Here is a 72,089-nt window from a genome sequence, read left to right on the forward strand (position 1 = left end):
GTGTTAAGCTGTTATTGACCTTATATTGTGCTTCAAACAGCTAAGTTCTATTGCTGCTATTAAGCAGTCGATAGGAGCTAGTGTCTATTATGTTACACATATGCTGTGACCATGCTATGTTGTTATTATAACTTAGATTTTGGGGAAAGGGTTCTAATATTTTTAGAAAACATATAAGAATATTTTTTAATTTAAGAAAAATACTTTTTGAATATTGACTTTTTAAATAATTGATTATTTTAAAATTTGAAATGTTATATGCATGGAGAAACAAGCAAAATATATCAGTGTGAATATGTATATTTTGGAAGATGACTGAGTAACTGTACTTTGAAATGTTAAATGATGATTTGCTACTCTGGTATAATTTGAGGTGGTTCTTATTTTCTTTAGGATATTCTGTCATTTCCCCCCTTAATTTTCATGAAAGTCTTTATTTTTTAAATTAATAAACAAGTTTTTCACATTCGTGGTGATTAACACTTATCTAGAGAGTTCAAGCCTAACTCTCCTCCCCAACTTTTATCCTTCAAACATTTTCTTAAAACAAAATGAACCCTTTAAAAAAAATCACTCTACTTACCTTAGTCTTTTAGAGAAAGTATTATTGTTGGAGGCCAATAAGCATTTGTGGTTGATGATTTCATTTTATAGGTAAAAGGCATCCCCAGAAGCAAGTGTGAATTAAGTAAAGCCAAATTTTAAAGTGTAAAAATGTTAGACTATTAGAGATCATTTGGAAAGGAAGCATATTTATATACTGTAGCTGGAATGACACATTGTTATGATCTTTCTAAAAGGCAATTGGACAGTCTTTAAAATGTTCAGGGAGCTAGAGAGTCAGCCCAGCCATTAAGAGCACTTGCTGTTCTCTTCTAGAGGACCGGAGTTCTAGAGGACCAGCACCCACAACAACCTGTAACCCCAAGTCCAGCGGATATAACACATCTGTCCTTGGAGGACACTGCATTCACGTGTATGTACTCATATGCAGACATGCACACCCACACACTTAACTAAAAACAAACCTTTTTATATATTTGTATATATCATATTTTCATATCAAAGAATTTTTCTTAGATGAATGATCCAAAGATGTGAATAAAGACTACTAAAGTGCCAGGGAGATGTTTCAGTGGTTAAGAGCGTAGATTGCCCTTCCAAAGGAGCCTAGCTCAGTCCCTACTACCCAAACTGGACCAGTTAAAAACATCTGTAACTACAGATCTAAGGGCTCGGATGACTTCTCTCTGGCTTCCTCAGACAACTGCACTAGTATACACAAACCCCCAAGCAGACACAGCTGTATATATACAATTAAAATTAAGAATAAGTCTTAAAAAGACTGCTAAAGATGTTCAATAAAACACTTGTTATCTATTATAGATCAGATTAGGAAATTATGTTCATTGGAAGAGGAATGTGATAGAATATTCTAAGGGAAACAAGTGTTCTGTTTGCAAAATTATGAGATGGTATTAGGAGATGCTCATCACTCGTTGCTGTGGAAGGACTCTGACTGTCTCTAGCAGCAATCTAAATAGTCTCCATGTATCCAGTAATAGATGACTGCCCCACATAGGTCTCTAACGACACAGCTCCCTCTTGCCTCAAAATGAAGATGTGACCAACTCGAGACTAACATCTACCTAAAGAAATGAACCGCTTGCTGGCCTCCTTTCTCCTTACTTGCTTTGTGGTGGGAAATTAGATATAGTATTTGTGAACCAACTCATCTCCTTCATTCAGAATAGAACCTTATCAAGTCTAGAAGTAGGACCAAGGAGACTTGAGGTCCTTGCCAACCTCGTAAGTGGAGATCATGAGTTTCTAACTTAAGGTACAAAACTTAGTTTTGCAGAGAAAAATCTTATACAGCACTGTAGTCTGAGGTCTTTGTTAACAGCATCTAGCCCGAGTTGTATGGAAAGATGGGCTGGTGCCACCCATATCCTAAAGGAACAACAGGGACATTGGATTATAGCACTCCCATTTTAACAGTTAGGGAGCAGGCTGGATGGAGTCTGGTCCCCTTTCTCAAGCAATGAAAGTTCACTGAGTAGAGCTGGTCCCAGGATAACTTTGAAAAGTGCCTACCAGCTTACCAACACTTGGAACTCTGGAGCAAACAGTGAGACAAAATCAAAATGCTGTTTTCTGCCAGCTGTTCCCTGATGCTGTTAGTAAGAAAGACTACTTTTTGGCAGGAATTTACCAGTGTGCCAGCAGAAATGGCAGGAAGCACACTGTGGTAGGGACCTCCCTTGTGTTTGGGACTTCAACCTGAACAGACCAGCAGTCCAGTAATTTAGTCATCACAGTGCTGTTTCCAGACCATAAACAGAAAGAGATAATACGTTATCTGTGGCTCTTTCTGGGATCTGTTGTTAATGGAATCAGGGGAGCCAATCGGATGGCAAGTGCAGAATTAAACATGTTGTTGTCTCACACAAGCCTGTTATTTCACAGCCCTCAAAGTTGCTACTGGAGAGAAAACAATCCAAGTACAGACAAGAATAAATACAGGCATGTCTAGAAGCTGATGGTTCATGTAGACAAGGTTTTGGCTATCCTTGCATGTTCATGAAAATCACCAGAAGCAAGTAACCCAGAAAATTGCCAAGAATTTTGAGAGCAGGGTGTGATCAAAGAAGCCACAAACCTGGCCTGCTAAAGCTATAATTTCCTGATCCATAACGAAGGCCCCAGGAAGGCTGGGCCGCCTCAAGGAGGGCATGTGCCCCCACACTCGCCTGTCATTGTGGTCACAGAAGTTTACGGCAAGCAGAGTCTCCAAGAGGTCCAGCGTACAAAGAGATTTCTCTCGGAGATCAGCATCACTGTCTATAGAACATGAACTTTTCTAAATTGGCTGAGATGGGTCTCAAATCTTTCCCAGGAAGATTTCAAGGTAGGTAAGAAGTTTCCCCTCACCCTAGTCCCAAATGAGGACTTATGGTAGCTTTCCTATCTGACTCCTCTACCATGGCCCTAAGCATTAGCAAGGTGGCAGAAAACACACCCACTGGATTGTACATCCTGGGTTCCCAGGCCCCCAGCCTTGAAAATGAGACCTCACGTCATCCAAAGAACTTGGGGTTTCTGTAAAGCCACATCTGTAAGGCTCTTTAGCCATTCCCTCCGGAGGGAGCCAAGTTAATGCATCCCTTGTAATCAGGAGGGTACACAGGCGCTGCTGGTGACCTCAGGCAGGCACTAATTGTCAACTCCAGTGTCCATTTTCCCTTGTGCCTTAGAAATAAAGCGTTCATGGTGGGATTTGGCCAGGGATACGCCTGACTCCACTACCTTGCCAGTGCTAAGATTACACGCATGTACCACCACACCTGGCATATTGTACAGCCTTAGAAGAGGAGGCTCTCAGGTTCACAGGGTAAGAATTTTACCAGCTAAATCATTCTTTCAGTCTCCAGGGCACATTTTTAAAAAGAGGAAGTAGATTGATTGCCTTCTGTTTACTCAGTGCCTCCTTCGCTCTGATGTGAATAGCATGGGGCATGAGGTATCTGGTCTGAGCATAAGAAGGAAGGTAACACTAAGGGGATATTTTGAGCCACAAGTTGGTGTCGTCATCCCTCAGCATCTGCAGGGCATTGGCTCCCAGAACTCTGTGCAAATACCGAAGTCTGCAGATGCTCAAGCCCTGTCTAGAAAATGACACGATAGTTACATATAACCTATGCTTGTTCTTTAGTACATCTTAGACCATCTTTAGGCAACTGTAATATCTAAATTGTAGCTAATACGAGTTAAATAGCAGTTTTACTGTGTTGGTTGGGAAATAATGAAAGGAAAAATGTCTTCACATGTTCGAGGTAGATCTTTCTTTCTCTCTCTCTCTCTCTCTCTCTCTCTCTCTCTCTCTCTCTCTCTCTCTCCCTCCCTCCCTCCCTCCCTCCCTCCTCCTCCTCCTCTTCTTTTTGATACAGGATCCAGGATCATACCATATGACTTCACCTGGACTTGAATGCAAAGATTTGCCTTCCTCTGCCTCCTGGGTGGATTAATGGCATGTGCCACCATGCTCAGCCCAGGATAGACATTTTTTTACATATATATGTACACACACACACACACACACACACACACACACACACACACACACACACAGAGCAATAGTTTGAATATCTAGATATGGCAGTCTCTGTGATGGTCAGTGTTGTCACCTTGACAGAACCCAGAGTCACCTGGGAGAAGGAGGTCCTCCACGCATTCCTGTGAGAGATTAATTATTTGGGTTTTATAAATTAGTGAAGGAAGACTCATTCTAACTGTGGGTGGAATCACCCCTCAGGGAGTAAATCCTGGCCTGTACTAGATCACTAGCACGTATGCATTCATCACTGTCTTTCGACTGCAGACCTCACGTGACCAGCTGCTTCACGCTCCTGCTGCCTTGACTTCTGGACTGTGATGAGCTTAAGTAAGCCATTTCCCCCTTACTCTGCTTTTGTCAGAGTATCTTGTCACAGCAACAGGAAAGAAGCTAAGACATCATTGCATGGACCTGGGTCTTTTAGACTCTGTAGGAGCAAAGCACGTTGGGATCCTGAAACCCGTTGTCTCCATAGGTATGAGCAGAAAGACAGCTCATGGCTCATAGCTTATGAGAACGTGTTGTGTCTTTGTAATAAACATGCATTCTAAAGCTCAATTTGCCTTAAAACAATCCAATTATTTAGGTAAGAAAAAATTCAAAATAAACACCACATACTCATGAGTTCGAGGCCAGCCTGGTCTACAAAGTGAGTCCAGGACAGCCAAGGCTAACACAGAGAGACCCTGTCTTGAAAAACCAAAATAAAATAAAAATAAAAATAAAAGTATATATATGCAAAGGAAAACCATGAAACATTTGTTTCTGGGTAGTTGCTAATTTTTTCTTTGTGTTTTCCCATATTTTCTATTATTTGTTTTGTATATGTATTATTTTTATAATTAAATCAGTGTGAGTAAATGCTATTTCAAATAATAGGTGGCCATCAATTACTCATTTATCTTTTGATGCCATGTGATTGATCAACACTTTATTGACTATCAAAATACTCCAAAGTTCATGGAAAATGAGAATAATCACAAACCGATTACCAGGCCTTCTGCAAAGATCCTTATGCACTTACTGAGGGTCCCTGGACCACAGCGTGGACAGCGTGGCAGGGAGGAGCAGTGCCCTAGGAAAGCCCGGCCTGCATCTGCTTCATCTCCGGAGATCTCTGGAAGCTCTGCTTCTCACACTTTGCAGGCGGTTGCTTATTTGGTTGGTTGTGTTGATGATTCAGTCAGGTTCATGCAAGTGAACGCAGATCCCTTTCTCATCTTCCTGCATCAAATAGGCAATAAACAAATCTGTTCCAAATGAAAACACGTCATCTGTAGATCCGTCTCTGTCCTTACTGATGTGATTGCACTTTTGCCTTTTTTTTTTTTTTTTGACGATTGCAATAACACCTGGTTTCTGGTTGATCCTCTTTGCTCTTAATGAAGTCTACCTGCGGTCAGAGTTGCCCTTTGAAAAGGCATCTCTGATTGTGTCGTTGCTCTGTGGTCGGGTTCTCTAGGGCTTTTAATGAGGGTCTGCTGACTCACCACTCTCATGGATCAGCTCAAATCTCTGCAAACATTACTCACCCGACCCACAGTCCACCAGCGCCCTCTCTATTTGACACATGGTGATTCACCTACGCTGAATGTTCTCTAAAAACTTAATTATGAATACACTTGACTTTTAAGAGCAATTTTGCAGAAAATTTGAGTGGAGAATACAGAATTCCCATAACCCTTCAGCCCTCAGTCTACTCCCCCAGTATTAACATCTTGCCTTCGTGTAGTAGGTTGCATACAATTGATAAACTGATATTGGTACCCTAATCTTATCACCTGCAGGGGAGAGTTGAGACATGGTCTCACTATGTGGCTTGGGCTGGCCTCAAATTCATAACCTTCCTGTTAGACAATGATCTTTCATTGAATAGTTTGACTTTTTGAAATGTCTCCTATTTGGGATCCTACAGCACGTAACCTCCCACAGGTTTCTTTTGTGTAGTAATGTGCAAATAAGGGATGATATGTGTCAACTCATAATCTTATAGCTTGGTTGTTTTTTTTTTTAATCATAGACTATTAACAGTATATGGATGTAAGTTTACTACCCTATTTGCAGACATGTGGATTTCTTAATGAGTAAAGTTGCTATAAATATCAAAAGTAGGCTTTGTATAGACATATTTTTAACCACTGAATGTTTGTCATTTGTTGTGTGTGTATGTGCTTATGTGAATGGGCACATATGTGTGCACATGGAAATGCAGGCCCAAAGGTCAACATCTAGTGTCTTTTTTTTCATTCACTCAGACAGGCTCTCTCACTGATCGAGAACTGGCCAACTCAGTTCTATTAGTTGTCCAGCAAGCCATGGGCATCCTTCTGCCTCCCAGTTCTGGTGCAGTGCTGTGCTTGGCTTTTAATGTGGATGCTGGGGATCTGAATTCAGGTCTCATACTTGGAGAGGTCATGATCGTAGACAGGTGATCATGACAGGAGGGAAAAGAGATTTTTAAAAGATCTTAGGGGGAAGGAGAGAGAGAGAGAGAGAGGAATGAAATTCAGATGACATAAAAACATAAGAAAGCTCTCTCTCTCTCTCTCTCTCTCTCTCTCTCTCTCTCTCTCTCTCTCTCTCTCTCTCTCTCTCTCTTGGCAGAGGTGTGACCTGCAAGAGGGAAGCAGAGGAGACAGGGAAGAGCAGTGGGGGAGGAGGTAAAGAAGAACAAAAGATAATGACATGTATGAAAATGCCATAATGAAGCCCATCGCTTTGTGTGTTATTTTTACAGGGGAAGAAGGTCTTGTCTCTAAGGACAGAGATGTGAAGGAGTTAGAGATTCATCATAGAAATAAGGGTGGAGTATGCAGAGTGCTCAACTCTCTGTAGTCAATACTTCTTGAGAGTTACCTCTTATTACACACCAAATGAGGTGCAAAATGTTTCATATGCCTTGAACTGTTTAATGCTCACAACACCATGAAGGGTAAATGAACAGAGTAGGGGAGGGAGAGGAAGAGGGAGATCTGAGCTGTGAGCTCCCACCACACCGCCAGGGACCACTCAGTTTTCAGGACAAAACTGTAACTCTCAGGGCTGGAGAAATGGATCAGTAGTTATGAGTGCTGGCTGCTCTTCCAGAGGACCCAGATCAATTCCCAGCACCCACACAGTGGCTCACAACCACTTGTAAGTACAGTTTCGGAGATCCAACACTGTCTTCCAGCTCTGTGGTCAACAGGCACATATGGTACAGGCAGAACTCAATACACATCAATAAAAAATATATTTAAAAAATATACTTATTTTGGCTTTTGATGTTTTCTCAAGTAACAGAACATTTGTAGGTGGCCTAAAGACATTGTTTTTATTTAAAAAATTAGCATACTTTAAGTAATATTTTACATTAGCATACAAAGTACCTGGGCTTAATATTATATTTTCTTTTAAGTAATATTTTATATATTCTTTGAAATTTTCATATATTTATAGAAGTATATACAATTTATATACATTTACACAATGCACAAATGCGTTATTTTGTTTTTACTATCCATCTGCCATTACCTCTTTTAAACTCTTCCTAGCAATCTCCACCTGTCTCCTCTGAACTTCATGGTCTCCTTTTTTTTTTCTTGTTAAATTAATAAGCCCTGAATTAAAGAGACTTTACCATTCACAACTGCAGTATGAGTAGGCACCATATAAAACCAGTGGTGATTTCCATACTCAATCATAGATTCTAATGAAAATGCTAAAATGGGTCACTACTAAGCAGAATTGTGTTGTGTTCATACATGTGCCTGAAAGCACTGGCCTTTCTGTGCTGATAGCCTTGTTCTACTTGCTGTGTTTCCTGGAGTAAGCCATACCTGGTGCGACACCCAGCTACTCAGGGACAGCACTGCACCCTGTTGCCAGTTACCACTGCTCCGAGGACCACACTTTCCACAGGGATGAAATCTGGCAACCCCCTGATGCTGCCACAGAGACAATGAGGACCACTGCGACTGCTAAACTGAGACTGGGAGTCGCCTGACTGAGCCCTTCCCTTTTGGTTTGAAATGCAGAAAAGTCAACGAAATGCTGCAGTGACATCATTTGTAGGTAGCCTTAATAAGACATTGGCCTTGCTAAGCAAACACAAAAATCACAGACTCGGTGTCTGTTTAGGAGAGAGGAGAAGCATTTACACTCGGATTAGTTACTTTCTTTCTTCAGGAACAGGCTCACAGGTGAGCATGCTCAGCTGTGGCCATGGTGTTTATGCACCACGCTGTGCTGTCAGGCTTTCTATCTGTTCCTTACTTGTGACACCTATCTATAAATCCATCTTGTCACTTGATAAAGAAGGTAAGAGTCATCTTCATTTCTCTGGCATCTTTCTACCCTCACATCCCAGCCATGATTTGTACTGTGATCACTATGGATTTTTCAGTCTTACAGAAGCTTGAATAATGGGGTTTTAAGGCAGACAGCACAGTGGAAAGGTGACAGTTTGGAGATAGCACAGTCCTTTAGTGGGACTTCAAAATTCTTTCGAGCTGTGTGTCATTGGGGGAAGTTCTGTAATGTCTCTAAGTCTGTTTCCTTGTGTTAGAAGACATGTCAGAGAAATGATGTTTAGCCCACAGGATCATTATGAGAATTAGAGTTAATTGCAGTGGCTGTCAGTGAGATGATCTTCAAAAGCATTCGCCCTAAACAAGGAAGTGAGTGAAGTGTGACTGGCCAGAGCTCTCATACCTAGGCAGTGACCATCTCTTCCCAAGTAAAAGCCAATCACTGACACCGTTAGAGACTTTTTCTTTCTACAGTTAAAACTGAGGACTTTGTTGACAGGGTAGATTGATTGCTAGTTATACGTATCAAGTTCCAAGGAGGAACAGCACCTGAGCGAACCGCCCAATGAATGCTAGAGTTCTGTTGTCTTCACAGAGTAAGAAGGTCTTCTGGTGTGATGGAGGCACACAGCTCAGACTTACCCCTTCCCCAACTCCATGCACTGCTTTCTGAACAGACAAATTTTTCCACCAACCCCTTGTAATGTTGATAGCATCAAATGATTCAATGCATATAAACCATTCTGTACCTCATTTGATGTGTAATAAAAATGGTGTTTCTCAAAAAGTGTTGATTACTGGGCTGTGCATTAACATGTGCACCCCACCCTCATTTACGTGGTCAAGCCTTTACCCCATGTTACAGTCTTTAGAGAAGAGACATTTTCCCAGCTCTAAAGTAAGGTTTAAAATTAGCACACAGAGTAATGGGCTTCTTTATGGCATTTTCATGCACACAAACCACCCTTTGGTCTTACTCACCCCCAGCACCCCCCACCCAGACAACACACGTTCCACGCCACCTGAATGTCATTGCTTTCTCTCTCCTTCCCCCTAAGATCTTTACAATCTCTTTCCTCTCCCCTCAGGATGGATTCCCTTTCTTGACCTCTCTACGCCCATCCATTTAAATCCAGGTTCTTCTCACAAGAGAAAACACGCAGTGATAGTCTTTCCGAGTCTGACTCAGTTTGATGAATACAATGAGCTTCAGTTGCATCCAGTTTCCTGCAAGGTCAAGGCTTCATTTTTCCTTAAGGATAAGATTCCATTGTGTGTATGTATCATGTGTCTATGGCATCCATGCTAGTTTCCCTTCCTAGCTATGGAGAACAGTGCCACAACAAACATGTGCGTATCTCTGTGGTGTACTGACTTAGAGTCCTTCAGGTTTACACCCAGGAGTGGCATAGCTGGGTCTTATGTTACTCCTACTTTTGCTTTTCTGAAGGACTTCTATATTGACTTCTATAATGACTGCACAGTTTTTACTCCAACCAGCAGTCTATCAATGCCCCAGATACGCAATGGCATTTACTTCTTCTTTCTTTCTTTCTGTCTTTGTTTTCTTTCTTTTGTTTTGTTTTGAGGCAAAGTATCTCTGTGTAGCCTTAGCTGTGCTGGACTCACTTTGTAGACCAGGCTGGCCTTGAGCTCCCTGGGCCTGCCTGCCTCTGCCTCCTGGAGTTCTAGGATTACAGGCGTGCACCACCCTGCCCTGGCTGTTAGTTTTTTCTTGATCCTAGCTGGGAAGAGATAGAATTTCAAAGTAGTTTGAATTTGTATTCCCCTGATGACAAAGGATGTTGAACATTTTTCAAACATCTACTGGCCATGTGTGTTCCTTCTTTTGAGAACTGTTTAATTTAACTTGTTCATTTCTTGACGGAATTGTTTTCTTTCTTTCTTTTCTTTCTTTCTTTCTTTCTTTCTTTCTTTCTTTCTTTCTTTCTTTTTTTTTCTAATGCTCTAATACATAGGTTCTCAACCTTCCTAACACTTCAACCCTCATGTTGCGGTGACCCCCAATCATAAAATTATTTTGTTGCTACTTCATAACTGTAATACTGTTACTATTATGAATCATAATGTAAGCAGCTGATATGCAGGATGTCTAACCCAAAGAGGTCACGGCCCACAGGCTGAGAACTACTCCAGTATAAGCTGTCAAAGACTTTTCTGCATTCTGTATGCTGGGAGATAGGGCCTTTAAGGAGGTAATAATTAAGGTTAAAAGAAATCTTAAGAATAGGAGGATAATCCGAAAGGACCAGTGTTCTTATTACAAGGGAAAAATACACTCAGTATGTGTACACAGAGAAATAGCCACACAAAGACACAAGTAGGAGAGAGAGAGAGAGAGAGAGAGAGAGAGAGAGAGAGAGACAGAGAGAGAGAGAGAGAGAGCGAGCTCACCAGACAGCAGCCCTACTGGAGCACTGGCCTTGAACTTCTAGCCATGTGAGAATATTGGTGCTTAAGTCCTGCCTGTAGAACTGCTGCTGCTACTGCTACTACACCTACTGCTATAGCTGCAGTATATTTTTAGAGGGACCCTTAGCACACTACTGTGGAGGTGTAGGTTACTGAAGGGCACAGGTTAGGGGTAAGCCAGATGAAGTTAACAGAGCAGGAAGCACTGTTTAGCTCCTGGAAACCCAGCAGCATACTTTGTTACCATCACTTCCCAAGGTGTGAATGAAGACTTTCTCTTCCCACTTTTAGAAACAAAGGACCCAAAGGTCCCTCGAGTCTCCAGGATATCTTTACGAGTGGCATAGGTTCCTAGGAAGCACAGTGTATCCTTGTGGTTGTGCCTTACTGAATGAAAGTTTAAATAAGACTCACATGGTATACACTCACTTATAATTGGGCACTAGCCCAAAAGGCATGTCCCATGAAAGTCTTCACTTACCCGGAGATTGGGATAGATGTGAGAACATCCTACTGGGACTCTGGTAAGAGAAATATAGGAGATGGGGAAATAGAAGGATCCAGAGGGTCTTAGAAACCTACAAGAAGAACATCGTAATGGGTGGATCAGTGCCCAGGGGGGTCTGCTCAAACTATTGCACTAACCAAGGACAATACAAGTAGTAAGCATTGTACCCCTACTCTGATCTAGCCAATGGAGAGGACATCCCCCACAGTTATGTGGAGAGCAGGGACTGACTCTGACATGAACTCTGGTGCCCCATATTTGACCATCTCCCCCTTGGTGGGGAGGCCTGGTGGCACTCAAAGAAAGAATAAGCAGGCTACCACGATGAGACTTGATAGCCTATGACCATATAGTGGGGGAGGAGGTCCCCCTCTGTCATAGACCTAGGGGAAGGGAATAGGGTGAAAGTGGGAGGGAGGGAGGGAGGAACAGGAGAATATAAGTGATGGGATAACAGTTGAGCTGTAACGTGAATAAATTAATTAAATAAAAATTGAAAACAAAGATTTCTCTTCCGTGGCTCCATCCCTCACAGCTTCAGGGGGAAACACTTCAAGGAAGGTGCTTGCATGTCCACCTGTAAATCACAAGAAAAGAGTAAACTTCTCAAATGCTGTCCTTAGTCTTCTCATCAATAATTTTAGCTTCTGCTCTGTCAGGCTCAATTGGTCCGCCTGTAAGTATAGCTTTGCAGGAAAGCTAGTTCTGCTTCAAGCGGCAATAAATCATTGATGAGCGCAGGGGAACTCAGATTTCTTCCCAGAGTCTGGTCTCAAATCATCTCCTACACATGCCCCCAAATGGGCATATTTTAGCTGACTGCTGAAATACAGGAACATATCAGAAAGTCAATTGGCCTCTGACCGGCACCCAGTGATGCTCTCTCTTCCTCTAACGACTCGCATTTGAAACTGAAGAAAGTAAGCGTAAACAGAAAATACAATAACATAAAGATTGGCCATGCACGAGAGTTCTTTTTCAACTGCCTTCAATAGTTCAGTTTTCCTTCGCCACATGCCCACCGTTCAGGGCAGGCAAACTCTCGATTGCAACTTCTTTGGCTTCAGTGCTTCCCAGCTTGCCACCACCTATTTACTGGAGCAGAAGAGGATTTAAGAGGCAGAGGTGCTGCCTCTGTTCGACATAGAGTTATGCATATTACATGAGGATTCCTGAGACTGTGGGTCATCACTACTGAATTCCAAACCCCAGAATGCCTCTGTCCTGCTTTTGTTCAGCCTCTGTCATTTCCACTAAGAATTATGAGCTCAGAGGGGAGAAAGATAGATGTGTATTAGTTGTGCATGTGCATGCACATGTGTGTATATGGAGTCCATAAGTTGACACTGGGTGTTTTCCTGTGTGGCTCCCTATCTTATTTATTTATTTATTTATTTTAGAAGAGATCTCTGGTCAAACCTAGAGGTCACTGATTGGCTAGGCTGGCTGGATGTGAGCCATTGGGATCTTCTTGTCTCTGCCTCACTGCTCTAAGATTTCAGGTACACGCCGCATGCCTAGAATTTTATATGTGGATGCTGAAGAGTAAAACTCAAGTCACTTTGCTTGTACAGTAAGCATTTACCCACTAAGCCATCTCTTTAGCTCAGAAAGACTAGTGGGGGCAAAAAGGAAGTGTCGTGTGAAAATCAGCATGGAAGAGGAAATGGCGGGGGGCGGGAATGATGTCCAATCTGACTCCCAGGTTTAAGGAAGTCTGCGTGCCCAAAGAGGTGTACAAACATAACTTGATTGTATTAGAAAAAAGAAAGTCGTAACAAATCTGCTAGACGGCAAGGCAATTGGACTAGTGGATAATATCAGCTGCTAGATAGACTTGGTTAGCTCTCCTGGCATCCTCCTGCATTTGAGAGATGGATGTAGAAACGCTGTGTCAGGAACTTTCTGGGCCCCTGTTCAGTATAGTATGTGCTCAATATTACACCCGAGAAGATGGTTACTTTTGTTCTGAGCACTGTCAATTTAGGATACAATTGCCCTTTCTATTCCATTTCTAGACCCTTACCTGACAGGTCATCTGTCAATCAATCATTAAAGACAACCCACACATCTATCAATGAGTCCCTGTGCCTCTGGCCATTGATGCAGTAGAAACAGCTCTAGAGATTGTGTAAAATCTGGACTTGGGTCTGACCTCTGTTATACAATGTCTGTGATAACAAAATAGCCCTGATGTTTACAGTGTTTATTTCTGAATTCGTTGGGGGTACTCTTTGTTCTGTCAAGTTCATGAAGTTATGAGAAGAAAGACAAAAGCGTGTGTGTAAGCACTTTGTGGCTCCTTCAGGCCATGGACTGTGAGGATGGGCTGAGCTGTAGAACGTGGCTTTAGCACAAACAGACTGGGTCCAGGACGGTTTTGTGCCCTTGTGTTCTATGTCTGTGGCAACAAATGGCAGGTTTTGAGTCAAATTACATTCCTTTCCCTTCTAGTCACAGTAAAACTACATTTCCCAACCTCCTTTGCGTTCAGATATAGCTTTCTGGGTAAATTGCAGACAGTGGCCTGGGGATGGAAATGATGGTTGCCGCTTCTGGGATTGACTCTAAACATCCCTTGGCACATCAGTTATTCTCAGTTACAGTGCTCCAGAGACTTAGTAAAGTTTTTCTGGTAACCTTCATGTGAAATAACTGATGTTTAAATTGGTAACTGGCTACATAAGTATTATTACCTTAATAATTTGATGCAAAAAAAAAAAAAGACATGTTTTGTGTCTCCTTTTAGTCTCATCAGCATGGCTGCATAGATAAGACAAAATAGGACGACACCAATAGTCTTGTTAACACGGAAGGGGAAAATCTCACTGGAACGAAACCCTAGATGATGATCTAGGAGCAGCTAAGGAAGGCTAAGAGGCAGAGAAATAGTCTGTCCCAGAGAAAAGCCATACATTATTCATTCACTACCAAGTGGTCAGCCCTGAAACTATGTATGTACAAGTAACATTATACAGAACAAGAGGATTGTATTTATACATTTAAGAATATATATTTATATATAATTATAGGTATAGAATTTATTTACATATTTATTATATATAATATATAATTAAAGAAAAAGAGGCCATGAATTTGAGAGAGAACAAGGAAGAGCTGAAGGAAGAAAAAGGAAGAGAGAAAGTGGCATAATTATATATTAATCTTAAAAACTAAAAAATTACATATAAAGAAGAAAATAGAACATCAGAATTGAACCTACTTTGTATTCAAATACAGGAAATAATGTCTGGTACTGGAAACCTAGCAGCCTCCCTGGGCTAGTGAGGTCATGGACTTTAAAAAAGAATTTACTACTGCCACTATGTGCAACTCTAAAAACATTTGTCAATTAAAAGCCAAACGATATTTTTACTTCACTTTTAAAGAACTCTAATGACTTACTAATAGGATATATATGCCTCTTTAAATACGTGTACATCCTTAAACTAAGAAATCACCTTGGGGACAACGACCCCTTCCCTGGTCCACACTGATTTTCATGTGACACTTACTTTTTATCACAGTAATATCTGGAAACCCAGATTCAGTATGATATAGCTTTATCAAAATTAATGTAGCATGATTTATTGGCGAAACAGCACATCCACCTTGTGCTCGCCAGTTTGCATGGTCTGACAAGATGTCCACTACTGCTAGATCTCCCTTAAAATGTGGAATACCTTGTGACTCTCTGTGAGGTCATTGCAGCACCCTAGAGGTTGGCACACAATTTAGAAACCGTGGCTCACTTCCTTTTGGTTATCTATCAGCTGAATGGACGTGAGGGTGGTGAAAGGCCAGATGGAATCTGGGACAGTGAGTCTTTATGGGAGAAGCACCCAGAATGCTTAGCAAGTAGTGCCTGCTCAGGTGTTAAGTTGTCTTTTGACATGCTGCCATCGGGGGCTTTTTTTTCAATAACAGCAGCTGGTCCATCGTGACACATGACACTATCCAGGCTGGTGAGCTATCTGTGGGGCTGCTTTTGTAACCCCTGAGCCAGCCTGAACACTGAATGTCTGTCATGCAGTGTTAGCATGAGGTGACTCAGTCTTGGTGACTTGAGATATACATGCGCGCGCGCGTGTGTGTGTGTGCGCGCGCGCGCGCACACACACACACACACACACACACACACACATCACAGTGTGCCCTAGGACATGGGTCATTTCCTTGGAGGTAGCAGTTCCTGAGTCAATGTTACATCTGTAAAGCAAGCAAGAGTGACCATTTGATGAACCAAAGTGCAAAGGCTCTTGGGAGTTTAGCTGAGGCTTATTTGTTGTAACGGAATGAAGTGCTGTCTAGAAAACAATGCGTGCTCATCTTTCCATCCATATGGACACACTCTGAGCCGCCGAAGGCAAAGTCACTTTTCCAGGAAGCTACAGCCAAGCAGATGTAACCCCAGGCCTGTCCTCCAAAGGACCAGCAGAGCCAGATTGTGGAGTCTCACCATTCAAAGTGGGCGTGGATGGTTCAGGGCTGGGACCGTAGGGCATGTTTCCTTTGAAGTAGGTCACATTTTCAATTTAGGATTTGTTTCTTGACCTACCTAGAGAAAATCACAGGGCCAAGCCAGGTGACCATTGCTGGGAAAGTTTCCATTTCATTACAACTACATCTGTACCATTTCTGAGTGTGTTCCCTGCCCTGCCCCTCCGTTATTCCCAGGAATCAGAAGGTGATGGTTTTATATCCCTTCTATCTTAGTTTGCTTTCTGTTGTGCTAAACACCATGAGCTGTGAGGAGCCTACGGAGTCCTGTGTGGATGTGTGTTGTTGATGTGACCACAGCTGTGTCGAGGACCCCAAAGCCTGAGATATATCCATGAGAGTGGTAAAAGCCTCCCCTGGGGCAGGCTGAGGGAACTTACAAAGCCTTCACCTGGTCAGTGTGCAGATGGTGACAGCGTGTGCACAAAGTGTGGACTGCAGCTCCTTCTCCCAGAGGTTTACAGCCTGAGATTGCTCCCCAGTAGAGATCTACTGAGATGAACGAAGCCAGCCTCTTCCTTCCTTCAGCTAGATGCCGCTTCCTTCAGCTGTATACAATAGCCCTTGACCTCAATCCAGATGTTTATAATAAGCACACTGAGTTTCTGGGCTGCAGGCACATTTCTGTCAGAGGCCATGGCCCACGTGACCCCCCCCCCCCTGCTTTTTTAAACATGTGCCTGTGTTTCTGTTCTTTCTTCTTTCCCTTGTCACCCCGGTCAAGTCAACCCCAAAGCAGTACACAGGTCACAGCGATGACCAGAAGCCACCCGGGGAGGAAAAGGTTTACTTAGCTTACAGAATACCATTCCACCACGGAGGGAAGGTAGGGCAGGAACCTGAAGGCAGGAACTGAAGAAGAGACCATGGCGAGTGGTGCTTGCTGGCTTGTTACCCTGGCTTGCTCAGCTAACTTCCTTCTACAACCCAAGCCCATCCACCTTAGGGATGGCACAGCCCAGTGTGCCAGATTTACAAAACTAACCAGCGTATCTTCTCACGCACAGTTACATGTGCTTGCTTCCCTGCAATCTGCCAGTGCACGTCTTTGTTGCATCTTGAAATGAGTTAAACAAGGTCTAGGGTCTTTGGTATGTGATTTCCACATGTATCGGAAGACACAGAGCATGACTGTGGTTCTGTCCCTGCACATTTGAGTGAATTCATTCATACAGTTCTTAAGCCCCCTGTCTACAGCAGGCGAAGAAGAACAACTTTCTATTTGGCTAGTGAGCTCTGCAGAATTTTGGCTCTCAATGACCTCCACCCTCTGGTGTCTTACTCTTAAATGCAGTAAAAAAAAACAAAAAAACAAAATGTCTCTACAGATGTCCTAGTTACTAATCCATTGACCTTATAATGGAAATTAGCCTGTATTATCTGATTGTTGTCACATGTGCCCTTGAAAACAGAGATCACCTTAGCTCAGTGCAGAAGTAAAAAAAAAAAGATTCCAAGTCTGAGAAAGCCTTGACACATTATTTTCTGGCTCATAATGGGGGAATGGGGGGGGGCGTACATGTGGAAAAGCAAATAAACTCTACCAGTAGCCTACAAGCTCAGAAGAGGACTGTGAAGTCAACATATGAAGGATGACTGCGGTGGACATTTTCATCTCAAACAGGGGAGACCTTGAGCAGAGATTCCAGCCAGGCAGGCACGGACCTTCTAACCTACAAAAACAACATGCCGACGGGCTTATGTGGCTTTAATAAGCATTAGCAATTTATTAAAGGAGGAAACTATATTTGTGTTGAAGTTTATTTGGAATTGGGGATTACAACCAAATACTAAAGGAGTGTGTTGCTTCGAAGCATGGTGAGGACATTGATGACTTTGGGTATGAGTCGAAGCAAAAATATATGTTTTGGCCAACAATGTGCAACAATATAGATTTGTGTTCTTTTTTTTTTTTTCTTTTAGGCCCAGTGGACATGCGTTAATCACCTACAGTGTACTATGGTGCACTAAATTCATTAAAATATTCTTTAGTTACCATTTATCTCTCGTGTTTCTGTATCTGACACTTATCTCTTCTTTATGTGTTGTGACATGTGTGTATGTCTGTCTGTCTGCACAGAGAAGTCAGAAGACAATTTGTTGCAGACAATTATTTTCTTCTACCATGTGTGCTCTGGGAGTCAAAGTCAGTCATCAGGCCTAGAAGCAAGTACTTATCCACTGAGCCATTCAGTGGCCCTAACTATCATTTCTTTTATTAATGCCATAGTCATCCTGGAGTTACAATAATTTACCATTTATATAAGAAAAAATGGAGACTCTGAGAGCCCAGCATACTTCCTTGGCTGGATTGAACCTGGTATTCAGACAACTATATGTCATAAGGGGCCAACAACTATGTTTATACATTGGCCTACAGTGGTCTATATTAGATAAAAGTCATGAAGATCAATATGAGTTTTAAAAAATGAAGTATAAGATAATGATGATGATGATAATAATATTTTTTTAGACAGAGTTTTACTCTGTAATTTAGGTGGTCCTCATGACCACTACTTACTCAACAGTGTCCTCATGACTTAAATTCACACAAACTCTCCTGTGTCAGCCTTCTAAGTGCTGGGATTAGAGGTGGAGCCACCGTTGCTTAGCTGGTGCGATGGTTTGACTAAGAATGGTCCCAACAGGCTCATAGTATTCAAACTCTTAGTTGTCAGGGAGTGGAACTATTTGAGAAGGATTAGAAAGATTAGGAAGTATTAGGTAGTATGGCCTTGTTGGGGTAGGTGTGGCCCTGTTGGAGGAGGTATATCACTGGAGTAGGCTTTGATGTTTCTCTCTCTCTCTCTCTCTCTCTCTCTCTCTCTCTCTCTCTCCCTCTCCCCCTCTCTCCCTCTCTCTCTCTCTCTCTCTCTCTCTCTCTCTCTCTCTCTCTCTCTCCCTCCCTCTCTCTCTCTCTTCCTCTCTCTCTCCCTCCCTCCCTCTCTCTCTCTCTCTCTCCTTCCCTCCCTCTCTCTCCCTCCCTCTCTCTCCCCCCTCTCTCTTTCTGCTTGTGGACCAGGAAGTAGCTCTCAGCTACTTCTCCAGTACCATGCTTGCCTCCCTCCATGCTTCCTGCCAGGCTGATAATGGAGTAAGCTTCTGGATCTGTAAGGCAGCCCCAGTTAAGTGCTTTCTTGTATGAGTTGCTTAGGCCATGGTTATCTCTTCACAGCAATAGAGCAGTGCCTAAAACAGCTGGTGTTATGATTTTGGATAAACAGTGTTGTTTCAGATGAAATAGTCTGAGATTCTTCAGCTTGTTTGAAAACCTGGCTCTCTGTCAGCATCTAGATCTAAGGGGGAAAAAAATCAGAGTTCTAACTTTTTATTTGCTGACTCCTCAACTGTTTCTATGGAAACATATTAGATTTGCAAAAATGAGTGCCTCAATTTCATCACCGCTTGATGGCTGATCTTTCTCATGTTTTAATCTGGTTAACACCCATGGCTGACACAGGAGGAAACTTGGTATCAGAGACTAGAAGGAAAGGCCTTTGTTGAGCAAGAATGGGGACCGTTGCGTGTAGTCATCATCTCATCTTTACCTAAAGAGGAAGGATGCTTTTGAACTACTGCAGGAGATAAGTAACATCTACGCTGTCATTTAGTCATCAGTATTGGCCACCAATGTATACCCATTACAATACATACTAAAGCCAACTTATATGCCAGGAAATGGATGCTACAAAAGCTCTTTAAAAATGGAAGGTCATCACTGGCCAGGGAAATCAAAGAGAGCTTCCAGAAGTAGAGGAGAGAGGTTTCCCTATCAGTTGTTGGTGACTGTCACCAAGGATCAGATATGATGGAGGACCCAGCACCACCATGGCTGCTCCTTTTCTCTAGACTCTCAAGAGCCTACAGTTTTCTCCCTCTCAAGCCACCATAGGAGAGCCAATATACAATATGTCTAGCAGGCTTTCAAGGCTACAGATTGACTTTCTCCTAAAGAGTCTTGTAAACAAACACTGTGCCATTAGAAGATCATCACCACATCTCGGGTAGGCGTTGGCTTTCTGCCCAGACTTTGGAGGTTAAGAGGAAAATCAATGCGATGACACCACTCTGTGGTCTATCTGTTCATGAGGCTGTGAAAACTTTCACGACACCCATCTGTCAGCGACAACTCTGGGGTGCCCACTGTGTGCCGGGCATTGAGCAGTATGGGAGCATCAGAGCAAAAGGAAGGCACAGCTTCTGGTCTAGAAGGGCTTTGAATTTACTGGAGCAGCGTGAAAGAGCAGGGAACACAGCAGAGTTAAACAGTAGAGGAGACAGACAAACAACCCAGCGCACCGGGCGCTAACTCCCAGGGCACCACCATTTTCCTGGCCTGTCAGCTGCCTCAGGGTTGCGTGACTGGGTCATCAGAATTAAGTGGAGTTAGATGGAAGTGTGGAGATTCGGGGGGAGGAGGAAAACAAGGATGAGGAGGAGACACAAGAAGAGGAACAGGAAAAGATGGATCAAGGAGGACAAAGAGGAAGAAGAGAAGCCATCTTGTCACAAAGAGCAGGAGTAGAGACACCTCGGGGGTTGGGAACAAGAGATGAAAAGGGAGGTAAGCCACCGAAGTACTGGGGAATAAATCACATTTCTCCATGGCCTTCATAAGTTTATAAATGGTACAGAACCCCTACAACAAAAGACAGATTAATAAGAAAAACCCAGGCAAGCTCATTAAGTCACACAGTATGAGTTATGAGAGAAAGAAAACTCTGCAACCCAAAGCGGTTACTCTGATTTATGTAACATCCTGAAACAATAAAACGTAGAGAGGAGGTGACAAGCAGGTTTAGGCTTCTGGAGGTGGGAACCCACTGCAGAGCAAATCTCTGGGTTGTGCTAAGGGAGCAAGGTGGGCTCAGTGATCCTTCTGGCTTCGTCTTTGCGCTGAGATGCGGAGGGGAGTTCACATGTCTTTGTAGGGAGAAAGCACACAATAGGGTTAAAAGAGATTTTTGCTATGTTGTACTGCTTAATCATTTCAAGAGGCCACTATTTACGCAATAGCGGCATATCTGGGGGTGATGTCTTTTGGTTTCTTTTCCAACATTGTGTTGGAGCTTGAGCTCTGAGCCTAGCCCTGGGAACACAGCCAATTTGGTGTCAAGGTAGACAGTGGAGGCCAGAGTCCTGACAGTTTACTTGAGAGTATTTGTTCTGTTTGCTTGCTTTAAGGTCATTGATTATATATATATATATATATATATATATATATATATATATATATATATATATATATATATATATATCCTCCCCCCAGAGGATTTCTCTGTGTGCCAGTATGTGTCTCTCTACATCTATATGTGTTTCTTGTGCTTTTTCTTTGGCTCTTTGTTTTTTTGTCCATTTGGGTTTTTTTGTTTGTTTGTTTGTTTTGTTTTTTGTTTTTGGGTTTGTTTTTTTTTTGCCTATTCTGGTTTGTTTTTTATTTCTGTTCTTTTTTAATTTTTAAATTTTTAGATATCAATTTGTTTTCTAATGAGAGAAAGCAAGAAAGGATGTGGGTTTGAGTGGGTGGGGAGGAGCTGGGAGGAGCTGCAGGAGGGCTAAGCACAATGGGAAAATATGATATGAAAAAAATCTTTCAATTTAAAAAGAGATAATTAAACATTTCGAAAATTCTAAGAAAAAGCCAGCAATCACAGAATGGAGCAAGGACTGAAAGACAAGGGAGGACATGCCTTCCTCTGATACTCAAGGACCAGAGGATGGAGTGGATCACCACTTCCAGAGAAGAGTGTCTAAGCTCCCAGGAAGGTCTGACAAATTGTCTGCCTCTTTGCGTAGGACACAGGGCCAGACTCTTGTCAGAAACCATCAGGGCAGTGAGGGCTGTTTTGCATTCCTAGGTGGCTTTCCTCTTTAGAGTTCTAGCTCACTCTGATGAGCCAGCTTGTTGCTAGCATAAGTCAGGCGAACTGGCAAGGCCACCTCCACATCATGAGGTCAAACACTGACTGTTGTCCCTGGAACAACTCCCGAGGCAATTGCTTTCATAGCTGTTGTAACTGAACGGAGGTTCAAAGGACCCGTTAAGCAAAAAGAGGCCTTTTGTACTTCAAAGAGTCTATGCAGCCAGGTTGCAGATGAAAAGCATAACAATTAATTTTGAAATTTCTCTTTAATTCTGATGGATTTTCTAAGCAAATGATTCTGATTCCAACAGCTGCTGGGAAAGCAGTATGTAGCTGGACAGATCAGTCCTCTGCTATCTCCGCAGCAGTAAATAATATGACTTAGTCAGTGCAGCAAAGACTGTGCTTTCAAGACTCGGAGGCACAGGGTAAAACACGTATGCCACTAGAAAAAAATATTCAAATACAATGCAGGGGTCCTTTAAAAACAGTTATAAAGCATGCGGCAGGCCGGCACCTTCCCGTTTACATGGTTGCCTGGTGAGTTGAAGGACAAAAGAAGTAAACTAGAAGCCAGCATAAAACAAAAAATAGACCCCCCCCCCAAAAAAAAACCCAAACAAACAAAAACCAAACAAACAAAATGAAAAACCTAAAAACCAAATCAAAGCACACAGCTCATGGTGTCTGGTAGTGTTCTGTGGCTATTTCAGACCTGGCTTGGCCTTGCAAGATCGGGACTGCGGATGAATGTTGTCGCTGTCCTGTGACCATCTCGAGGCTGTGATAGAGCAGGCATCCCCAGGGCCCATCCGACTTGTTCTGGGTGAGGAGCGTCCGGACTAAAAGAGGGATGAGCTACCTCGTCTTCCTTCTCAGGAACATCATCAAGTGCTGAGAGGAGCAGGATGGGGATGCAATCGTTTCGTGGAAGAGATAATAAAGCAGAGGTTAAGAGAAGAAATGAAAACCATGGAGACAGTAAAGGCAGGTGGTAGTTTTATTTTCATTTCCAAAAATTGTTTTTATTTTGAGCTGACAAATAACATACATATATGTATGTGTGTGTGTGTGTGTGTGTGTGTGTATATATATATATATATATATATATATATATATATATATCATATGCAACATGGTGTTTTGGTGTTTACATTGTAAAACCTAACTAATGAACATGTACATTATCTGGTGTGCTGTGGCTGTCAGCTTTCTGTTGTAACATATAGCTAAGACAGTCAGTTTACAAAGAGGAGAAGGTCATTTCGGTTCTAAGCCTTTCTAATGCTGTGACCCTTATTTTGTTGTGACTTCCAACCATAACATTACTTTCACTGCTTCTTCATAACTGTAGTTTTGCTACTGTTATGAATTGTAATGTAAATATCTGTGCTTTCCGGCCATCTTAGGGGACCCCTGTGAAAGGGTTGTTTGACCCCCAAAGGGGTTGTGATGCACAGGTTGAGAATCGCTGCTCTAAAACTTTCTAGTCACGCCGCACTGGGTCAGGTGACCTCTGTGAGCCAGAGAATCCAGGTGTAGACTATCACATATTCACATTTATTTGTGATAAGAGCACCTCAAGTCTACTCTTCACGCAAATTTTAAGTATGCATTGTTCTGGATTATAGTTCAATGCCATATAATATATCTCCTGAATTAATCGCTTCTATTTAGCTAAAAGTGTATATACTTTGACCAACATCTCTGAAATCTCCTCCTCTCCATCAGAGGCAGTACAAGTTTTAGTAGTGAGACTAAAATGATTTGCATTAGACTAGAGGGAAGGTTTATCCAACAACAGAGCCAACTGTGTTCACCAGATGAGGAAAACTTTATCTTCAAAATCCCTTCATGTTTAGTATTTAAGACTTAGAAAACATGAGCAATGAACTCTATGCAGCTATTCATAGAATGCCTGTTGCCTGAGCATAAAAGGAAATCCTCTGGAAAAATCAGATTGCTAACTCCTTTGATGAGCACCCTGCTGCTTATTGGAGACTAGGACGATGGCTTGCAGGCTCCAGGAACTCGTGTTTCAAATCAAAAGATTTTGATGCAGAGAAGCAAAGTGTAAAAATATGGAAAATAAATGAGCAAATGAATCAATGTATGGATTTTGAGCCTTTGGAGATTTCTGTCAGATGGGTCCAGATGGCAGCAGGCTTGCAAAACACAGCATGAGTCTTCATGTAGACATTAGAACAGGATTTGTCTTTTCTCTTAGAAAACTTCCATTGCAGGACCTGCGTATTTATAGTGGTTGGTGAGGCCTTGGTGGCTTTGCCCGACTCCTATTGACTGACATTGGCAACATGTGTGCACCCATGGGATACAATGGAGCCACACAGCAGCAGAAATGAAACAGTGTGAAAAGGTGCTACCTGTGACCCCGAAGCCATAAAGCCTCCTCCTGTTTCATGCTGCCTCAGTCAGCAGCTGGTGTTCTTTCTCTAGCCACAAAAACAGAAGCCAAAATAAGTCCATTCCGTCCATCGCTAAGTCATACTCTGAGCTGGTGGTATGTTAATACTACCCTGATACACATCGACTCTGTAAGTATGTCCAGGAACTATTTTTGATAAAGGATAACCGTGCATACTAAACACATGGAGAGGCGCCTGCTGGAAGTTGTAGGCAGCGTGAGGAGGCCTCCGTCCAGTCTGCATTTGCAGACCGCCACCTCACCTGGAGAGTCTAACTGCAGGTCCGCTCAGTATTCTAAGCCCGACTATGTGTGGCTGTGTTAGCTAGGGTTCTCTAAAGGAACAGAACCAACAGAATAAATGGAAACAGAATGGCTTACAGGTCCATATAGCCCAACAATAGCTGTCTTCTGACAGGAAGTCAGGAGTCTGGCAGTTGTTCAGTCCACAGCCTGGATGTCTCAGCAGTCCCAATTTGGTGATGGAGTTCTGGAGAATTCTAAGAGAGGTGCTGGTCTTCAGTCCGTGCTGGGAACTGGAAGAAGGAGGTTCTAATACCGTCTAATGAATGCCTTGGCAACAGGAAGATGAGCTTTCCAGTGAGCATTAGGGCAAGCAAGCAGAAATCAAAAGCTTCCTTCTTCCATGTGTTTCTTATGTCGGTGGCAACAGGTAGTGTTGCCCATGTGTAAGGTGGGTCTTCTTACCTCAAATAACCCAATTGGGAAATCCCTTACAGGGATGCCCAGCTGCTTGTATATTAATTGATGCCAGATGTAAAAGATTAGCCATTACAAGGGCCTCAGAGAAATCACTATCTAGGACTTAGTTCCTTTACACACACACACACACACACACACACACACACACACACACACACAAAGAGAACTTTGACCTCACCCTTACTGATTAGTGTTATGGTACTGGAGGTACCCTGCGTGATAGCAGAGGAGAAGAGTAAATGTCAACTAAGCTACTAACCCTCTCATCTATAGTAATAACCTTCCTATATGATACACTTGTGCAACAGTGGCACAAACACTGTGGGAGGAACCAACCACTATCTGACTGGATTTAAGGCCCACTAGGTGAGATGAAACCCATGCCTGACACTGCTTGAGTAGCCAAGAACTTGAGATTAGAAAGGCCATGGGCCTAGGGGGGTAAACCAAATACTGTCCTGATAAAGGCACATAGCAATAAAGTGACTCCTAATAACATTCTGCAAATAACATCTAATAGCACTGACCTAATAGCACTGATCCATCAGACAAGTTTCCTCCTCCACTAGATGGGACCTAATGCAGGTACCCACAGCTGTGTGGGACTGTAATGGCCCAGGGTTATGAAGGAAGGGTCAAGGAGAGCTTCAACCTAAACGCCTCAGGTGATGCCAGTGGGGATTGGCTCCCTCGCCACTCCTAACCTGGTACCATAAAGTCATCGGCTCCCCCAATCAACCCTAGTAAGAATTTATTATCAGGCTTGGCCCTTGGTTTGACCTTATAAAGTGCCCCCCAACCCCTAGCCCCTGAAGTATTTTCCAACATCCCAGTCTTGGCCAATTGTAAATGGCCACACGAACTTTGACCCAGAGAGCCTAGCCACCTCCCCAGGGGTATAAATAAGTGCTCCCCCCCCACAACAAAAGACCCAAAGCTGTTTCAGAGTGTGTGTTCTTTGTCCATACACTCACCATTCAACCAGAATCCTGCCTGCACCCCCCTGCTCCAGCCCAGATTCACTCCCTCCAGTTCATCCCAGTGTGCAACACAGCTGGGTACCCGAGGGGAGAAGGAGAAACCGGGCAGTACAGCCAGACAACATGTGCAGAGCGGGGAACCTTGGAACACTAAGTCCTAAGTGGGATGGCTTCATTGCCCCTCCCCCTTCCTCTCTGGAAGAGGAAGTAGAAATATAAGAGACAGAGGGAATGGAGGACAAGGAGACAAGGCCTTCTAAACACAAGCGGGCCAGCGCACATACGAACTCATAGAGACAGTGGCATCGTACACAGGGCCTGTCCACGCCCACGCCGGACGGAGTCTCAGTGCTGAGATGGGGAAATGAACACCGCTCCCATCCCTGGCCAAGAAGCTATCTCCTACTGACAACCTCTTGCAAAGGAAAAATTAGTTTTCTCCAGTAGAGTCTTGCTCGATATATACACTGCACTTAAGGGCAGGGCCCATGCTCAGCAGTAGATTGCCAACTCAAAGTAAACTGAATGATAGCTTTGGAAATTTTGTAAAATTTCAAATTGCTTTGTTTGGGCATTTTTTTAAACCTTATTGTTCTTTTGCTTGTCTTTTATGGTTTCCAATTTTGTGTTTATATGGCGTGTGTGTGTGTGTGTGTGTGTGTGTGTGTGTGTGTGTGACACTCACATGTGTTTCTTATACTTTTTCTTTTATTCTCTTTATTTCTGTTGTTGTTGTTTTTGTTTTTGAGGCAGGGCTTCTCTGTACAGTCCTGGAACTTGCTCTATAGACCAGGCTGGCCTCAAACTAAGGGGCTGCCTATCTCTGCCTTCATGTGAGAGAGGCTAGTGCTGGGTAAGGAGCTGCCTATCTCTGCCTTCACGTGAGGGAGGCTAGTGCTGGGGTTAAAGGCATGTGCCACCACACCAAACATTATTTTGGTTTGTTGTTTGTGTTTTGATTCCCCTGATTATTTGAGAGAGAGAGAGAGAGAGAGAGAGAGAGAGAGAGAGAGAGAGAGAGAGAGAACATGGAGTTGCGATGAGGACAGGGAGCATCCGTGAGGAGATGAGGGAGGGAGAACCATGATCACAATATTAAAAAATATTTTCAGTTGCAAAAAATTAAAAAAATTAAAGAAAGAACTTGGGTTTCTGAAATGGAAACACAGTGCTAAAGAACTTACTGCAAACTCACACACGAACACACTAAGATGCCTTTGCATGACTCTTGAGAAACATTGACTTGTAGCAATTTATATTATTCCTACACTGAGTCTGGTCCCTAAGCATCACTCTCATATCCTTAGACCTGACAGCTCTGTGTATGGGCTGTGGTGGTACTACACCATGTCTGAAGTTTCCCAGATCTGGCCCAGACACTGTTCCTGTGTCTTCTCCTTCTCTTTAGATATTTACTAGGAAGCCTGTGATATCAGTTATTTTTGTGGTTGCTACTGTGATAATATACCAGATAGAAGAAACTTCAAGATGGAGGGGTTGATTTATGAGGCTCATAGTTGGAGAGTATAGCCAGTCATGGTGGAGAAGTCATGGCCTGGGAGCTTGAGGAAGCTGGTTGGATGTACCCAAGATCAGGAAGCAGAGAACAGTGAGTCCTGATGCAGGACCCAAGCCTGCAGAACGGTGCCAACCAAAGTGAGTGCGGGTCTTCCTATCTCAAAAGCTGAACCTAGGTATTCCTCACAGCAGAGGCATTGTCTCCCAGGCAACTCTAGAACCTACCAAACTGACAGTCAAAATTAACCATCAGACCTCCCAACAAGACTTGATATAATGGAACTATGAGTTTTCTGGGTCCTTTTGGGGATATTGAGAGAAAGAAGGTCAGCATGAAAAAATGTCCTGAAATTGCTTTGGAAACTTTCTGCCTGTTATCCTTTCAATGTGAAAGTCAAGGAGGGTGTCAAAGCAATTACAAGTCACTTACAGGATGAGCTGCTTCTTATTATAGTAGCTGAACCAGGGAGAGACTCATTTTGGCAAAAAGATAAATCATTTTAGTCTACATTGAAACTACTCTCCAGTTACTAGAAGATAGTTACACAAATGCTCAAAGCGTCCTTTCAAGGAAAAAAAAGCCCTGTAGAAAAGTATCAATATTTTCAGAAAAGAATGAGTAATTTATAATAATTATGTGAAATTTTCACAGAGTTTTGAAAGCCATAGCCCATTTAACCCTGAATCACACCTTTATTCCAATGTAAAGTAATGCCCATCAATTCAGAAACCCTTAAGGGCATCCCTAGACAAGTATTTCAGAAAGATCTCATATATACTTCATCATTATTGTCAGAATGTATACTTTCTTTGTGCATTTGTTTAATATTTATTAATTAGACTTATGCTTTTTTTTTTAGAGTTTGTGAGAATGCGATGTTCAACAATCTAGACAGGTAGAGAGAAACACACAAAGTAAATAAATGACAATGACTACTGAGCTGTGAATGGAGGGCAAAAATCCCCTTATTCTGCATTGCATTTAAGTAATTTTCACAGGAGTAGGAAGTGTAAATCCTTCCAGGTGCAATGATATAAAGTGATGTGACAGATGGCCATGCCATAACCCACCCTAATTATCATTCATTAGCATATCCGGTTGTATTTATCAGGCTCTGAACACAAGTTATGCCACAGAAGCAATGTCTCCATTAACCTCAAGAAGGAAAAACAAAAAGGCATCACTTCACCTTGGTGAGGAGACATGATTGGAAAGTGAGGTCAAAGGGTCAAGTTCAGCCATCCTACACTAAGGAGGCTACACTAATGGGGCTCAAAAGGCACAGGACAGTGGGATACTCAAGAGACACCAAGGACCTCAGGGTTGGGGGAGGCCTTAGAAGAGGAGAAAAGAAAAGAAAATTGTTTCCATCATCGTCCTTGAAGAGAAGTCATTCTCTGGGACTGATGAGGAGACCTTTGGTTTGTATGACATTTCAGTGTATCCTCTTTGTTGTCTCTGTTGTGAAAATCCTTTTTCTTTAGCTGAAAAGAAACCAAGGGGGAGGAAGAAAGGGAGAGAAGAAGAAGAAGAAGAAGAAGAAGAAGAGAGAGAGAGAGAGAGAGAGAGAGAGAGAGAGAGAGAGAGAATAAATACACATTAGCACATTAGCTCCCTTTCTCCTGGGAAGATAAGATAATGTTTAAAGGAAGCACATTCACAGTGCCTTGAACATAAGGACATGGAGTCTTTCTTTTTAACATTGCTTTTCAGGATGGTGTTAAAAACAAAACATGTTTCTTCTAGGGCGATGAGCTCAGCAGTTGAGTGGAAATGGCTGCTGTCACTTGACATCCAAATCCATATCTCTAATTTCGTATCCTTCTTTGGATGGTGACACCAATATCTCTGTGGACCTGTAGGACACTCAGTCATCCAGGCATCTGGGTATCTCCAGAGCGTGTGCTTGGGGTAGGGACTGGGTAGTAAAATACGCAGGATTTATGTTGAATTTGGGAGATAACAAATAAAAATAAGTTTTCATACAGCTAGGGCAGAATGAACTGGATCTGGGAGGGCAGACAGCACCCTGCCTTGGTTCAGGGAGATCAGGGTAGCCAGAACATCAGAGGCAGCTTGAGGTTTGGGGAGGAATTACCTAGAGAAAGTCCGGCCACAGGAGGTTCCATGGGAGATGTGGGGAGACACGTTGGTTGGCACTTCAGCCTTTTTCGAATACTTGGAGAAAATAGGGTTCCTTACATATTTGATAAAGATACAGTGGTGTTTGATTTGGCTGAATGTGTATCATTCTTCAAAGACTTTAAATTCTCTGTTCCTCTCTCTTCTTATGAATGGCACTTGCCATCTTCCCATTTGGAGGGAAACAGCACACTCTCCTCGTTTTCCTTCTTTTTCTTTCTCCCCTTAAGTCCAATAACCCACGATCTTTCTTCTAAGGGTCTTGGAAATGCTGATCCTTTCTCCCAAGACCCCAACTCCTCCCATAGACTACTGTGGCAATCTACACTTATCCCCCTACCTTTTCCTTGCTGCCTGCAGTCAATAGTTTGCATCATTATTGGGGTGGTTGGTAGAAAATGGAACCTACCATGTCATTTCACATCCCTGACATCTTGTCTACTCATGACCCTCAGGATCAGTATTCTCTTCATCTCTGAGCATGAAGATCCACTGACTTGACTTCTATCTAACTTTACAATCCCCTCTCTCTGTATTACATGTGTGTGTGTGAACATGTATGTGTGGGTGCATGTGTGTCATTGGAGGCCAGAAGTCAAGGTTGAGTGTCTTTCTCTATTGCTTTCCACTTTATTTATTAGTTTGAGACGGGGTGTCTCAATGGTCCTGTGGCATCATTTTGGTTAGGCTGGCTGTGCAGTAAGCTCCTCATAGCTGCCTGTTCTGTTTCCTCAAAACTGGGGTTACCGATGGAGACCCAATCTCAAGTCTTCATGCTTACATAGCAAGCGCTTTACCCAATGAGCCACTTCCCCAGGTCCAGGCACTCCTGTTTTCACCTACTGCCTTACATAGATTCTAAGATTTCCACTCTTTGTACTTGCCTTCATTTACCTTGGCCAACTCAGACATTCTATAGTGCGTGCATTTTCTCTTCTACTGTCCACCCTCATCTCCTGTTTGGTCAATTCTTTTCATGCTACAATTCTCAGTGATGACATCACAACCTCTGCAAAGCCTTCCAACACCGCATTCCAGCAAAGGTGGGAAATCCTACCTGCTCAAGTCATCCTATGCTAACATCTTCCCGGCACCAGGGACATGGAATTTTATAACGATAAGAAATATAGATGTATCTCAGTTTCTTCATCCATAACATGATAGTTTTAAAGGGAACTATATCATTTACGTATTACATCCAGTTGTATTCCTCATCCTCATCCTTGTCTTAGCTAGGGTTTCTATCACTGTGAGGAGACACCATGGCTACAGCAACTCTTATAAAGGAAAACATTTACTTTGGGCATGACTTATAGTTCAGAGGTTTAGTCCACTTAGCCCATAGGCAGACATGGTGCTGGAAGAGCTGAGAGTTCCACATCTTGACCCAAAGGCAGGTTAAGGAGACTGCCACACTGGGTGCAGTTTGAACATAGGAAACTTCAAAACCTGACCCTATAGCAGTGGCTCACTTCCTCCAACAAAGGCATACTTACTCCAGCAAGGCCACACCTCCTAATAGTGCCACTCCCTTTGGGCCAAGCATTTAAACACACTGTATATGGTGGTCATACCTACTCAAACTGCCACAAGGCTCAAAGCCCTGGAATCAACAATTTCATTTCATATTAATCCGAGGCTCACATAGTGTCCTCAGATACAGATTAACTATCCTACTCCTCAAAAGACATTCAGGATGCTGTCTCCACTGTGAATACGTTTTGCAGAGTCAGGGAGCTTGTTCACTTTAAGTTTCAGCCTTGCTATTGCACCTGACAAACAACAGGTGCCCAGATAATTGTGTATTTGTTGCATGAACGAGTGAATGGATTTGGTGTCATGTCTTTATTCTGGAATCAGCCCAATATTTCTTCACCATGACAAATTACTATCCCTTTTCCAATTTCTTTGATATGAAATTTTCGAGGGCTTTCTGGCTGCCAGTTGAGCTCCAGGGTTAGTGGAAAACTGTCTCAAAGGAATTAGATAGAGAGTAATAGATCAGAATACCAGATGTCCTCCTGGGGCCTCTGCATATGAGAATGAAGGACATTTACCAGCACACATGCATGCACAGCACACACACATGCACACACACACACACACACACACACACACACACACACACACATTGACTTTTTAAAAAATAATAAGGCCAATCTGAATGTGCAATGACAGGGCAGCTGAAAGGTACAGATCACACACTATTTTTAGGCGTGATGGCTTTGCATTCCCATAGCTGATAAAAGCTCTTATGCCCCGAAATTTGACTAATGATAAAATAAGATCTCGTGGCATCTGTGAAGAAGCTTGTGGTGCCTGCGAACAAAGCTCAACAGGTATGTGTTTGTCTAGATGTGTTGTTTGAGCGTCGTCCAAAAGATGGCACTGTTTGTATTTCTATCATGTTTAATTGCCAGCTTTCTACTATCTGGGTCCATTAATGAAGTAAGTTGAGATGGAGCAGAGATTTCACCCTCCACACAAATCAAAGTGCCGCTTTATTATAGGCCTTTTCAGACCCTTCATCACGCTCCCCAGCAAATGAATATGCCCACGTCGTTATCAGCAATAACTGTGCTGTCAGCAAAACTTCCACTCACTCACCAAATACTTATTTCTTCTATTTTAAAGGAGATTATGAATCCACTTTAAAAATCATTACAGATGTTCTGCAAAAGATGCGTAATTGAGACACATTTAATTTTCCAGTCTCAAAGAGCTCGATCTTCAAACATAAGTACGACTTGATGATCTTTTAAATGTGACCGCACAGGAAGCACGCAATTGGCAGCTGCAGGTCATTGGCTACTTAAGAGTACTGTCCTTCGAATTTGCTTGTGAGACAAAAATGAAAACTCCAAAATAACTTGACTGGAGCAAATAAGAATTAGCTCTGCGAGTGCCCTGAGATAGAGTGAGGGTACAGGTGTGGGACATAGTGAGGGTGGATTTCTGGGTGCTTCTGGCATTGCAGTCCTCACATATAGTTTTGACTGTCTAGCCTGTCTCCAGGAAATTGTCTTCCTCATCCTGTTACGTATGTGCACTGTTGGTTGATGGGTACAAGGGAATGGCAACTCTATAAGTCAAAGAGGTGCAGGGCATCTGGGTTCTGGAAATGTGGGATACCAAATGTCTGGATGCTGAGGACAGTTGCCGCCAGTCAATGAGTATGTTCTGGTCTTAGGGGAAGAACACATTGCTCAATGTGAGGAAACATAAAGTTCCCGATAGAGACATTTCTCTGGCGGCAAGAATCACTGTGAGGAAATGACATGTAGTGTACCTTGATCTATACACCTCATGTATGGGAATGGCTTTTAAGTCACCTCTCACACCCATTTGCATTTTCCACCAGATCGGAGCTTTAGAGATTAGAGATTTGTCTTTAATGCAAAAACACTCACGGAATTAGTCTTCTCTCTGGTCCTGGAGGAAGGATTTGAAATGTGCTATTTGTCTAGCAGTATACTAGAGTAGTGAGGAACCCTGTTGCTAAGGACCATGTAGCAAAATGATTTCTTAAAAAAAAAGAAGCCAATAGGATATCTCTTACTCATATTTAGTAGTGCCTGATGTTTGATGAGAGAAAATGTCAGAACGTGTGACTGTCTCTGTGTCTGTTTCCTTTGCTTCTGCTTCCCTTTCCTTCCACCCACATCTGTAGCCCTGGGATAGCCTTTCAGAGGCTTCAATGAGTTGAGGCTACCTGGTCGGGTTTTATATTTTCTGGGAAACGAAGCATAGAAAAACAAAGATGGGTGTCCTCCCTGTTCAGCTTCTGTGTAGGCAGTTATGTGGGTGGGACTTTATGGGTGTCACTTCTGATATCAGTAGAAGATACAGTCTGTGACAGGTGTGTGTGACAGAGCCACAAGGCTGCAACCCAACACAAAGAACTACAAGCACCAAAGCAATGCTGAGGGCGGGAGAAAGTGTCTTCCTCAGGGAAGAGCACACCAGCTGGCTGTCCAATGCCAAACGCCCAGCCCTGAAAGCATACAGACAAATAACATCATATAGACAGAACAGCTTGTATTTACATTTCCTCTATGTATACATGTAATAACAATCTTTAAAAAGAGGCCATGAATTTGAAAGAAAGCAAGGAAGAGTAGGACAGCCTGAAGGGAGGGAAAGGAGTGGGGAAATGTTATAATTATATTTTAATCTCAAAAATAAATAAAAAAAAAGAAATGAAGATAGGATGGCACAGAGGATTTCCTTATACATAAAAATATCAGTAAAATCCCCATAGAATGCTCTTTGTGTAGATGGGACCAGCCCTGGGTGAGGGCATACTCTGAGCTCAACCTGTAGATGGTTACAATGGAAGAGCAGCCCATCTGTAGAGTGGGTATCTGTTCTGATGAGCTGCGTTGCCTCAGACTTCCTGTGGGCTAGTGTTTTGTGTTATCTCTTCCAGAATTCTAGGCTATGACATTCGATAATAGTAAATAATAATAATAATAATAATAATAATAATAATAATAATAATAATAATAATAATAATAATAATACCTGCTAATGTGGATATCCATCCTCAGCATGTAAATGAGCTCTTGGCATAGACAGGCATGTTCCATGTTGGCATATTTTCTCCACCCATGACACATGGGACTCTTCTGGATCCCAACCCCTGCAGTTATATGATAATGGAGAAGGAAGCAAAAGTGATGCTTGGTGTGACCTAAGGAACTATGGTTAGGAAAATAGCCGTATGATTTTTTTTTGTGGAGCCCTGCCAACACAGGCAAGTTTCAAGCCATGTTTGCATTCATTAGCACCCCCACGGCATTAAATCCAAGAGCAAGACTGTCCTCTGTGTTGTTCCAGGAAAATTTTGCTTGTTTTGGTGGGATGACTCCTTCCTGTCAGCTCAGGGGCCTCGTTCTGTCAATGATCTCCTCCCAGTTTTAACAAACTCATTAATGATGGTGATTTTGTGCAGCCTCCATGTGCAAACAGCGCACCGAATCAAGTCCCATGTCTGTGAAGTGCTTTCTAGTCCTTTCATGTAGATGAGGGGAGTGAGCCCGGAAGCTGGCTGACAGTATCCAGATGAGACCTGAGACTCAGACACAAGCCTTTCCCAAGCACAACGCCTTTATGAACTTTTCACATCTTGTTCGACCTCCGTATGCTCTAAGTATTATTTTCTTCAGCCTATTTTAAATGTGACAGTCAGTTCCACCAAAGTCTACCACACAGGTACAGTGGAGTTTCTGAAATCCTTTTGAAGCCATGAGCATTGACAGGCCAGGGCTCTCTTTCCATGAGGGCTACCAAAAGCTGGCAGCAAATTTTTGGGAGGAGGTGCCCTCTAATCACAGCTTCCTACCCATTCAGATTGACAGCTGACTTCCTGTCTCAGGTTGTGTGATTTTTCTGGCCGGATAAGCACAGATATCCATTTACCCAAGGGAGAGTATTGGTGGCATACCAAAAGATACACCTTACTCATGTATGGGCTGGCGAACCAATGGGCTTATTGTGGTTAACCACAGGAGTATATGTGTGGTGGTGCATAGTAGCAGTCAATTTGACAGAATAGACTCACCTGAGAGACAAGCTGATTTGGGGCTATCTGTGCAGGAAATCATCTTAATTATGTTGATTGATGTGGGAAGGACCTGTGTTGCCTGTGGGCAGGGCTGTTCCCTGGGCAGGGGATCCTGGACTGTATTAAGTGTGCCGAGCACTGGCATGCGTCCTTCCCTCTCTGTGTGCTGACTGTGGAAGAGATGCGAGCAGCCGCGTCCCACTCCTGCTCGCTTGACTTCCCTGCTGGGATCGACTGTGCCTTGAACTGGAAGTAAAAGTAAACGCCTTCTCTCTTAGGTTGTTCTTGTCAGAATATTTCAATACAACAACAGGACAAGAAACTAAGACAGAGGGTGAGGGGTGACTTACAGGCGCACATGTGACTCTGACAGCCACATTATTTAAAGGCACAGCCCAGCATGGATGGTGGCTCATGACAGCTGCATTCTGGGACTCTCTGTTCAACCTGCAGGCAGCACCACAAGGAAGTCTCCTCTCCTCTGCAATGGTTTACAGAGTCCATAATGCCGAGGAGAGGCTTTTTGTTTTGTTGTTTGTTTGTTTGTTTGTTTTGGGTGGGTTTTTGTTTTTTATTTTGTTTTGTTTTGTTGAGACAGAGTTTCTTTGTGTAGCCCTGGCTGTCCTGGAAGTTGCTCTGTAGACCAGGCTGGCCTTGAACTCAGAGACGCCCCCTACCTCTGCCTCCTAAGTGCTGGAATTAAAGACGTGAGCCACTACTGTCCAGCAATGGGGAGGAACTTGGTAGCTTTGTGTGTGTGTGTGTGTGTGTGTGTGTGTGTGTGTGTGTGTGTGTGTGTATGTGTGTATGTGTGTTTCAAGAGCTTTTTCTTTGCCTTTACAGGGAATGGTTCAAACTAGGGAGATAACTACACAACACACTGTATAAGACATTTGGAAGTGGCCACTGTCTTTTTGCAACAAACACAAAGTGAAACCAACTGAGGAATCAACGCTTTCTTCCTATAAGTGGCTGTCAGCTACTATGGCAAAACACACCAACAATTAGCCTAGCAAGGGGAAACGTTTAGCTTGCATTTCTTCAGAGGCTTTGGACCATGGCCCTTGGTCTGATTGATCCAGGCTTATGGTGGCAGATTAGACAACGGCTAGAGCACGTGGTAGGGGAGGCCTGTTCATCTTACTGCTACTATGGAAGGAACGTGAGATACAGGCAGGGTTGGGATATCAACATCTCTGTCAAGAGCATGTCTCCGTTGATCCAATACCTTTCCACTAGGTCCTACCTTCTCTCACTCTTTCTCTCTCTCTAAACTGCAACATCCTGAAAGGGCATAAGGCAAATGACTTTCTCAATGGAGGGATGGTCCAATTTTGAGATGTACAACTCATAAGAAAGCCAGCCCAGGAGCAGAAGGGAGGTGTGCTGGGGTGGGGACTTCTGAACTGCAGTTGACAAGGATGGGAATTAAGAACTCTGTGGGAAGGACAATACAACAGTAAACATTGAACCTGTACTCTGATCTACCCAATGGACAGGACATTCTCCACAGTTATGAAGAGAGCAGGGACTGACTCTGACAGGAACTCTGGTGCCCCATATTTGACTACCTCCTCTTGGTGGGGAGGTCTGGTGGCACTCAAAGAAAGAATAAGCAGGCTACCAAGATGAGACTTGATAGCCTATGACCATATTGTGGGGGAGGAGGTACCCCTCAGTCTTAGACCCAGGGGAGGGGAATAGGGTGGAAGTGGGAGGGAGGGAAGAACAGGAGGATACAAATGATGGGATAACAATTGAGTTGTAATCTGAATAAATTAATAAAATTAAAAAAAACAAAAGAACTCCGTGGGAGCCTGTCATGAGGGACCTCTAGGAACTTAATACCGTACTTAAAGTAACCATCAGAAAAATGCACCCTTATACTCCAAGCAGGAAGAAAAGAAAAGGGACTGTCTAGACATACGTGAGAACATTTGTTCTGAAGAGGCTTACTCCCAGCAGAGATTATTGAACCAAAGCCTGTTAGAGTTTTTATCAGAATCGTAACTGCCTTGGAGGTTGAGACACAACACCCAATTCTGATGCATATCGCCGACCTGTTATACTTTGAGAGCTTGGGCTGTTGAAGGACACTTGAGGATGTCATAATTTACAGGCAGAGGCTCATAGAAAGACTAAACTATCGTTTCATGACCGCAGAATACTTTGCTTGCCCTCACCATACAGCACTGCAAAGTCTATTCATAACAGATTGCCCACTAAGTACCTGTTTGTATAATGACATGTCTGGCTACTAAGAAAAGGATTGCAATGTGCACTTAAAGTTTGAAGAGAGAGAGAGAGAGAGAGAGAGAGAGAGAGAGAGAGAGAGAGAGAGAGAGAGATCAAGACTCATTCAGATATGACAAGGATAATGGGGGTTAACATAATAAGAATGTAAAATAACTATTATTGACATATAAGGGTTCTAGTGCATGGATAGTATTCAAGAAATGAAGGTTGATAGAATAAAGAGGCAAATAGCATTAAAGAAAAAAAAACTCCAAAGTGACACTATCTGCGTGATTCCATGAACATGAGTCACCTAGTAGCACTCAAGACAAGAACAATGGTTGTCAATCAATCAATCAGCATCAACCAATGAACATAAAGCTCCAGTTGAGTATGAAGATGTTCTAGAGATCTGCTGAACAGCATTTGCCTGCATTCAACAGTAACATGTGCACGTTTTAAATTTTGTTGAGGACAGTTGTTCTTTAAGTTCTCAGACGAATTGTTCTTACTGTCTTGTCAAATCAGCAAGACCAAGGACAATGACAAATTGTAACATAAATGATGAATGCCTTCAGTGGGTTATTAGTAGACTAGACACAGCTGGATAAGAAATGTCTTGGCTTGGAGATATATTATTGGAAACCTCTAAAATTAAAAACTTGAAGAACAGAATATCAAAGGACCATGAGACAGCTACAAATGACTACACCTCATGGGATTATAAGAGCAGAAGAGAGACGAGAGACACAGAAACTCTCCAAAACAATAATATAAAACATCAACCCAAGGAGAAAAAAAAAAGACTCACACATATAAATAACATATTCATATTCACACTACAGAAAATTCAAGATAAAATAAACCCTGAAAAAAATCGAGGGGCTAGAGGGAGGCCACTTCACCCACAGAAAGGCAAAGAATTACATCCGACATCTCAGAGGTCATGCAAGCAAGAGAGACGAATGAAATATTTATAGTGTAGAGAGAGAGAAAAAAGAAAATGCACCCTGGAGCTCTGTACTCCATGAAATTATCCACCGCATGAGGTGAAGAAATAAAGACTTTTCTAAGACAAACGAAAATGGAAGCAATTTGATGCTAGTAGACCTGCCTTGGCAGGTATGCTAAAACGGTTCTTTAGAGAGAAGGGGAAAGATAAAGATCAGAAACAGATTTATAGAGAAAGAGAGCACATGGGTTCCCCATTTCCCAAGGCTTAGTAAGCCGTAGAGTAACAATCTGAATAATCTGAATAAATTGTTTCCAGTGTGATGAGCCTAACTCATCAGCCCCACTCCATCCTCACCCCCACCAAGTGCCCCACCAGGTGCTGATGCAAAGTCCTCACCTAAGCCCTGAGGCTTGTGCCCTCTTTAGTAAACATTTACTCATTAGTGCATAGGTAATAGTACTGCACATATGAGGTTTAAATTAAATTGTGCTAAAAAGAAATGTGTAACTTTTGACTCCCACTGGACATTCAGTAAGTCACAGTAAGCATCTATCTACTTGGCTTTGTGTCCCTCAGCTGGTAGGCTGCTTTAAGCCCAATTGACTGACGGCCAAACTTTAGCAGGATGAATGTACTCCTCCTCCTCGTCGTCTTCCTCCTCCTCCTCCTCATCATCATCATACTCACATATGATGTATAATTTGGTTTTATGTAACCCAAACTGGCTTTGAATTCACTATGAACCGGAGGGTGGCCTTGAACTCCTGATCATCCTGCCTCCACTTCTTAGCAGTTAGGGCCACAGGTCTGTGCCATCCTACCCTGCCTTATCTCTAAAACACTTAGGACATTTTCCACATTAAAAAATATTATTTATAGACAGTTTGCTAAAAGAATTAAATACAAAACTACCACAGGATGGTGCAACTCCATTTTTGAGAATAAACCCGAAGTAATAGAAAGCACAAGTTTCTGGACCCATGTTCATGACAGCATCGTTTACAATAACCAGAACCTAAAAGCAACATAAATGTCCGCCAATGTGAATAGATTTATACAATATGGAATCTAAATACAATGGAATATCATTCAGCTTCAAACAAGAATATAGTTTTAATATATGGCGCATGAAACAATAATGGTTTGGATATGAAATGTGCCCCACAAAAGACCAGAGGCTCTGTTTGGAGGAGCCTGGATCATGAGGGTGCTAATCCTATTAGTGGATTAGCCCATCGATGAGCTTATAGCTAAGTGGGTTATTAGGATGTGGGGCCTGGCTGGAGGAAGTAGGTCCCTAGAATGTTCCTTAGATGTGTGCAGCTTGTTCTTAGAGCCTTCTGAGCTGGCTCACCCCACTTCCAACTCTGTGCTCAAACCTCTGAAACCAGGAGACAAAATATCAAGTTAGTTTCGCCAGGCATTTTTTTTCCAAGACAGGGTTTTTCTGAGTAGCCCTGGCTGTCCTGGATTTGCTTTGTAGACCACGCTGGCCTCGAACTCATAGCGATCTCCCTGCCTCTGCCTCCCAAGTGCTGGGATTAAAGATGTGCACTACCATGCCCAGATTTCTTCAGGTATTTTGTTGTGCTGGCACAATTTAATGAAGGAATGAACCTTGAAAACATTATGCTAAGAAAAATGAGGCAGACATAAAAAGACACATAGAAAGGAGAACAGTATATGGCAGGCTGAGAGGCAGAGTTCGGATCTGGTATATGATGGAAGCAGAGTCCTGCTGGAGATGATGCAGATGGAGCACAGTCACGTGATGGACTTGTCACTGAGTCATACAGTTAAAACAGTAGGTTTTGTGTTATATATGTTCTATCATATATACACAGAGTCTTCTATAGGATAGTCCCAACCAGCAGGAGGATCTGCTCTGTACAACTGGACCACGGTGGGGAAGATGGTACCATACAATCCCAGCCCATCCTGCCTTCCTCACCGCCAGACATTTTAAATTACCATTAGTGCTTGCCTTCCTCGCCACCTCGACCGGAGGCTGTCAGCCCGTCAGATCCCGACTGGCCCGCAGAAGCTGCAGGCCTGGGCTGTAGTTGTCTTTTCAGATTACCTCGTTGCAAATGTGTAGTCATTTGCTTGAACCTGATTGTGTCCTCTGTATGCCACTGATGCCTGGGCAGAATTAAGCGTGAATAGAATTCAGATGACTTGAAGTCTGGTCCCGTTTTTTTTTCTTGTCCTATCACCCATCTATGCCTTCTCCCACCTTTGGCTATGTTACAGCTGCCACTCCTTGGGCAGTGCAGGCCAGCTGTCAGGGCAGTATAGGCATCCTGGCGCTCATGTGAGTGGTCCACGCACGGCATCCGGATCAGAAGAAGCCTGTCAACTGTAAATCAAAACGATGTTTCCCTTCCTTGGCTGCCAGAACTGGTCTTATCACCGAGAATCAAATCTGTTCTGTAAGCTCATATATCATCATTACCTGCAATCTAAATTCCGAAATCAAAGTAGACCTGGGAATTTTATTGATTCTAGGAATGGAGCTGAGCCCAGGTCACCCTGAATCGGCTGCGCCGGCTTTGCTTTGCCTACAACAAACATGTCACTGACAAAATTACTGAAGAAAAGATGACACTGTGGACTCCGTGTAGGGGGTAACTCATCAGTGACAGGGGTGGGGTATTTTTATCCTTATGGCTCAGGGCTAATGTAATCAGTGAAGATATCATCCTGCTGGAAGTGTGCTCTCCAGAGAGCAGGGAAAAGCAGAAAGCATTGAAGTCAGCTTGTTTCCAAAGTCATTTTTCTCAATCCGGCCATGATTTAATCAGGAGGACTTAACAAGGGTTGAGGAGTAAGGGGCCTGAAGCAATAACTAGCGAGGCCAGCTCTTTTACTCTGAGGTGTAGCCCATGGGCAAGCCTGGGAGGCCCAGACAATCTGTCACACTTGGAGCTCAATTTTCTCATTTGTGCAGTGGGAAGAATCACACTCTACAGCCTTGAACCATTTAGAGGATTAGATTCTATCTGTCAAGTGATGTGAGGTCCAAGAATAGAAAGAGTTATAAACACCGAGGAACCTCAGTCATGTGACAGCTGTGGGTGAGCTGGGGGTGGGGGAGGGGGACACGCTCAACTTTGAGATATTGTTATTTAGTTCATTAATGGACTCGGGAGGGGGGATTGTAAAGGAAAAGACATCAGCTGACTGGAGATGATGAAAGAAAGAAAGAAAAAATCTAAGCATTTCATTCTGAGAGTCCACAAGACCCACCCTCAGGCTTTATACTTCACTTGTGAGTTCCCAACACCCCCAAAAGCTATGTGACTCCTGGTTACAGTTTATAAAAGGAGAAAAGAACCCAGGCAGAGTCCAGGGAGGGCGTGGCCAGTACTCTCAGCATCCTCTTCCAGTGGGCTTGAACAAGCAACTTAGCTCTCATGGCAATGGTGTGTGGCTATGTGCGTGAAGTATTTCACACCAGAGAAGCTCAGCTGAGCTCACCTGTTTAGGGCCAATCAGTCACATAGGCACATAGCATCCATCTGGCTTGTCTTAGCTACTCTGTCTGCAACCCTGCACAAGTCAAGCTGACAAAGCAAGGCCCATGACCTCACACACACAAAAACATCAACTCACTACCAGGGACATTGTTGGATGAAATAACTGGTTCTTTCTCTAGTTCCACTGGCCTGGATCAAGTAGACTAAGGAGATGGCTACTACACTTACAGGGATCTGCCTGTTTGTGCCTACCACTGTAATGAGCCATATGAGATTGGCAACCACGCTGGTTAAATCAATTGAAAGTTTTAAGCCTTTTTTTCTGCCCTAATATCCAGACCAATAGCAGGCCTGGGCCTCCAAAAACACATTTGTAAGGGCAGAAACTGAGGGTCAGAGTAACTTTGAAATGTTCACTTGTAGAAGAGTATGGTAGTTATTTTAAACTTAACTTGCCATTTATTTTGGTTAATGCATCTGGACCATAGTTAAGGCCATAGACATATCAAATGGGTTGACAAGGCAGACATGACTATTGGGAGAGGAGGGTCAAGGGCTGGGCATTGTCTAAGCAAACACATCATGGGATCAGAACAGGGTGGTGCCACCTTAGGCATTTGATTACCTCAACAATGCTTCATTACAAGTGTTTCATTGCAAGCCATTGCTCCATCTTCTTATTTGTATCCTCAAGGTCTGAACTTAGGTCCTCAAGTGCTTTTACCGACTGAACCATCTCTCCAACCTCTGTGAGATTTTTTTCGAAGCCAGTGAGAGCCACTGGGACTTACAATCTTCTTCTCCTTGGTTGCCAGGACATCCAGAGTTAAGTTTATCACATGGGTCTGTTTTCCGACGCAACTACTTTCTTCTTGCCCTCGTCTCAGTGTGACAAAGTAGAAGCAACCTCGTTCTGCAGTCTGCAGGTATGATCTTCGCATTTCACATTGTATTCAAAATTATAACACGACCGTTAGCTTTCTATCTCGATGACAAAAACCTTGAGATTAACAACCTAAAGCTTTCGGCTTCAGTGCCTTCCGTCTGCGGCTCTTTGGCTGTGTTGTTTTGGGCCTGTGGCTACACTCTACTTCACGATGGGGACATATATACTTCAGAGAACGCCTGCTCACCTCATAACAGCTGGGAAACAAGAGATGAAGGAAGAACTGAAGAATGTGGGGTGCCAGTGTTCATATGTGGAATGTCTCCCAAAGGCATATGATTTGAAGGGTTGATCCATATAGCTGGTGGCATTACTGAGAGATGGTGAGGGCTGTAGGACACACAGCCTTGTTGGAAGAAGTAGGTCACTGGACGGCCTTGAAAGGGTATACTAGGATTCTGGTTCTCATCCTAGCTTTGCATTCTCATTTCTAAGATGTGTGTAGCTTTCTTCTTTTGTGCCTTTTGGTTATGTTTCTATCTTGCCATAGGCCTAAAGAAAAGGAGGCAGTCAGCTATGAGCTGACATCTCTGAAACCGTGAGTCAAAATAAATCTTCCATGGTTTTACTTGTTTTCTCAGGTATTTTGTCACAGTTGTTACAGGGACCTGCCTAACCCACTTCTTCCATGGCTTATCAACTTCATCTCAATAAGCCCCACCCACTAAAGAACCCATCGGCTTCCAATAGGACCAGAGCCAGGTGACCAAGCCTTTACTACGGGAGCTTTTAGGGGACCTTTATCCAAACTACACTAACTACTTGGACCCTACAAATAGGTACAACTAAAATTTTTCGGTGTATGTTATATTCAAAACCTGTATGTGCAACACGAGGCTGGATACCCTTAGAAAAATCACTTAAGCCCTTGGACACCTCTTTGCTGGCAAAACAACTTCTCAAGGTCGTGGGAATTAGAGACAATAATGTAACAAACTTGGTGTTTGGTGACTTCTGAGTTTCTCACTAACTCAGCTCTTCTTTCTTTTTTTTTTTCAGTTTTATTTATTTATTTATTTATTTATTGTTGATTCACTAATTATTTATTTGATAATTGAACTGTAGACATGATGATCAGTTTTTTACAGAGTTTTACCACAGACATTTCATATATTTTGAAAATATTTTTAAAATTACAATTGAAAAAATATAATGATCTCACCATGAGCAAAATACATTTTGATATTTTCTTCAATAAAATACTACACAATCATAACATGTTTTAACATAATGCAATAAAGTAGAAATTATTATACTCACAAATAATGTGGGTCTTAGGATGGATTTCCCCAGATGTAGATTATGAAGAAGTATCTGTATGGTTTGTTATATAGCAAGTGATCACAAGGCTGGGGAGACAGCCCTTCTTTCTTATCCGTTTTTGTTTGTTTGGTTTGGTGTTTTGGGCTTTAGTTTTAGTTTTAGTTTTGTTTTTGCCTGAGGTTTTATGATGTTATCAGTAACCCTCCTGAAATTGTGACCAACAGATGGCAGAATACAAGCATACAACAACGTCTGAGAGTCTGGCCTAGCCACTTTTTATAGTGGACAAGAGACTAAGTAGCCACGGTTGCTGTAAGTTCCTTGGTGTATTTGTGGCAGGTGGTCCTCTTCCCTAACAAGTGCCCCAGGAGTGCTTAGACGGCCCATGCTGGGAAGCAGCACCCATCTGACACATAGTTTTGGCTTCACAGCCTTCCCATTCTTTCCTCCAAACTGTGGCTGAAGAGCTTTCCTCTAACCAAGCCTCCCATTCTTTGTTTCCTCCTTGGCCTGGCACAGCACTGAGCCTTCCCTCCTCGTTTTCTCTCACAAATATTTTCTATGATGAGTTTCTCTTGCTTCGAGTCTCATCTCAGCATCTGCATCCCAGATGCTCCTCTAGCATGCAGTGATTGACACTTCTATCTCGGAGAACAAGCCTCACCTACTGTCATCTTCACAGTACTTGCTCTGCGATGGCCCACGTGTGTAGTTGCTCGGCACTCCCCCCTCATTCTTTCTTGGAGTTCCTGGCTGTGTTCTAGAAAAGAGATGGTCCAAGTATTGTAGCTTCTATGTTGGTCATGAGGTAATCTAGGCAGAAAGAAACACCCCAAAGGATGTTTCTGGTGCTCAGGAGGTGGCCTGAGATATTTTAAAGTTTTGATATGAATGTTTATAGTCTTTCTTTTCTTTAAACCAAGCACCTCCCACAGAGGAGCATTCCTCCTTGACAGAATTGCATTTTAACGCGGATTCTTCACTGTTCGCCTTTTCTGCCTTAATCAATAAGGTGCCGAGAGCAAATAGCTCGACATCTATTAGCTAAATCAGTGTGAAAACATTGTCGAGCTTATGATTGTGCCTCCGAGTCGGCTCAGGGAGCTGAAACTAATTGAAACCATTTTAAGAGCCCATGAATTTGGGACAGTTTTGTGCCACCAGCCTCAGCTAGGACACCCACTCCTTTGAGTCTCTCTGTAGTGCTTGAACATTACTTGCAATGTCCTCACACTCAGCTGCCATCTTCTGCTGGTTTCTAGATAAGAGCCTTGGTCATGGCCATGGTTCATGTGAGGAAGGCTTTTAGCTGGAGTGGAACTCCAAAGGCGAGGGGAGGGCTCAGAGTAAGCTCCTGAAGGACACTGTACAAAACCCAAGGCAGTCAATGGGCAACAGAGACACAATGGGCCAGTAGCTCAGCATGCAGGCACAGGGTCCTGGTAGATTGGAAAGGGCAAAGCATAAGCACAATGGTACCCAAACTTATGAAGGCCAATGTTGTGGCTTTCATTAGTGTTTGACCTGAAATGTCCATCCCACTTACTGGCTCATAGTTTAAATACTTGGTCCTCCATTGGTGATGCTGTTTTGGGACATTGTAGAAACAGTGAGGGGTAGGACCCTACTGGATGGAGCAGATCACTGGGGGGGATTCTTGGTGATGTATTATTCCTAACCTTTTCTTTTTCATTCTCTGCTTCTTAGTTATATGACATAAATGCCCCCTCCTACCCCGTCGTACAGTCCCACCACCATGATGCTCTCTGTTCAAGCACAGGGGACCAAGCAACCATAGATGGAATCTCCGAAGCTGTGAGCCAGATCAGACTCCTCCATCCTTCAGTTGTTTCTCTCAGAAGTCTGTCCAGAGCAACGCAGATGCAACTGATACAAGTGCCGCTCCCTCAGAAGGAAGGGCATGATCAGAGAAGCACAGCAGAGACAGCGGTGGGGACAGAAGGACCAGGACTCTAGCTATCAACAGAAGACTGGCTGAAAAGCAAGACAGAAGGCCAAGAAGTGGAAGTGCATTCTGAAACCTGAGTGGTTGTGACAGAGATACGACAGTGTTCACAGAAAACCAGCTCATCCTGTTGAGAAGGGAGAGCAGATCAGTGTCCAATGGAGGGCTAATGGGGTGACAAACTCCTAAGGTCTGTAGGAGGACATGTACTCAAGGAGGGAGGCTGTAGGGGAGGAAGAGAAAGAGGAAGGGGATTAGGGAAAGAAGTTTAAAATACTCAAGAGAAAGGGGTGCAAGCAAAACATTGGCATTGCCACTAAAAAGCAATCAAATGCCCCCAGTAAAGAAACACAATGCCTTTATGACCCCCAACATCTCACCATCAAAAAATGGTCAATAGGGATATGTATGGGGTTTCTTCCTTTCAGCCCCCCAGCCCTCTGAGCATATTTACAGATGGTGGGGTTTCTTCCTTTCAGCCCCCCAGCCCGCTGAGCATATTTACAGATGGTTCCGGCACAAGGAACATGGAGGCTAATGTGAACACAGAGGAATACTGGCTGGTATTCCTTTGCAGCTAACTTGGTACTGAGGCCAACCTGGTAGTTTGGCCTCCCACTCAAGGAGATTGTGCTAGGCTCCTCCATGTCCCAAGGCCAACACTCAATTATTGCTGTCACTCCAGACACAAAGGCTCTGACTGGGGTTCCCATTGACAGCTCAGCTAGCTGTGCTACAAGGAGCACCAATCTTAGATTTGTGAGTTGTACATTCATGACTGTGTGCTGCCAAAGTAGTAAGCTGACCTTTTGTCTTTCCAGAGTGCAACCTTGTTTCTCTCTAATAAAGAAGTCAGAAGCATTTCCTCTTGTCCTCAGCAGCTCCTGCTACTACAACTACCATGATGCTATGGGCTTTACTGGTTCCACCCACACTCCACCCCCATTGGTCACTGTACACTCTTGCCCTTCCCTGTAAGAGCCTCCAGGTGTTCAGGCTCCTACAATGACACCCTACTGTCAAGCCTTTGCAGAGTCTTTCTCCTTTCTGAGAACCTTGATTTTAGCTGCTCGCTCGTTTGCTTAATTACCCCCCTTTGCTGATACTCACAAAAAGACGGAAAATGTAGCAGATGGTGCCTCAGGATGGATGGGTGTTACAGAAGCAAAGCTGTCAACATACCTATCTCCAGCCCGTTTTAACGTGCACATTATGTCCCCCTGTGGACTGTTGGCAAGGAACTAAGCTGATGTGTGCTACAGGCTCCTGGATGCACATTGAGCTTAGTAATGCTTTTTCCTTCCCATGATTCTTCCCCACATTTGGCTTCCCAGGGCTTTTTATAATGATCTCTGCTGCATCTTTAAAAACTATTCCACCTCATTTAAAATGTGGCATAAATGATGTGGTTTTGACAAATTAAGTAATAATAAGAAAACATTTTCAATATTCTGTATTTTTCCATTAAGCTCCAAAAAATAGTGATTATAAGAATGCCATTTTCTCTCCACAGTTAACGATGTGCTGGGCCTGGTTTCATTAAAAACCTCATTATTCAAAGATCTATAACTCAGCCCAAGAAATCTCTTCTGAAGTTGTAAACAGATCTGATCTCAGCTTTGAAACTTATATTTAAAGTATCTCAGAGGGGGTTGGATATCCAGGGATGGCATCGGTCATAAAGGAACACATCGGAAAGATAGAATGGTGGGCCAAAATCAATACAATGAAACCTCACATAGTCCCAAAGGACAAAGAGTTAGAAAATAGAAAGAACAGATATTTGGAAGGTGGACATGGCTTTGTCATGGCTCTGTTTGAGTAATTCATAATCTGAGATGCTCCAAGGCTTTTAACATATCATTGATTATAAATGTGGATGTAATCCTCCATCACAAGGAACTGGGGATCATTGGAGCATTGCTGCTTCCAGGGCTAGTGTAATATAGGCAAGCATGGACTGCCGAGCGCTACCCCCCAAACTGAAAGAGTGTTTAGAGCACAGTGTGCCTAGGAAGAGGTTCCGGAGCCAGCTTGAAGTGCTGCCACTGGCCAAAGAGGGGACAGTCTGGCAGAGAGGGGTTGGAGAGCTCAAGTGATAAAACAAGCCGAGAAGGATGCAACAGTGGTGACTATCTGTGGGTGCTCTTTGTGTTATTATTCTGAGGGAGAGGGAGAGGGAGAGGGAGAGGGAGAGGGAGAGGGAGAGGGAGAGGGAGAGGGAGAGGGAGAGAGAGAGAGAGAGAGAGAGAGAGAGAGAGAGAGAGAGAGAGAGAGAGAGAGAGAGAGAGAGAGACAGAGATCACATATGTATAATGTACAGTTTCAGAGCTCCTTGGCCTTAAAGTTCAGGTGAGAAAAATAAGACACCTGGAGGGTAAAATGTACACCACAGATCAAACACTTCAACACGCACTGGAGCATCCCTTCAAATGGAACATCAGGAACAGTGAGAGTGTAACATCCTGTTGAGTGCTGCTCATTAATAGGGCTGTGAGACACGGAGCTATATTTGCAGAAGGGTGGCAGAGCAGAGAAAGGGTTAACCACACGTTGTAAAAGGATGTTCAGGAATCTAAAAGGATCCCACTGAGGTGTGCATGGGGAGATGAACGTTACTGTCAGGTGTTTGTTTGTTTTTGGGGGCGAAGGGAGTTGGAAACAAGGTTTCTCTGTGTAGCCTTGGCTGTCCTGGAACTCACTCTGTAGGCCAGGCTGGCCTCGAACTCACAGAGATCTGCCCGCCCCTGTTTCCCAAGTGCTAGGATTAAAGGCGTGCTCCACCACTGCCAGACTGTCAGGTATTTGAAAGACTGGATATTCCAAAGGTAACTGTGGTGGTTTGAATGCGGATGATCCTCATAGGCTCATGTATTTGAATGCTTGGCTGCAAGTTGTCAGACTATGTAGGAAGGATTAGGAGGTGTGGTCTTGTTGGAGGAGGTTTGGGTGTGTGTGGTGGTGGTGGCGGGGATAAAGTTTCAAAAGCCCCATGCCAAGTCTAATCTCTCTCTCAACTTCCAACACGCTGATGAGATGGAAGCTCTCAGCCCCTGCTCCAGCACCACGTCTGCCTGCCTGCTTGCCTGCCATGCTCCCACATGACAGCAATGGACTAGTCCTCAGAAACTGAGCAAGCCCACAAATAGACACTTTTATAAGTTGCTTCAGTCATGGTGTCTCCTCACAGCACTACCAAAGAAACGAAGACAGTAACATTTATTCATGTTAGCTCTAGAGTGGCGCTTTTCAGTCTGTAGGTCATGACTCCTTTGGGGGTGGGTGGGTCAAACAGTCCTTTCACAGGGGTCACCTAAGACTGTCAAAACCCCCAGATCTTTATATTATGTACATTACATACAATGACATACATACGTTACATACGATTCATAACAATAGCAAAATTACAATTATAAAGTACCAATGAAAGTAAGTTTATGGTGGGGGGGGGTCACCACAACATGAGGAACTGTATTAAAGGGCCACAGCATTGGGAAGACTGAGACCCACTGCCCTAGAGGATAAGATTGTAGGTAAATTTGATGCTGAACAAGAAGCAATGTTTTCCCATTAGATTTCGCCATAAATGAAATAGAAACCTCACCAATTAGTAAGTTTGGTTTGTACAATGATTAAGTAGGAATACAATTCAAAAGTTCCTGACAGGCGGCGATGGTTTTCTCAGTAGATTGAGTATCTGATCAGGAAATAATCAGAATTATCCAAAGAGGTCCTCCAGGTTTTAAGAACCCCAAATATAATATTTAGACCCAATAAAGGCTGTGTTTTCTCACATGCCCATCACCGTTTCCCAAGCACATGCAGATCACGGAATTTACCACACATATGTTAGTATATTGATATCTGTCCACACAATTGTAACAACACATGAAATCTGGGTGGCTTCTTTTTTCTTTCTTCTTTTCATCCCAGAAGTTAAAAATATGTTCTGGAATAAAGTTAAAAAAAAAAAAAGCAAAGACAGAGAACCCACTATTATGAAACATTCCTATATACCACAAATAATTTATAGATTTACTTTTCTGTTGTTGTCATTTTGCTTTGTTTTTCTTAAGCCAGGGTTTCTTTGTGTGCAGCTCTGTCTGATCTTGTACTTCCTGCCTCTGTCTCCTAAGTGCACAATTACAACCCAGCTATAGAGTTTACTTTCTTAAAACATCTCAAATGTGTGTGTGTGTGTGTGTGTGTGTGTGTGTGTGTGTGTGTGTTGGAAGATACAGGGAGGTTTGAAAAATTTATTCTAAGGTTTACTTTTAAGACTTTACCAATAATGGCCCTCCCCTTCAGAAATAGAGCAAGACTGTTCTCAGATGGCTGCTCCTTTTAAAGGTAGTGATCCAGTGGTATAAACGGGGAGCTGAAGGAAACAGGGAAGCAGGGAGAGTAAAGATAATCTCAGAGTCATGAGACAAGTCAGTGTGTGTGCAGAGAAATTAGAACAACTTGAGGTATTTGAATAAACAAATTAATTCAGACAAGTGCTCACAAATCACTAGCAGGGTAAAGAAGTGGGCTCAGGGCAGGGACTCCGGCTGGGACTCCCTCCCAAGTATGTTTCTCAACTTCGATCATCTCAGCTCCCACCAGCAAGGAAGGAGATCAGAAAGTCCACCCGACAACAGCAGAGTTTAAGACCCCACCACCATGGCTGGGGTACAGGAGTGAGAAACCTTCCATCCTTATAGCTTCTGCTCCAGCTGAAGAATGAATACTGGGCTGTGACTGCCAGAACATTCCGCAGCCCTAACATCTTCTATGCTCTGTGCTAGCACACCTACCTGGCCTGACCCAAGGTGTGCTGGAAAGTATAGCTGCAAGAACGGTGCCTGGTCTAAAGAAAAGGCTGGGGACGAATTTATCGCCAGGGAAAACTGACGATCTAGTTATTTCCGGTCCGTGAAAGCACTGGTGAGCCACTTAGACTCAGAAGAGATCAGCCGCAGGGGTGTCAAAGGAACTCTGGGGTAGATGAGACCTTCCTCAGCTTTTCCTGGGGAAGGTTAGCTCACTCTTTGTTTAGGCTGTGTGACTCATGGTCTCCATAGTAACTACCTCTGCCGTTCCAGCAGGTAAAGAGGTAATTGGCAAGTGAATGAGCAGGGCCAGATTTGGTCCATGGCTGCAATTTTCTAATCCTTGGTCAAGAAGATAACTTCTTATGTTGGAATATTATAACCCCTCCCACACAACCACACGCCCACAATGTGCTGACGTCATTATTGACTGCTTGCCTGATGAGTTGCTGTTTTTGTGATTTTTTTTTAAATATTGGAAATATTACTTGTTACTCTAACTTCTCCTCAAATGCAGATCCTTGCTTCTAACTATTAAGTATGTTTATCCAGGTGGGAATAAACATGGGCAAAGACCATGAAACTAGAAACCAAGAGGCTTTAAAGGAGGAAGTGGATGGGGAAGACAACAGGATCACGTGGAAAGAGGGAATGCCAAGAATGAGAGGGTTCAGGGGAGGGAAGGAGGTAGAGAGATGAGGGAATGTGGAGAGGAAGCCTCAGGCAAAAGGAAATGTGTATGAAAGCCCCATACAAAAATCTGCTGCTGTGAAACAGAAACACTGCGACTTGTGGCTCCTACAGGAAAAAGAGAGAGAGAGAGAGAGAGAGAGAGAGAGAGAGAGAGAGAGAGAGAGAGAGAGAGAGAGAGAGAGAGAGAGAGAGAAGAGAGAGAACGCTGGCAGCATCCTGTTGTTGTCAGGTTCCAAAAAGAAAGGGTCCTTAATGTGCTGCCGCTCAACTCCCAAGTCTCTTCGAGGCTGAACAGTTCATTAACTCAGACATTTTCAATAGGATGTGTGACAGATCAATGGGCACCTTGCTTATGTCTTCACCCCGGAAGAGGGAAGAGAACAATCTAAAATTGCTACGTTTGAACCAAATCACAACCTTTTATAAAACTGTCACATTCCATCAACATTGCCAAAAGAGGCCAGAAACCGTGTTCCTTTGAGGGAAACGTACTTTTTCATCATGTCTACATCAATATTGCCTTCGAAAATCACAAGCTTATTTCCCCACATATTCATAACACACCGACTACCATTCTTTGATTATTACCAAGGAGTCAGTTTTCAGTCTTTGGGAAGGCCAACCAGTTCCTATGAATTCACAATCATATTTTAAATACGTAGTATTCAAGATTCTTAACACGGAACCACTGAACATATGTGCCTGATGTCCTCATCCATGTTAGTTGGTCTTAGCTCACCATTTATCCAACTTGCAAGGTCAGTGAGGAGGCGAGAGACAAGGCAGGGGGTGAATTCTGACAGTGTGGGCATTTTGGGGGTGGGGGAACCTGCAGAAGATGTTTCTGCTTTATCAGTTTACCATCTGCCTACAGCTCATGGTAGTAGAAATGTTCCCATTTGGGGTCCACAGTTGGCCATTGCTAGGAGTGACCAGTGAGCTCTCAGACAAAAAATGTCAGATGATGGACACAAGTCTTGTTGCTGGGCCATTACTGGGAGGCCACGGAGCAGAGGAATGCAGGAATGCAGAGAAATAAGCTACATTACTGTTAGGGATCAATTGCTTTAGTTCCTAGAATCATCACTTTAATGAAAGCGGATGAGCTTTATCAGATTTGATGGCCGTGGCTAACACTGGTTGGGAGTTTTGCAGCACAACAGATAGTCTGGATCCCTTCAGCCTTTGAGATTGTTAGTAAGGGCTACCCTGCCTCAGTACATAGAGGTGAACTTACGTAGCATTATGGGATGTCCTTAAAGGTCCCTACTGATCACAGGCCATGGTGGTGCTATTGGGAAGTCCTGAATCCTCTGGGAGGTAGAACCTAGAGGTAATTATGTATGTCACCAGAGGAATGAGGTACATTTCATGCCATTCTTGTGAGAGAAATGTTTTTAAAGGAGCAAACATGGCCTCATCTGCCCTCTTCTAGTCTGAGGTGTATTTTGCTTGTCTACCACTGTCCACCACTACTAACAACATGTCCTTGAACCCCCCCCCAACTGTGACTCAAATAACCCTCTTCTTTATATAAAACCCTATGCCTTAGCTATTTCATTATACTTATGGAAATCTGACTAACGTGCATAACTTCTTAGGATAGTTTAAAACCAAATAGCTAGGCATTTATTGATTAAATCTTTTAACAGAAAAACCCGAGTCCTTTTTAAATACAACAAAAAACTTGAGAAGTGTTTTAAACATATGAAAGGATGAGAGAAAAGCCCACCCCACTTGTTTTAAAGGCTTTAAAACTCGGCTTACAACATAAGCTATTCACTTTTCTCTTGTTAGCATTGGTGAGAACTTAAACTTTAAGTCAATGTAGATAGCTCATGCATGTTGTTGCAGTGTGTCCACTGTTTGGGTACTTCAGTATGTGTGAAGGACCAGGAGTCTGTAACAATAACTAGAGCCTCAAAAGTAATACTTCAAACCTAAAGACACAGCATAGGGCTAGGAGAAGGGTTCCTCCCCCCCATATTATATGGGGTATACAGACATGTTTGTAGAAAAACAGTCCTCATCTCTTTTTTAACATACATATTTATTTTATTACACATGAATAAAACAAGCCACATACAGCAGGGAGGACCATGTGACAATCATGAGTTACATAAATGTTACATTCATAGTGATTTGGCTATTTGTATTTTTCGAACTTGAAATAAACATCTTTCCTATTTTGCAGGTCTTAGCACACTGTACACCGTGGAGTGACTGCCATGTGTGGTAGCACTGGCATGGAAACTGCCCATGCTTTGAGCATCAATAAGGGAGATCTTAATCCTTGCTGTCCTCTTCTCTTAAGTGGGTTCTTGCCAACCTCTCTGGGCTGAGCATTTGAAAAAGGATCTTGTCAGCAAAATCCTGGAGCTGGTTATCTTGGTAAATAATGGGAACATCTTGTCTCAGAAGAGGAGATTAATGCTACCTCTGTGGGATGGACTCTTGATGTCTGGAGGAAATTTAATACCAGAGGCCAAAGTTTCAGTGATGCTCCCTGGAGAAAGCAGCATGTGCTTGGAAATTTGAGCTGCAGAAACATGTGGTGTAGGATAGAAAAGTCATCTCTTTTCACAGAGTAGAAAGAGATCTAACTTCCGTTGTATTAAGAAGTTATTAGTTTTTCTAAGGTGGAGACAGCATACACGTTGTGTAATTAAATGTGTCTAGCGAATCTGAGGAAAATACAGAAATATCACCAACATTTCAGAGAATGTTCTAAAGAGATGAACATGAAAAAATATATTTAATATAATGTTTATCAAATGGATATAAGTATATTATATAATATTCTGGTCAGCAAATCAGAAACATTTTTTCCTCAGAAAAAGTTGGGAAATGAGAATCTAAAACTTTTAGACATTCATGGGATTTAGGGTGATTAATTTTCCTAGAATTAAAAAGAATGACAGTTTAGATTTTTTTTAAACTGGGAGAACTTTCAACTTTCTTAATTGATTATTTTGCAAGCAAGGATATTATCATAGGACTTCACAAAATCTATCTGAATCCAAGAATTTATGAATAAGTTTAGAGCTATGCATAGCATCATCTGATGGCTCATTTATATGTATTAAAAATGATATCAAATTCTAAGAATGGAATAAAGGAACAAACCTGAAAGGTTGACCCGAAATACATCATTTTCAAGAAAGTTAGGAAGTTTACCTCTAACCGAACAATGAGACTGAACAAGGTTTTCCCTCCTTCCCTTACCTCATCCTCAAATTATAGTGGCACTAAATACATAACAATATTAATAATAGCAGCACAAATGAGAAAATCAGAAATTCTGAATTTCTGGAAGAAACAACCAAGCTGTATGATATAAGCTAATAAGAATAAAAGTGAGAGCATTTTCAAACAGCCAAGGCACCTGCCAGTGCTCTTCCCATATGAACACACTGCTTAAGGACATAATTCAAGAAAGCCAGGAAGGGAACTGAGAAATGAGGGGCAGTGTGCTCAGACTTACAGACACCTGGCGTGTGGGGAGGTGTAATTAGAAAGAAATGCCAGTATAGGCTCTACATAGCAGCCAGCCACAGAAAGGAGCCAGAAAGGAGCCCGTTCAAGGGAAAGCATTAGTGGTGGTGGATCTGGGCTGATTGTCTCCAAGAAGAAATGGCAACACTATACAAGGCACAGGTGTTTTAAATAGCTGGGTAAAGAACTGTACATCTCTCTTTTTTAAAAAAAAAAGTATTTATTTATTATGTGTTCAATGTTCTGCCTGGTGTATGCCTGAACGCCAGAAAAGGGCACCGGATCTCATTATAGGTGGTTGTGAGCCACCATGTGGTTCCTCTGAATTGAACTCAGGACCTTTGGAAGAACACACAGTGCTCTTAACCTCTGAGCCATCTCTCTTTCTTACGGAAATTTTAATGTGGAAGAAAAGGCTGAGAAGAATGTCAAGATTTATAAATTAAGAAAGTAAAACAGGTATCAAGAAAACAAATAACCCAATTTTAAAAATAAGGGACTGAGCTGGGTGCAGTGGTGCTCACTTGTAATCCTAGCACTTGGGGAGGCAGAAGCAGGCAGGGAGGCAGAAACAGGTGGATCACTGTGAGTTCAAGGCCAGCATGGTCTACAAAGTGAGTCCAGGGTCAGGACAGCCAAGACTACACAGAGAAACCCTGTCTCAAAAGACAAAAACAAACAAACAAACAAACAAACAAACAAAAAGAATGGTGATGGTGGAGTGGGGTGGGGGACAGAGGGCACACTGATTTAAACAGAATTCCCAAGAGGAAATTCAAATGACTGAGAATCACTTAAAGAAACCTTTGACATCCTTAGCCATCAGGAAATGCAAATCAAAACTACTTTGAGATTCCATCTTACACCTGTCACAGTGGCTAAGATCAATACCACAAAGGACAGCTCATGATGTAGAGGATGTGGAGCAAGGTGACACTCCTTCTTTGCTGGTAGGAGTGCAAACTTATACAGCCACAATGGAAATCAGTGGTGGTTTCTCTGGAAAATGGAAATCAATCTACCTCAAGATCCATACCCCATTGGGCATAGACCTGAAGGGCGCTTCATCCTACCACAAGGGCATTTGCCTAAAACCATGTTCATTGCTGCTCTATTCATAAGAGTCAAAAACTGGAAACAATCTAGACATTCCTGAACAGAAGAATGGATAAAGAAAATGTGGTAAATTTACACAATGAAGTATCACTCAACAGTGTAAAAAATGAAATTATTAAATTTGCAGGCAAATAGATGAAACCAGAAAAAACTCAAGGTAAGTGAAGTATCCCAGATCCAGAAAGACGAATATGTATTCACTTATATGGGGATATTAGTTGTTAAGCCAATGATAAGCAAGCTACAATCCATAGAGCCATAAAGAGTAGGTATAGAGGGTACTAGAAGGACTAGATGGAATAGAAAGGGGAAATAAATAGATAACTATGGATGGAGGGATGGATGGAGGGATGGATGGAGGGATGGATGGAGGGATGGATGGAGGGATGGATGGAGGGAAGGGGACTGGAATGAGTGGGCCAAGTGGGGAGGACAAGGGCAGGGCTATGAGAGGGAATACAGGGAGAGACAACAAAATTAAGGGGCATTTGATGGGTTGTATAGAAACCTAATATGGTAGAAATGTAATATATATATGAAATCACCAAATAATGGAGAGACAGAGTCCCAACTGGCATCTCTTGTCACCCAAGTTTCCAGTACTGGGTTTGGGTAATAGCTAATTGAATTGTTGGTCAAAGGACCCATGGGAATCCTCAAGCAACCCAGTCTGTTGCCAAGACTATAGGTTGCTCTCCACAAACTGGCAGCATGACTCCATTGTTGAAGACATCACTCACACACTCATTGAACGTGGAGATGTAAAGCTTGTGCCTACAAACAGTCTCTACCCCTATGTCCCAGCATCTTTGGTATAGGAAGGTGCTCTGTACATGACCAAAAGAGAAATGTAAACACCCAGCCAGCCACAAACCTTCTGATCTACAGTGGTGTAACGCCTGCATGACATGTTGGGGCAATGGTGGCACAAAGCTGTGGAAGTAACCAACCAATATCTGATTTGGTTTAAGGTCTACTATCTGACCCTTGAGTGACCGGGAACCTGAGGCTAGATCAGCCTGGCCTCACAGCGATCTGCCTGCCTCTGCCTCCCTGAGTGCTGGGATGAAAAGTGTGCACCACCAAGCCCAGCCCATCAATTTAACAAGTAAGAATTTCTTATACAGTGCGTTATAAACTCTTGAAGGTTAGAATAGAGGCTTTCTTGTGTCTCTATAATGGTAGGTCAGCATGTTGGCATATCAGACACTTAGCAACTACAGTCAGACTGACTGATTTTGGCAGTTGGCTTTGCTTATAAAATACAGATTGCACACCAGCCCTGCACCTACTACACAGTATTTGAAACCAGATCAGAGCATGTGATGGTTAATCTTGGCTGTCAACTTGACTGTACATGGAACCAGCAAAAAACACAAGCTGCCGGGCACACTTGTGGTTCTTTTTTTTTTTTTTAATTATTTTTTAAATCAGATGACTTGAAGCAGGAAGACCCAATGTAAATGTGTGGGGCACCTTTTGATGGCAGAGCAGATTAAAGGGCACAGAAAAAGAAACTTTGTTCTCTGTCTGCTTGTCCTCACTCTTGCTGGCAAGTTCACTTATCCTGTCACCGTGGAATTCCTTCACCAGTATTGGAACCGACCTTGGGGAGGGGGCTGTTTTTCAACATAGTTCGAAAACCAACAGCTACCTAGGAATCTAGGGCCAGGCTGAGGCTGCTGATACATCCTGCCTCATGAACTGAACAGCTAGCAGCTTTTCCAGCTCTCCAGTGTGAGGAAGTCATTGCTGAACTACTAGAATGTATCCCATGAACCCAATAAATCTCAATTGTTTATACACACACACACACACACACACACACACACACACACACACACACACACACACTTCCTCAGTTCTGTTCCTAATACAGAAACTTAATTCTTTTAAGTCACAGATTTAGCCTACTCGGGGTCTTTTGACTTTGGCTCAGTCCTCCAGTATTTTTAGAACTTCAGTGAAGAGTCTTTCTATTTACTATAGACTTTGATACTGGAAGTAACAGGTGCTAAACTTTGGGATTGGCTATGACAGTATTAAAGAAGACAGGGAGGTACCTACTTTCAGGGTGGGGCAGTCAATGTGGCCTACCTATTAAGAATGGTTACGAGATTGTGGCCCTTCTATCTCAGAGTCACAATATTCACTGAAGGAAGTCCAATGTTAAGATATATTAGGAAAAATAAGAGTATTCCTAGAAACGGTTGAGTTTGTCAAAAAGAGAAAGGAAAGTCTTGACTGCAGAGGGAAGCTCATCTGAAAACAGAGTACGGAGAAAAGACAGGCCTGCACACGGCTGTTCTTCCTGGGTGCAGTTTGCAGTCTTACTTGTAGGTAAATCCCACCATCAGACAAGCTGCTGTCATTCATCTGTAGAGGCAGAGAGACCCCAACCCAAAGAGTGGCTCAAGTGTCAAGACTAAGGAGGTGACACCTGCCTAAGGAGGAAGTAGAAAGCTGTACTCTTCACATGACTGAAATGCTGGGGAGATTGAGGCAGGCTTCTCTGGGTAGGGGTGGCTGATGATGAACTTCATTGCAATTAGGAGACTAGGGCTCCAGTGAGGATTTGTATATGTTGCTTGACTCACCCAATGGCACCAAAGGATGGGGTGTCCAGGTTCAAATGTGGGGCACAGAGGGAAGAGGGAGGGATGAGGTGACAAAACTCTTTCACACAGAGCTAGTTTTCTTGTTCTCAAAGCCAGTGCTTTAAGTTCTACTTCTGCTGGGGCCAAACAATCAGAGGTTCAGAAACTCCACTTAGCTGAAGAGAAGACCAATCAAGAGACAGGAATCCCGGAAGGACGGTGGCATACTGCAGCCCTGGCCAGTGAGGGCCAAGGGAAAATCTTCTCAAGAGAACAGTGCCTAGAAAAGAAAATGTCCTCGCTCTATAAACGTGACCCAGGCTAAGCATTGATCCTTTCTGGCCCTGCATGCTGTTTTATAAAACATGTTTTTTTTGAAACTCCAATAGTTGGGGTGCAACTATAAGGAGAAAGCCATGAGAATTACTGAAAATTATGCCCAAAGGCTAAGCATTCTTCAGATTTGAAATAACTAACAGAGCCTACTTATTATGTGAAATAATAAACCCTTCATTGTGTAAGGGACTTTCAGCTGGTGTCAAAAGACCAAATTACAAAACATTTAGTTATAGATCTAATTGGTTTTTATTTGCAATTCATGAATCTGAGGCAGCCTCCATTCTGCTGAAGAGAAAGAAAGTTTGTGCTGCACAGTGGCAGAACAGGGGGTTCTGTAAGGTGGGGGACCCAGGAATAGGACATAGAAGAAAAAACTGGGCAGTTGGTGTCAGCTCACTTCAGGTTACAGTTCTGGTAAGAGCTGATCTGGGGGGGGACATTCTTCCTCTGTGGACCCTGTAGCTAATTACTGCTTCCAGGAAAAATGTCTATTTTTCAGTCTATTTACTTCCCAAATTTTCAATTTGCTCATGTAGCACTTAACAGAACAGGTCTAATTTTGTGTTGTTGAGATCTGGTGCAGGAACTCGGGTAGATACAGTTGTCTTCCATAATTTTTGTTTGTTTGCTTCTTTGTTTGCTCCAAGACAGGTTCTTGAACCAGGTTAGCCTCAAACTCACAGAGACCCACTTGCTTGTGCCTTCTGCGTGCTGGGATTAAAGGTGTCCACCACTGTTCCCGGCCCTTCCATGATGTTTAGCATAAGATAGCAAAAGCTGATGTTATTATGTTATCGGTGCTATCTTATTAATTTACATATTCACTTATTTTGCTCGGAAGTGTACATGTATGTGCAGGTTCACATGTAGAGGTCAGAGGACCACCTACGGTGTTGTTCCATGGGTGCTAAGCACCTTTTTATATTTTTGAGACAGAGTCACCTTCTAGCCTGGAACTTGCCAAGTAGACTAGGCTGTCTAACTGGCCAGAGAGCCTCAGAACTCTTCATTCTGTCAGGGCTGGGGTTACTAGTGCTTATTGCTAACTGGGTTTTTTTTTTTTTACTTTAGTTCTGGGTATTGAATCCGCAGCAACCTGTTTACTAGCTGAGCTATGTGCTTAGCCCTATCTGTTCCTTTCGGTATTTAGAAACATCATCTAAAAAGACCATGGGACACTCAAAAGTTATAAGGCCCAATAGAAACACCGTGACCTTCAGCCCAGAACTCGAAGTTTTGGCACATTATTTTCAGCCAGTTCAAAGGCCAGGCCTCATGGGTCCTTGTGCACATCTGTTCATTAGCGTTTGCTTCTCTGCCACTTCCATAATGCACACAGCTGACCTGCTGGCTATTGCAGAGGCACACACGCTCCCATCCTTTTTATGCCCTCATGGTATACAAAGAATGATCAGTGTTGACATTATACCACACTTTAGACAGAGGATGGTCCATCTGCCTCGGCAGATGATCTCAAGCTGTCTCCTGGACATGTGCGCAGCATAGCCAGGGGCAGTAGAGCTTCATGAACATCTGGCTACCTGACGGAGAATCAGTTCCAGGTACCAAAATTCAGGGCAGCACACCTTCCTAGAAAAGCAAATAGGATTTGCATATAACCTCTGCACGGCTCCAGTTATAAATTGTCTCTAGTTTACAATAAAGCATTCTCTAAATACCTGTATTATGGGAGGGAGGAGTAATAAAAAATGTCTCTCCATGAGCAGTGCAGGCTCTAACTCTTTTGAATAGTGTTTGACTCATACGGTTGATTGACTCTGAAGATATAGATCCTGTGGGTATGGGCATGAACTAGCTTTCAGAAGCATAACCCACAACTGCTGCCAATCTTGGATGCCATGAGGGCACTTCTGTGTGTTGTTACATAGCACAGCTGTGACAAATCTGACACACACACACACACACACACACACATATGTATATCCTGTCCTCACCTGCTCTAACTTTCCTCCCTTTAGGTACCCAGTACAATGATTTTTCCTCAATCTCTTTAACCTGAGCATAGTCATGTGTCATATTACAAATAGATTTAATATGGGGAGTTCCTGAGCTAACCTGTTTAGTTACCTATGTAAGATAAGGCAGCTCATCGTTTGTCCAGGTAGTGATGGCGCTAGGATACAATAAAGGGAACTACCAATGTCTTAGGTCCCCAAATGAGCAAAACATGCAGACACCACCTTGCAAACCAGGCCAATGCATTCTGAGATGACACTGCGCTAAGACATTGAGCGTTGGGCACTGCTTATTAGCGCAGTACAATGAAGCCAATTTCTAAAGCTCTAGGCTTCATTGGAAAGATAGCGTTCAAGTTTGGCCTTGAAGGTGAAGGGGTGATCTGTGTCCCATCCAGGGGAGGGGGACTGTTTCAGGTAGAGAGGAGAGCAGATGCAAAGGCCTTGAAGCAGGTATATGCCTAGTGTGTCCCCGAAGACATGACCAATAGGTGGAAAAAGGAGATGTGCAAAATGATGTCGAATCAAGAGGGTGAGAGGAAAGGACTGCACATCTTTTTTTTTAAACTAGAAAATTTTAATTTATTTTGCACTTCCCACAAAAAATTTAAATATAAAGGCATGTGCACATAATATATCTTTTTTTTTACTTTATTAATTTATTCTTGTTACATCTCAATGGTTATCCCATCCCTTGTATCCTCCCATTCTTCCCTCCCTCCCATTTTCCCCTTATTCCCCTCCCCTATGACTGTTCCTGAGGGGGATTACCTCCCCCTGTATATGCTCATAGGGTATCAAGTCTCTTCTTGGTAACCTGCTGTCCTTCCTCTGAGTGCCACCAGGTCTCCCCCTCCAGGGGACATGGTCAAAGGTGAGGCACCAGAGTATGTGAGAAAGTAATATCCCACTCTCCACTCTACTGTGGAGAGTGTTCTGTCCATTGTCTAGATCTGGGTAGGGGTTTAAGGTTTACCGCCTGTATTGTCCTTGGCTGGTGCCTTAGTTTGAGCGGGACCCCTGGACTGCACATCTTATAAGGTCTTGGCACTCCTTTTAGAGAGTCTGGCTTTTAATTTAGTGATTCAAATAAAGTAGAGGTGTTTCAGGAGTTTGAGCAGAAGACTAACACTGCCTTAGGTTTCAACTGTATGTGTGGTGGGTGACGATGACAAAAGTGGCGGCGAAAGGTAACAGCTTTCATCCAACCAAGGGGTGATGGTGCCTACGATGCAGCAATGGAAGTCGAGTGTACTCACACACACACACATAGAAGCGCATGCACACCCACATACACACATGCGTATGTACACATATACACACATACACATAAATACACGCGCGCACACACAGGTAGTGAGGGTAGAGTCTGCAATATCTTCTTGGCAGAATGGATGTGAAAGATAAAGGAACAAAGTCAAGAATGACTTACAGATTCTTTGCAGATACAAACAAGCTGTAAACATGGAGGCTATGAAGACCATGGAGGTTGCAAAACAGAGACAGGGTAGCTTAGATCTTACTGATTATGGTTTTGCAAGTGAGGACATGCATTTGGGGTCTATGAAGAGTGATACCAGATGTGTGTGGGGTGCTGATATAAGAGGGACTTCCAGTTAGCTCCCAGGAGCGCTAACCGAGAATAATGAAGGTGAGGAAGAGGAGGGTGAGGGAGAGTCAAGAGAAGACAGGACAGGCAGAAGGAGGACGATGGCACAAAGGGACTGTGCGGAATGACAACGCACTTAGGAGACGGAGCGCATCACTGCAGCTGTCCAGATGGTTCCGAGACGATCTGGTGTGCCCTGTAAGCAGGAGATGCAGTGATTTCTTGGAAACGAGCGAGAGAGACCAGACCCACCGTGGAGCGCAGCTTCTTTCTTTGGCTGCATGCTGCTTTCGTTTAGGTAATGCTTCAAAGGCAAGTATAGGAACAGAAGGCTACACAGATTCGCTGGTTAGACTAGAGTAAGCTTGAAACAAATCGACTATGCTTAGCAATAAGGAAATAAATGGAGCTAATCCACCGATAACAAAAAAAGTGTGCTGTGACCTTATCAGAGCAGCGATAGCAATAATCCCTTACCTTTGCATAGTACCATGTGGCAGAAATAAAAATGTGCTCGAGGATTTCTAAACACGAGGCATATCTTTAAAGTGCAAGCCGCCCTCATTCGAGATATATGTGCTAATCTCAGCCACTTATGAGAAGAATAACAGCAGCGATAACAAAACAACATACAACAAATACAGGCTGATGATCCTTAAGCCGAGTAGCTGAAGGCCCAAATGTTCCGAACTCAGAGAACTTCGGCTCCACAGACACTCAAAGCCCCTGCGCACGTTGGTATTTTCCTGTGTGCAGTTTCCTCTCAGATTGTTGGCACCATGCGTGGAAGGCTCCACTCCATAAAACTATGTTTCCTGGCCGTGTTTACTAAAGATGCTTCCTAAGGGACTGGAGAGGTGGCAATGAGAGCACAGACCATTGAGTGCTTCCTAGCTTTCACGTTGGACGGCTCACAGTTGCTTGTAATCAGCTCTGAGAGAACAAATGTGTTTTTCTGGCCTCTGCAGAACCCTTCCCTGACTGTGTGTGTGCGTGCGTGTGTGTGTGTATGTATATGTATATATGTGTGTGTGTACATATATACATATATATGTACACTCACCCAAGTAAGCAAGTGCCCACGCATGCTCACATGCTCTCTCTCTCTCTCTTACACACACACACACACACACACACACACACACACACACACACACACACACACAGAGTTATGCATGCCTGCACATATACACATAAATAAAAATGAATTTTACAAAAATTACTTTGGGGCCATGTGCATAGGCACATATAAACCATTAATGAATTGTTGTGTATTTGAACCTGAGTCTCATCTCTAAGAGATCTCACTATGTATCTACTGATGAATATTTCAAATTTAAAAAAATCTGTTATCTGAAATATTAAATTCCCAAGAAATGGCAATAATCGATATATATATAATCTATTGAGAAACAAAACTTCCTGGAATTGTTTTAAGTTTGGGGCAGGGTCTTGCTGTGAACTCTTGGCATTCCTGCTTCAGCTTTCTGGATGCTCAGGGATGAACTACCTGCCCAGTATTCATTTCTAGCTTTCCACCATCCTGGCTGCATAGAGAGCAACTGGAAGAAGTAAAGAGTCGGACTTGTTTATGAATAACGGCTCACAAGTTCATGATAGAGTAAAATGCAAATGTCTTAGACGGCCTCAGGTGCCACGGTTTGGGAAATGAGCCTGGATGGAGGTCAGGCCACGTGTTGCTGTCAAATTCTGTTTGGTCATTTGCTCACAAAGGCTTTTCTTAACCTTCTCGTCTGTAAAGGGTTTTTTTTTTCTAGAACTTTCTCCTCTCTTTTCTCCTACCAGATGAGGCATGCCATGAAGGCTGGGATCTACTACTTGGCCCAGACCTTGAGGATGGTGCACACAGCAGATGGTCACATATTTACTATGTATGTAAAACACCAAACTTTTCAGCTACTAATGTGAAAGACAAAAATACTGGTTGATTTCCTAATTAGACTTTGAATTCTTTGTCCAGCACCTTGACCATTCAGTGTTTTTGGTTATTGCATAGTTATAATTTTTTATAAGACTCCTGTTCCTTTGTCTTTTCATGTTTTCTGTGTGTATCTTTTGGTATTTACACACTAGTTCATATGACTACCTCTTCTGGCACATTTGGGACTCCTTTTAGTCAGAAGCTCAACACCCAATACCATATAGAGAGGAAAAAAGAGAGATTATTGTAACAGCAACATCCCTAAACCAAGCCAGCTATAGAAACAACCAAAATTGACTAAGGCCACGTACTCCACAACTCACACAACCATAACAAAAAGAGCAAAAACATGCTATATTAAGCCATGAATTGAAAAATCAACCTGGATAAAGGTAAAAATAATAACAGGATGAAACCGAAAAAAAAAAAAGGAGACAGAAAATGAGGGTAAGCTAAGTTAAGCAAAAGCGGTAAAGGAAGAAAGAAAAGCAAGGTTAGCAAATGGGGTAGGAAAAAAGCAGAAAGAGTGTGTGCTTCCACAGTCAAGAGAGAATACGGAGTCAGACAATGTGAAGAAAGGGATAAGGATTCAAAATATAACAGCTTAAAATAATAAAATAAAGTTTAAAAAATACCAATAACAAAGTAAAAGGGAGCACAGTGGAAAACACAGGGAGCCAACAACACATTTAAGAGACAACACTGGGGTGGCTTCTCTTGTGGTGTCGGACACAGACTGCGCCATGGGAGGAGCCTCAGCTGAAGTTGGAGTCTTCTGCTCTCACACATGTACTGAGCCTGAAAGTCAAGGGGCAGTTGTGGAAAAGGGCCACATTTGCCTTTTTCTCCCTTAATGTTATAACTGTCATCTTTGAATCTTGTTTTAAATTATACACTCTGAACAAGGACTCTTCAAAATCCACACAATCATATGGCATCTACCTCAGGAGCTCCATTCTGTGACTGCCGCTGTCTCTAGAACCTCAGCTGTCAGCACTTAGTTTTGTGAGTTGTGAGCTAGACACGCTGTCACATGTATACCCTGGGGTTGTTAATGTCTAAGCCAAAGGATTCTTCTTTTTAAAATATTTATTAAATTACTTGCATTTTAATTAAAATGTAATTACATAATTACCCTTCCCTTTTCTTCTCCAGTCCCTCCAATTAATTCCCCCTAGCTCCTGTTTGAAATTATGGCCTTTTTTTTTTCATTACTATTAAACATATGCACACCTGTGCACGTACATGCGCGCGGGCGCGCGCACAAACACACACACACACAAACACACACACACACCATCTTCCTACCTAATACATAATCTAAACCTGCTCAGTCTGTTCAGTGTACTTGAGTGTGTATTGACTTTACAAAAGCATATGACCAGAGTTCATGTGAAAGTCACTCTGGTGCCCCATATTTGACCACGTCCCCTGGAGGGGGAGGCCCTGTGGCACTCAGAGGAAGGATAGCAGGCTACCAAGAAGAGACTTGATACCCTATGAGCATATACAGGGGGAAGAGGTCCCCCTCAGTCACAGTCATAGGGGAGGGGAGTAAGGGGAAAATGGGAGGGAGGGAGGAATGGGAGGATACAAGAGATGGGATAACAATTGAGATGTAATATGAATAAATTAATAAACTATATTTAAAAAACAAAGCAAAACAAAAACACAAAAACATATGACCCATCAGTGCTGTATAAACACATAGGGGAATTATCTCCAAGGAAGACTATTTCTCCTGCACTCAGCAGTTCTTAGGTGCTTGCAGTTCTTGGCCCATGGGTGGGGCCTGTAAGGCCCTCCCCTTCCAGGTAAGGCCATCTACTGTTGTACTTCCTCAAATCTTATTCAGACATTTTTATTTAATTAAGATATAATCACACACTTTCCTCCATCTTGAACTCGTCTTAATGCCTCTTCCTTTCAAATTCAGAGTCTCTTATTCTTTATTATTATTATATGCACACACACACAGGGAGAGAGGGGGGTGGAAAGAAATACAACCTGTTGAGTCCGTTTCTTGAACTCACTGGGGATACTGGAGGAAAAAGAAAAAAAAAACTAGAGCCCTGATATCTGTCATGGAGAAGCCACCTCAGTGCTTTCAAATCCCACCCACAGCAAAGCCTCTGCAGTAGGGAGAAGGCTTACAACAAAGGGCTCCACTGGACCTGCAGCCCAGCATCTCAGACCCACTGGCAGACACTGTGATGGCTTGTGAGGCTGAACCTCTGCTGCGTGTATCAGGATTATCAGTCTTACGTTGTCCTCAGGGGACAGGCCTGTTCTTTGCCGAAGAAGATGCTGGCTTGATTTATACGGCTCCTTGTTTTTTAGACCCTCACACTAGCTCAGTTTCAAACAACAATCCACATTTCAAGCAGGCGCTTGGCCACGGCCCTCAAGGACATGGCTAATGACAGCAGGTTTCTTCTTCTCCCGTGTTGGTTGAGCTGTCTCTCAGGCAGCCAGTCCGAATCGTTGTTACACCAAATCCTCTGGTTGGATTTAGTGGGTTTGTCCAGTGTCCTGTAGCTTGGCTTGCCTTTTCTCCTTCCTTCCTTCGTTTCTTCGTTCCTTTCTTTCTTCCTTTCCTTTCTTTCATTCTCCTTTCTCCCTTGTAACCTCCATTCCATCTCACCAGGCTTTTCAGCTGTTCCAACACCCTCTTCCCCTTCTCTCTGAGATCAAGTCTACCTTTTGTTTTCAGGACTTTTCCCACCCGAGGCGTGGCACAGAGGCAGCTGCTCATCATGCCCCTTACCCCTCCCGCCTTACTTTCATTTAAACACAATGAAGTATCACACATCGACTGCATCACCGCCTTCTCTTAGAATTTGCTGGCAAATAGGAAGTCCTCTCTGAGATGAGTGTTGGAAGATGACCCCACTCAGGACTATTTTTTTTTTAAAAAACAGTGATTAGATGACAATTTATGTTATTATTTCTTGACTTTTATTTGATATGTATCGGTGTTCTTGCCCATATGTCGTGATGGTGACGTCTCACTGTAGTCATATGTCTGGGACGGATTATGAATAAACTGAGTCAGATGGGCACAGATCTCCGTATTTAACAAGCTCTATCCTTACAATCCACATTGTTATTAACAAATGCTGATTTCATAATCAATATTTCATTCCCTACGCTTCCCTCTAAGTCCATCTCTCTCTGAAATGCCTATATTTGAAATCAGTTGTGACTATTCCTAGTTGCTTTTGTAGGACAAAGTTCTCACCCTTTTGTAGGCTCAATTTTCTTAACAAATATATTTTATCATGAACTTATTAACCAAGAGTACCTCTCTTATAACCTGACTAACCTAAATAGGAAAAGAAGATTAAAGAATACAATAATGAAACCATAAGGATGTCAGTTCCGAGGAACGATTGTCCTGGCGTAATCAGCAGCATTTCTTCTGCTGGAACCTGGAGCAACCAGAACCCAGGACCTCAGCTGGAGCCCGGAGCCGCGAAGCCTTCCCTTGAGCAGTTCCCTCTAGGAGTGTCTCAAAGTGGAGCGATGAACAACCAAGACTATCCCAAGTCTCCAAAGGCCCCGCCTCTTGCTTTTTGCCTCACATTTATACCTCCTCTCAGAATTTGTTCAAGGAAGCTTTGCAGCTGGTTAACAACCAATCTCCCTCACATGGTGGTTAGACTTCTAAGGGGATAAACATCACCTGCTCTCTCACAAGTCTTTTTCTCACCCCCCACTTGTAATCTAAACAACAAACATGTTTATCCCTCCTTCACCCTTCCTGTCTGATTGAGTGGCCCATGCAGGCTGGCGAACACCACCTTGCTCATTTCCTCCTTCAGAAAAGCTGAAAAGTTAGATTTGCATGGCAGCCTTTTCACTGAGTTCTCAGTGACCCAACTCTTGGCTAGTAGTCTATGTAGGTGCTTGTAAAGAAGTGAAGGCAACACTTGGGCGTTCTCACAGTCCTTCCATCCTCATCTAAATTCTCATCCATAAGTGTGAGTCATAGCTCTCTCAGCATTGGAATCATCTGTAGTGAAAGTTGCAGGTTTGGCCAACAGCTGCACAGCTTTACCATTAATTTTGTCCCCTGGTCAAGAACTGTGTGTTGTATATCTCAAGCCAGGGTAGTAAATGTGGGGATGCAAACTGGCTCAGAGCCAGCCTGACCAATCGAATGTACCATATTGTGGGCATGTACTACTGACTGCCACTATTTTTATATATATATAATTAATACATAAACCCTTTTACAGAGCATCCAGTGTAACAACCAAGAGAATATCAACTTCTCAAAGTGGAACGTTAACCAGAGAGTAGACATTCTGTTAATTTTAAGTTAGCTCAACAGTCCTTTAAAAAACAAAACCAAAAATTGTTCTGAAGCTGATAAGCCTGGCCATGTCCTGGGGCTTGCATAAGTAAATCACAGTACTAACACTTTCCATAGGGAACTACACGCTATAAAGTGCTGGGCATCTGAGATCTATATGTTTGGGTAATCCATCGTGTCCACATCTTTGTCTCTAATAACGTGCAGAAGGACTGCGTCTTTATGTGAACCAATAGGAATATCACTAGAGAAGTTATACTGTGAAATGTATATTTCATATATCTGATCATATAATTAATAATATGTATATGATTGTAATTCTGTTACCAGTTTTCAATTTCCTATTCTGTGAGCAGGAGTTTGCGTTGAAGACAGTTTCCTGATTTTTGGTTTGGTTGGACTCTTGAATCAAACACACTGTGGCAATCCTGTGTGTGTGTGTGTGGAAACAATTGCTTCAAGGTTGACGTAGCCACATGACCTGTTTTTTCAGTCAAATTTGTAAATAATGTTTTTCAGTGTCACATATAAAGAGATTTGCATCTTTCTACACGTTATACACACTGCTATCATGGCGTGTCATCTTTGACTTACGACTTTTTTTTTTTTTACTTTGCAAGAGTATGAAAGATCCATGCATTCAGTGGAAGTCATGGTTTGGATTTTGATTCCTCCACTCTGGGTTAGCAGCATCAGATCGGGTTCTCTCTCAGGCCACTGGGAGGCTGTGGTGCTCAGTTATCCAAGTGACCGTGAGAAACCCATTGCTAGTACAGAGTCCTCTGCTGGTAAGCCACGGAGTTCAGCAGATAAGTATTAAATACATCTCCAACCGTGATGGGCTAACTCCAGTGAAAGTCTAGAGGCAGCTGCAGTCATTTATTAATGAGCCCAGGCTTGTGACACCCTGCTGTGTGCCCCAGCAGTTCCCCGTGACCCGCCTTTTGCCTGCATATCCTGTCTAAACTGTGACGAAGTGATAAAGGTCTTGCCTCCTTTCCAGCATGAGAAATACTTTTCTGATTGAGACTCCAAACTGAGAAGTAGGTAGGCTCCCTTCTGAGCAGAACCACAATCCCTGCTATGCCTTCTGGTTAATTCCATTAAGGGCCTGGCCAGGCTGATCAGCTCGTTTATACTCACAGCAATGTGACTAGAATTTTCAAATTAAATATGCCCCAGAATATATCCCCTGAGATTCCTGTTGAGAAAGGATGCTAAGGTGAGGCACATCAGACCTTGCTGCAGCACACATCAGCTCCCTTAGGAACCCTAACAGCCCATTAGGGACTTAGAAGCTCTGGAAAATTCTTTAGTAAGGACATTTGGCTTAACCTAAAACTTCTCCAACTTAATTTGAGCCAGAAATTTTAATTATTTATTTTATCTTCGCCAAATACCCATGACTGTCTTCAGAGGCCTCTGTTCTGGGGGACACCGGCAACACTGCTGCTGTAGGGTTTGAAGGTGGTGGCAGACTCACCTGACCATCACAGTGTTTTGGAGAAAGTGTTCAGAGACTCTAATTTTGTAGGAAAAAAAAGATTCTTCAAAATGCTAGGTAAAAATGCTAATATTTGTGTCGCCAGCTTATGGATAGCTACTCTGCAGGCTGAGAAATATACTGGTATGGCATTGTGTGTCTAAAAAATATGAATTTTATTCGCTCAAAAAGAAAAAAATGTAATTTTCTGTCTGTCTGTTTGTACCCCACTCCCCGTGTGTGTGTTCATATATATGTATATACACTTGTTTTGGGGGAACATGGAACTGGTTCGAACTCAGCAACTACTCTCTGTAGAGACACAAACAGGCCAACTTAATGGATGGCTTATGACTCCTCCTCTTAAACTGTGGATCGTAACTCCACATTTGTGTGCCTGCCTGTGGAGGTCATGAAAAACTTGGCAACAACCAGAGGTTTCTGAATCTGCAACAATCAGAGATAACTCACAATCAAACACTCACTGGACCCGAGGTGTTTCTGTCAATGACCCACCTCCCGCCATATTGCATCGTGTGACTTCCCTGTTGTTTTGGTTCTGATCATGGACCGCTCTGGGCGGCAGATTTTACTCTATATACATAACTGTCTGTCCCCTAGAACCGTGACGGTCTAACTATAGAAAGACAAAGTGGTAATGGCTTCCTACTGTCATACTTCACATATAAGTATCAAATTAATACATTTTTTAATTACGTTGTGTTAGAATGTTTGATTTTAAAAATTGCTGCTTGAGTTGCTTGCTGAGTTGAGCTTCATAGAAGACAACTGCTATCCTTCTCAGCACTGATGATTATAAAATCAAAATACCAGTGAACTGAAAAACACTCAGTATACCTCATACCCTGCAGTATCAAATATTCAGTCAGGAATTAGTTCTTTATATAAAAAACAAGCACAACCATCCAATCATATATGCAAATTTGCTTTCATCTTTAATAAATGGTACACTCTAGTCTACCAAAGGATTATTTTAGGATAAATTTCTTTATGAGTTATCAGTAGAAAAAAGTTGAATTGTAGTCCTTTTTTATGTCTTTATACTAAGGGTCATGTACACACTTCTCAAGGGAAAAGGGGGTCGCAGGTTAGAATGTTTAAGAAGCCCTAGTCTAGAGGGTGACCAAGTTCCCAGGACTTATACCCTCAGAGCCTTGCCTATCACAGAAGCCATCAAATTATGTGGCCAAGAAATGGGAGCTGTAACTGAATTGAGCACATGCCCAGAAGCACAGATTTTTCTTGGTTCTAACCCAGCACTGCAGAAATTTTGGGGTAGAACCCATTGCAGCACACTGGACTTCAATCAGAGGAAATAAGCCGTGGCCTTCCTCCTCTTTCCTTTTCCTTTGATGCAGAGGGCTATGCTGCAACACCTGCACCCCCTACCCAGGCAGCCCCAGTGGGAGGCCAGCCGGGCCAGACAGCGGAGCAGAACTTCCCACCCGTGTGCCTTCAGTAACTACCAAAGGGACGCGCAGTGTAAAAGGTTTTGCCCTGTCAGTCAGTGGCCCAAGTGCTTGGCTTCCTGCTGCAGCTTATTAATGGGCGCAAAGCTTGTTAAGCTGGAAAATTTCCTCCATACAATCTTTCCAGAACTTGCGCTGATAGAACTTGAGCAATCCAATTGCTTTTTATGACTCTAAGTGATCTTTTAGCACAGCTTCATTGCATTCATAGCCAAAAGCCGCTCAGAATGGAGCTTTTTTTTTTTTTTAACCCGAGTCCATGTCTGATGAATATGCTCACATGCCCATTGTGGAGGAATTTTAGCAG

At 42.9% G+C, this 72,089-nt stretch overlaps 1 long non-coding RNA gene across 1 annotated transcript; it reads right to left on the reverse strand.

Annotated features, from left to right (window-relative positions):
- Positions 1-22,472: 22,472 nt before the first annotated feature.
- LOC311589217 lies at positions 22,473-50,940 on the reverse strand. Its single transcript, XR_014776452.1, has 3 exons — positions 50,710-50,940; positions 34,025-34,142; positions 22,473-22,605 (listed from the first exon to the last, which is right to left on the reverse strand). It is a non-coding gene; the product is annotated as an uncharacterized lncRNA (long non-coding RNA).
- Positions 50,941-72,089: the final 21,149 nt, after the last annotated feature.

The sequence above is a fragment of the Acomys minous genome (assembly GCF_964271855.1).
Source record: "Acomys minous genome assembly, chromosome: 18".
Taxonomy (NCBI): domain Eukaryota; kingdom Metazoa; phylum Chordata; class Mammalia; order Rodentia; family Muridae; genus Acomys; species Acomys minous.